Source organism: Salmo trutta, chromosome 36 (assembly GCF_901001165.1).
Source record: "Salmo trutta chromosome 36, fSalTru1.1, whole genome shotgun sequence".
Lineage (NCBI taxonomy): Eukaryota > Metazoa > Chordata > Actinopteri > Salmoniformes > Salmonidae > Salmo > Salmo trutta.
The window spans coordinates 39254076-39308618 of record NC_042992.1 but is presented as its reverse complement, the minus strand read 5'-3'; the positions used below and the strand labels follow the sequence as shown (position 1 = coordinate 39308618).

Below are 54543 nucleotides of genomic sequence, written 5' to 3'. Positions count from 1 at the left end.
TAATGGGGGCCTGTTCGGCCCGCCTTTTCCTGTAGTCCATGATCAGCTCCATGTCCATGTCTTACTCACATTGAAGAAGAGGTTGTTGTCCTGGCACCACACTGCCAGTTCTCTGACCCCCTCCCTATAGGCTGTCTCATCGTTGTCGGTGATCAGGCCTACCGCTGTTGTGTTGGAGTCGTGTTTGGCCATGCGGTCGTGGGTGAACAGGGAGTACAGGAGGGGACTAAGTACACACCCCTGAGGGGCCCCAGTGTTGAGGATCAGCATGGCAGACGTGTTGTTGCCTGTCCTTACCACCTGGGGGCGGCCCGTCAGGAAGTCCCGGATCCAGTTGCAGAGGGAGGTGTTTAGTCCCAGGGTCCTTAGCTTAGTGTTGTGCTTCGTGGGCACTATCGTGTTGAACGCTGAGCTGTAGTCAATGAACAGCATTTTCACATAGGTGTTTCTTTTGTCCAGGTGGGAAAGGGCAGTGTGGAGTGCGAGTGAGATTGTGTCATCTGTGGATCTGTTGGGGCGGTATGCGAATTGGAGTGGGTCTAGTGTATCCGGGAGGATGCTGTTAATGTGAACCATGACTAGCCTTCAAAGCATTTCATGGCTACTGACGTAATCATTTAGGCAGGTCACCTTAGCTTCCTTGGGCACAGGGACTATGGTGGACTGCTTGAAACATGTCGGTGTTACAGACTCAGTCAGGGAGAGGTTGAAAATGTCAGTGAAGACACTTGCCAGTTGGTCCGCGCCTGCTTTGAGTACACGTCCTGCTAATCCATCTGGCCCCGCGGCTTTGTGAATGTTGACCTGTTTAAAGGTCTTGCTCACATCGGCTACCGAGAGCATGCAGCGCCATTGAGGACTTTCACCATTTTGAAGTAGTCAACTGGGGGGGGACTTCTTATTAATTAAAGGGATACTGCGAGATTTCCTAGCTCCAACAGTGCAGTAGAATCTAACAATTCACAACAATACACACAAATCTAAAAGTAAAAGAATGGAATTAAGAAATATATAAATATTAGATTGATCAGTGTCGGAGTGGCATTGACTAAAATACAGTAGAATAGAATAGAGTATATACATATGAGATGAGTAAAGCAGTATGTAAACCTTATTAAAGTGACTAGTGTTCTATTATTAAAGCGGCCAAGTCTATGTATACAGGGCAGCAGCCTCCAAGGTGCAGGGTTGCGTAACTGGGTGAAAGCCGGCTAGTGATGGCTATTTAACAGTCTGATGGCCTTGAGATAGAAGCTGTTTCTAAGTCTCTCCGTCCCAGCTTTGATGAACCTGTACTGACCTCGCCTTCTGGATGATAGCAGGGTGAACAGGCTGTGGCTTACATTGTTTGATATCCTTGATGATATTTTTGGTCTTCCTGTGACACCGGGTGCTGTAGGTGTCCTGAAGGGCAAGTAGTTTTCCCCCAGTGATGCGTTGGGCAGACCGCACCACCCTCTGGAGAGCCCTGCGGTATCACCATACCAGGCGGTGATACAGCCGACAGGAAAAGTTTGTGAGGGTTTTAGGGGCCAAGCCAAAAGCAGTGGAGTAGACCTTCTAACTACTCCAAAACTGGATGGTTGGTCATTTATAGTCTTACAAAGCTATACATAATAACTCACATTTTATTATTCCTTAATTTCACTGATAATCATAAGAAACGAGATGCTATCCACTACCCTATTCTTTCCGGTTGTCCCATAGAGATCGCAACGTTGTATCTGTGTAAATGGCTCTGCTTGTGTGCTCACAGACGACATAATGGGACAGATACCATGATTTGGCTGATTTTGACTGAATGTCAGCACGCCACACATCTAGCTAGGGCTAGGCTATACTTTTATAGGAAACAGCTTCATTAATCTACTAGTAGGTACTACAAGTGCAACCATGTGAATACAATTTGATCTCAACTACCCTTATAGTAGCCTACAAGGAAATGGTTTCACAGCATGATGTTATTACATATTAATTAGCCTACTAGCTAGTACATATTTTATACACAAAACCTTTCATTCCTTATAAATTCCTTAATCCACAAAACCTATTCACAAAGAAAACACAAACAAATGAAAATTAAACAGCCATTTATTAATGTAGAATCTACAGTATATTATAATACTGTAAGCCTCTCAACTGCGGTTGATTTGGCGCTGATTTTCTTCATTTTAGGCTTAAAGGAAGAACGTCGTCTTGTGTTATGTATTTTTTATTATTTTCCTGGTTTTTGTGTTTTGGAATGTCCGATATCTCTGGGATACCGGTCACGTTCCTCGTATTCTCCCTCATCTGAAGATGTGTCGAAATCACTCGATGACCAATACGCAGCGGGTTGACTGTTCCACATCATATTCATTATAGATGGAAACGACAAAACAAAATAAACACGCAAAGGAGAAAGGTGACAGTTTCACAGGTGAAACGAAACACAGTGCAAAATACAATTACCCACAAACACACAGACAAACACACCCTACTAATATAGGACTCCCAATCAAAGGCAACTCAACACACCTGCCTTCAATTGAGAGTCCAGTACCCAACCTACACATAGAAAACCTAACCTAGAACCTAAACCAACACTCACAACCCCACTATACCATAACCAAACATAACTCTGCCACGTCCTGACCAAATATAATACAAAAATACCTAAGTATATGGTCAGGACGTGACATTACCCCCCCTAAAGGTGCATACACTGAATGCACCAAACCAACAGAAAAAAAACACACACAATTAACCCCCTAACTAAAGGGAGGGAAGGGGGGGTGGCTGCCGTCAACAACGGGACAGTGCTACACCCCCCCTCCCCAACCCACCTATATTGGAGGTGGCTCCGGTTCTGGCCTACTGTCCTCCAGACCGTAGACAGACCTGTTGGGCTTAGGGCAGTAGGCAGACTTCTTTGGTTCTGGGTCGTGGGCCGACTCCTTCGGTCCCAGGCTGTAAGCAGACTCCTTCGGTTCTGGGTTGTAGGCAGAATCATCACAGTCATAGTTAATCAACTTTACTTTAGAATTGTGACCAGACTCACCCGGTTCTGGGTCACAGGCAGCTCCCCTCAGTCCCGGGTCGCAAGCTGTTGTCGGATACTCTGGTCCGCACACCGGTGTCGGATCCTCTGGGTCGCACCCTGGTGTCCCTGGCGGTTCCGGCGAGGCGGGCCACTCTGGCGGGTCCGGCAAGGCGGGCCACTCTGGCGGGTCCGGCGAGGCGGGCCACTCTGGCGGGTCCGGCGAGGCGGGCCACTCTGGCGGGTCCGGCGAGGCGGGCCACTCTGGCGGGTCCGGCGAGGCGGGCCACTCTGGCGTCGGATCCTCTGGGCTGCACACTGGTGTGGGATCCTCTGGACGGGGCCCAGTCTCCGTACTTTCGAGGCTGGACTGACGCGCTGGAAGCTTGGTGCGTGGAGCTGGTACAGGTCGTGCCAGACTGGAGGCACGCACTTCCGGGTCAGCACGAGAGGCGGGAACTGGCAAGACTGGGCCATGGAGACGCACAGGTGGTCTTGATCGCACCACCTGCACAACCCGTCCTGGCTGGATGGAACTAGTAGCCCTGTACGAGCGGGGTGCTGGTACAGGGCGAACTGGGCTGTGCAGGGGCTCGGCAGTTACCGTGCGTAGAGCGGGCGTAGGGTAGCCTGGTCCTAGGAGGCGTACCGGCGGCCAGACGCGCTGTGCAGGCATCCTCCTACCAGGCTGGATGCCCACTCTAGCACGGCATCTGCGCGGGGCTGGAATAGCTCGCACGGGACTGTGCAAGCGTATGGGCGAGATCGTGCGCACTTCTGCAAACTTCGGCGCCCTCAACTCCATACTTCTCTCCATGTAAGCACGGGTAGTTGGCTTCTGGCTTTTCCTTGCCCTAGCCAATCTACCCGTGTGCCCCCCCCCAAAAAATTATTGGGGGTGCCTCTCGTGCTCCTCCACCAGCGCGTTCATGGCCTCAAAACGCCTCCTCTCCGCCTTGGCTGCTTCAATCTCCGCCGGAGGAAGACGGTATTCCCCAGCCTGATGCCAGGGTCCGGCCCCGTCCAGAATCTCCTCCCAAGTCCATCTCTCACCATAATCCATATACTCAGTGTGCAGCTCCCTCCCCCGCTGCTTGGTCTTGGTTTGGTGGGAAATTCTGTCACGTTCCTCGTATTCTCCCTCATCGGAAGATATGTCGAAATCACTCGATGACCAATACGCAGCGGGTTGACTGTTCCACATCATATTTATTATAGATGGAAACGACAAAACAAAATAAACACGCAAAGGAGAAAGGTGACAGTTTCACAGGTGAAACGAAACACAGTGCAAAATACAATTACCCACAAACACACAGACAAACACACCCTACTAATATAGGACTCCCAATCAAAGGCAACTCAACACACCTGCCTTCAATTGAGAGTCCAGCACCCAACCTACACATAGAAAACCTAACCTAGAACCTAAACCAACACTCAGAACCCCACTATACCATAACCAAACATAACTCTGCCACGTCCTGACCAAATATAATACAAAAATACCTAAGTATATGGTCAGAACGTGACAATACCATGCTGTCACAATATAAATTATGTAAGCACTTGTAGCCCAATTTTGATTCTGTAGAATCAATTGCGCATTGACTGGACATTCCAAATTACCATGGCAATTATGCATCACATTAGTAATATTAATATGCAACATGCAGCAATCCAAGGTATACTATCAACAGTGTTGCTGTGCTTATAGCACCCTATTCCCTTTGCATAACATTTTCAAAGGCAGATCTCATGGCTCACTGCCCTGTTTTCCCCAACTCTTAAACTAACCCTCAAAGCCTTTCAAATAATGCTGTTAAATAAAGCAAGTTACTGTACATAATGAGTCAAACAAGCACTAGGCCTAAACATAGGCAACAAACAACAACAGCCCACTCTGGAGAGGTGAAATGTACATCCCACTCCTAGTTTGGATGTGCGTCCTGCGCATCAGACATGCTGGGCCAGCCCTAGCCTACAGGCCTACTGTTTTTTAGTAGAAATGGATAACATGAGTTCATGGTGGGCCTGTCAAAACATAGAATTTTAAAGAGAAAGTATGCGCCATGATCCGACAGGAAATAGGCCAATGGGAGTTTGTTTTTATGCACTGGAGTTGAGAATATTACCAGTATATCCAGACACATTTTGATTTTCAGGATGGGGGAATTGCATTGCAATCATGCATCACAATAGTAGGCCTAACTCTATTTCTATTGTAGAATGCAGTTTTTAATAGATATGGATAACATGGGTTCATGGTAGGCCTATCAAAACACACTCCACCAAGTCAGTGACACACGGGGCAGCAATTTCGCACATCTTGCTGACTTAAGTAATGGTCATGAAAGCAAGTGCCATGATCCAAAGGGAAATATGGGATTTTTTTTACATTCCTCCAGAGATGATAGCATTGGTAGCCTATCCAGATACCAAAAATCTGAACAGATACATATTTGATTTACAGGAGGGGGGAATTGCATTGAATCCAATTATTAATTTCAAATGATTTACCGCTCAGAAGGGCAGGGTGCACTAGTGTAATGTAATACACTGAACAAAGCATATGGAAGCAGGCATTTTCCACTATAGAACACAGTTGCACATGCAAGGGATCCAATCAGGGTGATCTACTCCTTGAAGTCCACAGAACCGTCAGTGTCCTGGTCCAGCATTGTCATCATTCTGCTTATGTCAATATAATATAGGACCACAAGGAAGACAAAACATTAGGATTTTTGTATTTTGTTGTCAGTCAGACTTAAACCTGTTAGGGGCCTCACCAATATCCAATGGTAGAGCGTGGCGCCAAATACAAATACCTTAAAAATGCTATAACTTAAATTTCTCAAACATATGACTATTTTACACCATTTTAAAGACAAGACTCTCGTTAATCTAACCACATTGTCCGATTTCAAAAAGGCCTTATAGCAAAAGCAAAACATTAGATTATGTCAGGAGAGTACCCTGCCAAAAATAATCACACAGCCATTTTCAAAGCAAGCATATATGTCACAAAAACCAAAACCACAGCTAAATGCAGCACTAACCTTTGATGATCTTCATCAGATGACACTCCTAGGACATTATGTTATACAATACATGCATGTTTTGTTCAATCAAGTTCATATTTATATCAAAAACCAGCTTATTACATTAGCATGTGATGTTCAGAACTAGCATACCCACTGCAAACTTCCGGTGAATTTACTAAATTACTCACAATAAATGTTGACAAAAAAACATAACAATTATTTTAAGAATTATAGATACAGAACTCCTTTATGCAATTGCGGTGTCAGATTTTAAAATAGCTTTTCGGCGAAAGCACATTTTGCAATATTCTGAGTACATAGCCAGGCCATCATGGCTAGCTAATTTGACACCCTCCAAGTTTGGCCCTCACCAAACTCAGATTTACTATAAGAAAAATTGGATTACCTTTGCTGTTCTTCATCAGAATGCACTCCCAGGACTTCTACTTCAACAACAAATGTTGTTTTGGTTCCAAATAATCAATTGTTATATTCAAATACCTCCGTTTTGTTCGTGCGTTCAAGTCACTATCCGAAGGGTGACGCGCGCGAGTGCATTTCGTGACAAAAAATGTCAAAATATTCCATTACCGTACTTCGAAGCATGTCAAACGCTGTTAAAAATCAATTTTTATGCTATTTTTCTCGTAAAATATCGATAATATTCCAACCGGGCTACATTGTAGTCATTCAAAGGCTGAAAGAAAAAAATGGAGTCGTCTCGTGGACGCGCATCTCCAGTGTCACTGTTCCCTGCCTGACCACTCACAAAAACTCCTGTTGTTTTTCGCCCAGAGACTGCAGACACCCCATTACACTTTCTGGCGCCTTCTGAGAGCCACCCCATTACACTTTCTGGCGCCTTCTGAGAGCCAATGGAAGCCTTAGAAAATGTCACATTACAGCACAGATGCTGTATTTTCGATAGAGATGCCACAGAAGGAGAACAAATTGTCAGACAGGGCACTTCCTGTATGGAATCTTCTCAGGTTTTGGCATGCCACATGAGCTCTGTTATACTCACAGACACCATTCAAACAGTTTTAGAAACTTTAGAGTGTTTTCTATCCAAATCTACTTATTATATGCATATTCTAGTTTCTGGGCAGGAGTAGTAACCAGATTAAATCGGGTATGTTTTTTATCCGGCCGTGAAAATACTGCCCCCTATCCCAAACAGGTTATAACTGACACTCCACACAACATACAACCAATACAGTCAAACACCCTTCTGCTCATGTCAAGTGAATGTGGGCATGGGATATAAGATCACAAGGAAGACACAATACATTAGGATTTCTGTATTTAATTGTTATTCGCACTGAATGGCTGAGACACCATTCAATATAGCAAGTCAGTCAAAGTTCAATAAAACTTTTTTTCAAGTGTATTTTTCATTAAAATCCTGACACACTTACAAGCTTTTACTGCAGTGGGCTAAAGCAGGGTCATACAGAGTCTTTCTTGGTAGTCTTAAACAAATCTACCAAAGTATACACCTCACACACATGGTTATGGGCTTAAGAAAATAAGTCACCTGTACCATGTCAGATATAGAGTTGAAATGTATTACATTTTGGGTTTGCATCCCAATATTACACTTTATATACCAAAACCGTTCGCCATAGAAACACCAGATTTTCGGCTGTTTAAAAAAAGTAAAGTTTATTAATTAGGAAATTATGCAAAATATTAATAACATTGCACCCACGAGGCCACTAGCCATTTGACTGCAGGAAAGGGCTACAGTGATGCTACAGAGCTTTTGTATAATTTCAGCCAGTAGTTTTGAAAATTGTGCTCACTAGCCAAAATGGTCCCCAAAAATGTTGCACAATTGTGTGCTATGTCAAATCAAGTCAAAGTGTATTGGTCACATACACATTATTAGCAGATGTTATTGCGGGTGTAGCGAAATGCTTGTGTTCCTAGCTCCTAAAGTGCAGTAGTATCTAACAATTCACCACAATACACACAAATCTAAAAGTAGAAGAATGGAATTAAGAAATACATAAATATTAGGACGAGCAATGGCATTGACTAAAGTACAGTAGAATAGAATACAGTATTTACATATGAGATGAGTAAAGCAATATGCACGCATTATTAAAAGTGACTAGTGTTCCATTATTAAAGTGGCCCGTTATTCCATGTCTATGTGTATTAGGGCAGCAGCCTCTAAGGTACAGGGTTGAGTAACCGGGTGGTAGCCGGCTAGTGACGGCTATTTAACAGTCTGATGGCCTTGAGATAGAAGCTGTTTTTCAGTCTCTCGGTCCCAGCTTTGATGCACCTATACTGACCTCACCTTCTGGATGATGGTGAACAGGCCGTGGCTTGGGTGGTTGATGATCTTTTTGGCCTCTCTGTGACATCAGGTGCTGTCCTGGAAGGAAGGCAGTGTGCCCCCGGTGACGCGATAAGGCAGACCGCACCACCCTCTGGAGCTCCCTGCAGTTGCGGGCAGTGCAGTTGCCGTACCAGGCGGTGATACAGCCCGACATGATACTCTCAATTGTGCATCTGTAAAAGTTTGTGAGGGTCTTAGAGGCCAAGACAAATTTCTTCAGCCTCCTGAGGACGAAGAGGTGCTGTTGAGCCTTCTTCGCCACAATCAGCTCCTTCATTTTGTTGAAGTTGAGGGAGAGGTTATTTTCCTGGCACCACTCCACCAGGGCCCTCACCTCCTCCCTGTAGACTGTCTCGTCATTGTTGGTGATCAGGCCTACTACTGTTGTGTCATCTGCAAACTTCATGATTGAGCTGGAGGTATGCGTGGCCACGCTTTCATGGGTGAACAGGGAGTACAGGATGGGGCTGAGCACGCACCCTTGTGTGGGCCCCAGTGTTGAGTATCAGCAAAGTGGAGATGTTATCTCTTACCTTCACCACCTGGTGGTGGCCTGTCAGGAAGTCCAGGACCCAGTTGCACAGGGTGGGGTTCAGACTCAGGGCCCCGAGCTTAATGATGAGCTTGGAGGGTACTATGGTGTTGAATGCTGAGCTATAGCAAATGAACAACATTCTTACATAAGTATTCCTCTTGTCCAGATGGGGTAGGGCAGTGCGATGGCGATTGCATCGTCTGTGGCTCTATTGGGGCGGTAAGCAAATTGAAGTGGGTCTAGGGTGTCAGGTAAGGTTGGGGCGGCAGGTAGGCTAGTGGTTAGAGCATTTGGCCAGTAACCAAAAAATTGCTGGATCAAATCCCTGAGCTGACAAGGTAAAAATATGTTGTTCTGCCCCTGAGCAAGGCAGTTAACCCACTGTTGCCTGGGTGCAGTGGATGTTGATTATGGCAGGCCCCTGCACCTCTCTGATTCTGATGGGTTGGGTTAAATGTGGAAGACACATTTCAGTTGAATGCATTCAGTTGAACAAATGACTCCCCTGTTACCTAAAGCTAAAGGTAGAGGTGATATGATCCTTAACTAGCCTCTCAAATCACTTTGTGATGACAGATGCTAAGGGGCGATAGTCATTTAGTTCAGTTACCTTTTGATTTCTTGGGTACAGAAACAATGGTGGACATCTTGAAGCAAGTGGGGAGAGCAGACTAGGATAGGAAAATAATATGTCCGTAAACACTCCAGCCATCTGGTCTGTACATGCTCTGAGAGTGCCGATATGGTTTTCCCTTTGTAATCCGTGATTGTCTGTAGACCCTGCCACATAAGGGCCCTTGCCTTCACCCTCAGATCCAACAGGTCCCAGACGTGCTCAATGGGATTGAGATCCGGGCTCTTCGCTGGCCATGGCAGAACACTGACATTCCTGTCTTGCAGGAAATCATGCACAGAACGAGCAGTATGGCTGGTGGCATTGTCATGCTGAAGGGTCATGTCAGGATGAGCCTGCAGGAAGGGTACAACATGAGGGAGGAGGATGTATTCCCTGTAACGCACAGCGTTGAGATTGCCTGCAATGACAACAAGCTCAGCCCGATGATGCTGTGACACACTGCCCCAGACCATGACGGACCCTCCACCTCCAAATCTATCCCGCTCCAGAGTACAGGCCTCGGTGTAATGCTCATTCCTTCGACGATAAACGCGAATCCGACCATCACCCCTGTTGAGACAAAACAGCGACTCATCAGTGAATAGCACTTTTTTCCAGTCCTGTCTGGTCCAGCGACGGTGGGTTTGTGTCCATAGGCGACGTTGTTGCCGGTGATGTCTGGTGAGGACCTGCCTTACAACAGGCCTACAAGCTCTCAGTCCAGCCTCATGGCCACATCTGCAGTCCTCATACCTCCTTGCAGCATGCCTAAGGCACATTTACGCAGATGAGCAGGGACCATGTGCATCTTTCTTTTGGTGTTTTTCAGAGTCAGTAGAAAGGCCTCTTTAGTGTCCTAAATTTTCATAACTGTGACCTTAATTGCCTACTGTCTGCAAGCTGTTAGTGTCTTAACGACCGTCCCACAGGTGCATGTTCATTAATTGTTTATGGTTCATTGAACAAGCATAGGAAACAGTGTTTAAACCCTTTACAATGAAGATCTGTGAAGTTATTTGGATTTCTACGAATTATCTTTGAAAGACAGGGTCCTGAAAAAGGGACGTTTCCTTTTTTGCTGAGTTTACGTCTCGTGTCTGAGCCATTGAATTGCGACTCCACTTTGTCTCTGTACTGACATTTTGCCCTTTTGATTGGCTTACGGAGGGAATAACTACACTGTTTGTATTCAACCATATTTCCAGTCACCTTGCCATGGTTAAATGCGATGATTCGCGCTTTCAGTTTTGTGCGAATGCTGCCATCTATCCACGGTTTCTGGTTTGGGTAGTTTTTAATAGTCACAGTGGGATCAACATCTCCTATACACTTCCTGATGAACTCAGTTGCCGTGTCCGTGTATACGTTGATGTTACTCTCAGAGGCTACCCAGAACATATCCCAGTCCCCGTGATCAAAACAATCTGGAGTCGTGATCTGATTTGAAGGGAGACCGGTGTGGGCCTTGGAAGATTTTTGAAAGGGGGAGTAGCAGTGGTCGAGTCTTTTACCAGAGCAAGTACTACAGTCAATGTGTTGATAGAAATTTGGTAGCGTTTTGCTCAAATATCAATTTTGTATGATATCCTAAATCCAGCCAAAAAAACGGTATGATATGATATGTGCTTAAGACCCCGGGGTGCATCTTTAACAATAAAAGTTAGCATTAGAAAAGCATTTTCTATCTTATAAGGTGGCGGACTTTTGAATAAGCATACTCAATGGATACTCTTCATTGAAAGGGATTTTTAGTCCAGGACTATAGGCTTAATCTGTGTCCAGGAAACTGTCCCGAGGTGTTGCAGTGACTCACCCCAGCGATGTTGGGCAGCTCTGCCTTGATGAGGTTGGTTAGCTCTTTTTTGTCGAGGGTCTAAGCATCTCCACTACCAGCGTGCTTGTGGAATGTCATGATGAGAGCTGTGGCCAAGAAACAGTGGGTCATGACAAACTAACCAGGGTAAGCCTAGCTCCACAGGAAATGCAGGAGAGTCAATAAGGAAGAGACTAATTCTCTCCTTGTGCCCCCCCTGCGTCACCATGCCCAGAGGAGCGGTGGCCTCCCTGATCAAACCTGACCCTAATGGTTGACTATCTAAGGCGTGAACGGGGAAGGGCACAGCCACGGGAACAATGGGGATCCCTAAACTATGGGCGAACAATCCATCTATAAAATTCCCAGCCGCACTTGAATCGACGAGCGCCTTATGCTGGGAATGCGGGGAAAACTCAGAAAAAGTGACATAGACAAACATATGAGCAACAGAGGGCTCTGGGTGAGAATGGTGCCGGCTCACCTGGGGTGACGCCAGAGTGCCCTGCCTGCTGCCTCGATCCCCAGAGGAACCAACTCGGCACCGACCGGCAGTGTGATCTTTGTGGCCACAGATGGTGCACGAGCTGGAACCCCCTTCGGTCTCCCTGCGCACCGCCCCTCCCACCTCCATAGGTATCGGAGAGGGTGTGTGGGAGGATGGAACCACCGGACCCCGATCTGAACGTCCGCGTGTAGCCAGTAGGTTGTCCAGCTGGATGGACAGGTCCACCAGCTGGTCAAACGTGAGGGTGGCGTCTCTGCAGGTCAACTCCCGACGGACGTCCTCGCACAGACTGCAGCGGTAATGGTCGATCAGGGCCCTGTCGTTCCATCCCGTGCCGGCAGCCAGGGTCCTAAACTCCAGGGCGAACTCCTGGCTGCTCCTTGTCTCCTGCCTCAGATGGAAGAGTCGCTCATCCGCCGCTCTACCCTTGGGCGGGTGGTCGAAGACTGCCCGTAAACGGTGGGTGAACTCCTCAAACTGGTCCAATGCCGCATCTCCCTCTCTCCACACGGCATTGGCCCACTCCAGGGCTTTCCCGGTGAGGGTGGATACCCTCTCACGGCACGACGGAGCCGGGTGGACGGTGGCCAGGTATAGGTCCAGTTGTAAAAGGACCCCCTGGCAGATCGCAGCCTTCCCATCGTATTCCTGGGGCAGGGAGAGACGAATCCCACTGGGACCAGGATGAAGAGGGGCGCTCAGTGGAGACCCCGGTTGTGCTGGTGGAGGCGCTGGAAGAACTCCCTGTCTCTCCCAGCGGTTCATATGTGCGCCATAACGAGCAGCCTGGTGACCTAGAGGCCGGAGAGGGAGCACACGTGACAAGTACTAAATCCATGTGAATGTGTAGTGTGTATGTGCCAATGTTTGTGTTGCTTCACAGTCCCCGCTGTTCCATAAGGTGTTTTTTAAATCTCATTTTACTGCTTGCGTTAGTTACTTGATGTGGAATAGAGTTCCATGTAGTCATGGCTCTACGTAGTACTGTGTGCCTCCCATAGTCTGCAGTTTAACCCAACTATGAGTAGCTGCAGCCCAATATGGCGACCAGAATATGGGCGTGTGGAAAGGAGTGGGTCGAATGGAGAAGGTGTATGGAAAGCGAATCAGCTAATTGGGCAGATTGGTTGCCACTCAAGACTCAAGTTTTGCATGGCTGATTGGGCTGCATGACAAGACGATAAGCCGGTGTGAATGACTAGTGCACTGGTGTTGTATGGAGGTGCTTGCTGACCTGAGTTGTTTCCCACTGGTCAGCTGTATAACAGTGTCACAGCTATCGTGGCAATTTTTTGCCCTCCCATGATTTTATTTCAAGTAGGATTGCACCTTACACAAGAAATAACTAACATTGATAACCATCTAGACGTCACCTTGATACATACATATATTATACTCAATGGGAGGGCATGAACAGCAATAACACTGGGACACGTGTCCTTCGCTCCCGCTTGCCAAGTACTACTGTCCCGCAACGGCATGTGAAGTAGCTACCTAGTAGCTAATATCAGGGTGAAAGTCACGGTAAGCGCACACATACAACACATACAAGCAACAGTAAACCCATCATCGGTACTTTTAATCAAAAATGAACAATTGTCAGTTTTATAGCTTCAAAACAGAAGTCCAAACTCTAAGTGCAGTAGTTGAGTGGTAAGAAACAGAAGAAAATAAACACAGTTCAATCAAAATCGTCTAACCTTTAGCGAAATGTTTTTGGCACACCCAATCCTTTCCATAAGCCCACAATATGCAACTCCAGTTGCCATATTGGGCTGCAGCTACCCCTATCTTGTTTACCTACTTTTTTATTTTATTACATTTTTTACAGTTAACCCACCTTTTGCGGAAAAATGCATTGAAAGTATAGAGTGCGTTACTTTTTTCACCTCGATCAGAGTTTACCTGTAACGGATCCGCTGGTACTGCTGCTCCTTCTGTTCTCCAGTTCCGGAGGTCTATGTCACCGGTTTTCTAGGCTTCACTGAACGGGTTTCATTATCATAAACCCCGAACTGTCTTGTCTGATTACACACACCTGGTTCCCATTTCCCCTGATTAGTATGCTATATATGTGGCGTCTGTTCCCTCTGTCTTTGTCAATTATTGTTCCCATGTCCGTTGGTGTTGTGAGTACCTATGCGTTGGTGCAGCTGTTATGCTGCGTGCTTTATATATTGTGTATAACGGGTATTGGCCCGTGTCGTTCAACGAGGTTTACCCTCGCTCTTTTGTTTGGGTACAGCCCAGTGTTTTTGTATTCATGTTTGTTTTGGGTGCATTAAAAACCCCTATTGTGTATTCCTGTGCCTGTCTCCAAATCCTTTATACCAGCGTGACATTACCCCCATATTTTTTTACCACTACATCACAGGCTGCATCATTACATTGCCTTACGGTACATTTTACGTAACTGTCGCAATCCATGCACCGCATCACAACACAAATAATCACACTACACATTAGCACCTTCTTCTCTGGTTTATCTACTTCTGTTTCTGATACCGCATGGCAAAGCAAGTTGGAAAAATTCCACGCATGCAACACACTTCATACACTGCAACCTATTCCGGCAGATGAGTCGCAGCAGTGCAGATTGCCTCCCATTGAAATTAATTGATTTCCGTAGACAGCAGTTGGTGTGCACTAGGCTTAAAGGAACATTCCATTCGGGGTATGATAGTAGGTGACAGGTGCACTGGTTTCAGTGTGTCAAGAACTGCAATGCTGCTGGGTTTTTCACGCTCAACAGTTTCCCCATGTGTATCAAGAATGGTCCACCACCCAAAGGACATCCAGCCAATTTGACAGCTGAGGGAAGCATTGGAGTCAACACGGGGCAACATCCCTGTGGAACGCTTTCGACACCTTGTAGAGTCCATGCCCCGATGAATAGAGGCTCTTCTGAGGTGCAACTTATTAGGAAGGTGTATATTCAGTGTATTTAAAACATGTCTGTTTCCTTTAGGTCTAGGTTGAATACTATTTAGGCTAACATAACAAATGAATGACCACATTCAATGTAGAGGAATGGGGTGAGGATGAGGATGAGGCTATAGCTTTTCCTTAAAATAGCCTATAGATAGGCCTATAGGGCTATCATATAAAAAAGTAGCAATGTGTTACATTGCACTGTGTTAAATGTTGGAATGGAATGACATGAGGTATTGTATTGTACATGCGTCATCATCAGCCTATACAATGTCATAGGCTATAATAGACTACAACGGGGAAACAACAAAACATGCTAACACAGACAAAACACACTGACATGACCACAGACACAGTATACTCACTAATACAAACCAGAGCGTCCATCATAGAAGTGAGCGTTTTCAAATCCGACTCTGCCTCCTTCGATGAATTATACATGCGAAACAATCAGCTCTCCAAACATTGATCTCTGTTTGGGTCTTTTGCCTTATAAGCAGCCAGGGGCATTGGCCTGGGTGGACACAGGCCCACCCACTGTGGAGCCAGGCCCTGCCAAGCCCACCCAATCAGATTGAGCAAAAACAAAAAAAGAATACATTATTATTTCAAAAATACTCCTCAGCATTCATTGCGTTACCGGTGAACACGGTGAGAACAATACAATATGCTCTCCATACCTTTGCTAAAAATTTAACTACAGTGTTTAACATACTACAAAGAACTCTGATTGTAAAATGTCGACACTTTTTAGTCAATAGGCTATGGCTATCCATACCTGTGCATCCCTACTTCTTGGTCACCTATGTGTCTCTAAATACACCACATGACCAAATGTATGTGGACATCTGTTCGTCTAACATCTCATTCCAAAATCATGGGCAATCTTGGAACATTGCTGCGGGGACTTGCTTCAATTCAGCCACAAGAGCATTAGTGAGTGAGGTCGGGCACTGATGTTGGGTGGTAAAAGATGGCGCCGACAGAGAGGGCTGCCTCGCTTCTTGCTCTTAAGAAACTTTGCAGTATTTCCTTTTTTAATGTATTATTTGTTACATTGTTAGCCCAGAATTTTTGTTGTGTTATTACATACAGCCGTTAGGAAATATTGGATATCAGAGCGGCGGTAACTCACCAGCACTATCAGCATTACGACCAGGAATACGACTTTCAATCACTGGAAAATAAATGGGACGAACTGAAAGCACGTACAGTATATCCTAATAACGGGACATTAAAAACTGTAATACCTTATGTTTCACAGAGTCGTGGCTGAACGACGACATTACGAACATACAGCTTACAGCTTCTTAAAACTGCATTGTTGGTTAAGGGCTTGTAAGTACACATTTCACTGTAAGATCTACACCTGTTGTATTCAGTGCATGTGACAAATACAATTTGATTTCACATTTGATTTGATTTTGATTTGATTACCAGGCATGCACAACACAGTAAATACATAGGTCTAAACTATAGCCTACACATAGCCTACACACCCTGTTAAGATCTCAATTGCTCGGTTTAGCAGCATTCTTGGGGTCCTACTTTCTGACAAGAGAATCCATGTGGGTGTATATGAGGATCAGTCTCATTATTGTTTCGTTTATTAGGAGCCCCATTAGCTACTGCACATGCTGCAGCTACTCTTCCTGGGGTCCACATAAAATGTACAAATGAATAACAAAGTACAGAACAATTATAGACAATAAAATAATATTACATTAAATTCAAAAATAAAATAACAGTTATATATTGAGAAGACACCAAGAGACAACAAATATGGAACTATTTACAAACAATTCATATATGCATATTCTTATACACAGTACAGGTAAATTAGATCTGTAGAAAAAGGAAAGGCGCTGTGATACAATATGTTTTTGAAAGCTAAGCGTACTTTCTGCCTTTTTATTGTAGAGTTAAGCAACCCTTAGCAGTGTGCGTGTGCGTGTGTATGTGTGTGTGCGCATTTGAGTGTGTGTGCATGGACACCGGGAGGGAGGTATTTACCCAATTTACTCAATCCCCTGGCTGTCAGTCCTTCCCAACCTGCTTGCACAAACAAGAGCACTTTTTCAACAAGCCTACTTGACAAACTTGTTGGCTAATTAGTTACTCAATGTCAAAGAATACTGTGCATGTTTTACTGAAAATGTGAAACCTGTATATCTGATTTTGACTGAGTATCAGAAAGCCACACATTTAGCTAGGGCAACAGATGTAGGATCTTAATTTGAGCCAGTTTGCTACAGCAGGAAAATAATCCTGCAGTAAGAGGAAATGTGAAACCTGAATGGTGGCTGTATATCTGATTTTGACTGAATATCAGAAAGCTACACATTTAGCTAGGGCAACAGATGTAGGATCTTAATTTGAGCCAGTTTGCTACAGCAGAAAAATAATCCTGCAGTAAGAAGAAATTTGAATTATTATGTGGATTTCGTAAGGGAAAATCAAGTCTGAAATTTCGAAGTGGAAATTAAACTTCAGAAGCCTCAAATATAGTATAGCCTCAAATACATTTCAAGTTAAACATTTCCTGCTGGAAAGTTTTCCAGCAACAGGGTCATCAAATTAAGATCCTGCCTCTGTAGGCTATACTTTTATAGTAAACAGTTTCATTCATCTACCAACTATGTGAAACACATTCTTCCACATACAAAACTTATTCACAAAACCCTTATTCACACAAAAACTCACAAAGTAAACACCCGAACAACCAAATTAAAATTAAACAGGCATTTATTAATGTGGCATGTAATGTAATACACTGTACAAAGCATGGAAGCAGGCAGGTCTTTACATTCAATCACATACTCCCCACCAGGGCACAGTTGCATGCGTAGGCAAGGGATCCAATCAGGGTAATGTACTCCTTGAAGTCCACGGAGCCATCAGCATCCTGGTCCAGCATCGTCATCAGGTCATCCACTTCAGGACCACCCTTCTGCTCATGCAAATGTAATATAGGATCATTTACATTTAAAAAATTTAGCAGATGCTCTTATCCAGAGCAGCTTACAGGAGCAATTAGGGTTAAGTGCCTTTCTCAAGGGCACAACGACAGATTTTTCATGTAGTCGGATCACAAGTAAAGAAAGACAATACCTTAACATTTCTGTATTTAATTGTCATTCGCACTGAATGGCTGAGACTCCATGCAATATTGAAATCAGTAAAAGTTCAATCAAACAAAGCATTAAATTGTTTTTATTCAAATCACAACACACTTAAAGGGATACTTCAGGATTTTGGCATTGAAGCCCTTTATCTAGAACCCAGAGTTAGATGAACTCGTTGACACAATTTCTATGTCTCTGCGTACAGTTTAAAGAAACTGCTAGCATGCTAGTATATACCATAGACTTCTAGTCATTGTGGTAATGCTAGTTAGAATTGGCTAGTGAAACTACCTCTAACTTCCTTCGTACTGGATGCAGAGACATAAAAATAGTATCCATGAGTTAATCTGACACTGGGGAAGTAAATAAAGGGCTTAGTTGCCAAAATCCTGAAGTATCTCTTTAACAATAAAAGGTGGCATTAGAATAGCATTTACTATCTCATGAGGGGCCAGTTTCCCAGATACAGATTAAGCCTAGTCCTAGATCTAAAAAGATAAAGTATGCTCAGTGGTAGCTAGCAGATCGCAATGGACCAATTCCATTAGCCGTTGCTGGATAGGTATTGTCTGGCGTAGCACAGAGAATTTTCGACCAACCTTAACTCAATTCGGCCAAACTGTCAGAGTCCACCAATCAGGCCCCCGAGAACTGGAATTGCCCAGGCCTGCGAGCATCACATTAGCCCGTTACAATCTGCTAGCTAGCTCAATGGATACTCTTCATTGAAAGTGATTTTTAGTCCAGGACTATAGGCTTAATCTGTATTCGGGAAACTGGCCCGAGGTGTTGCAATGACTCACCCCAGCGATGTTGGGCAGCTCTGCCTTGATGAGGTTGGTTAGCTCTTTTTTGTTGAGGGTCTTGGCATCTCCACTACCAGCGTGCTTGTGGAATGTCATGATGAGAGCTCCCAGGGAGGCTTCCAGAGTTGTGGGCTGTGCCATGGTTTCTGAGGGTGATGGTGATCCTGGGGGTGGAAACTATTATAAGTAGTAGGCAAGTAGCTTACATGTGGAATGCCATATGTTCTTTACGGGAATGAAGAGGACTATGTAAGTAAGCAAGCACTTACAAAATGAAGAATAGACATGTTAAATTGATAACAGTTTACTGTATTATCTTTTAAGGTTCAGTCTAAGAACTTATTCAGTTTCCTGTCGGTCTTACCTGTGTGTAGAATAGGAGAATCTGTCAGGTGCAGAGGGGGTGGAAAGTAAAGGAGCTTATATAGAACAGCACCTGGTCTGTGACACTCCCCTTGATTCCATCCTCCTCTCTGCCCTTCCCTGTTACGCCCTCTGTTTCTCCTCACCCTTATCTCTCTCTACACTATGCCCTTCCTGCATGTCCTTGTGTGACCTGACCTTTCATGGTAGCTGCTTCTGTATAGAATACGCTGTCTAAAAAAAGTATTGTCTATATTAATTGCATCATCCTTAGCCTTAATAGCGTTTGTGTGATTAATAGTAGTAGTCTATACACTAAAGTTGCATAACATGCAACTCAAATGAATACAAAACATTCTTTGTCCTCTCTTTTTTTGTGTTTTTGTGAACAGTATGCCTTCGTATATTATGTATGTATCATGCAACAACAACTGGTTTAAGTTATGTAAGTAAATTGAAAGTCTGTTTTTTATTACACTGTCCGTGGCATTTCATTGAATGGTAGGGTGTGTCCATGCTCTTTGTCTTGCAGTAAATACTTGCATTCCAGATCAGGTTATATTTTAGTTTATCCTGTTTATGGTTTGTTATAGAGGTGTCATTAAAAGCACAGCCTCTCTCTAACCGTCATTTAAAACAGGCATTTTTAAGTCATATCAAATGTTATTTGTCACATGCTTCGTAAACAACCGGTATAGACTAACAGTGAAATGCTAAACTTTTAGCTGTCAGAATGGTGGGTGCAGCTGGTGTATGCAGTCAGGCGCAGGAGAGCAGAGAATTGGGAGCAACGTAACTTTACTCAGAATAATGAGTGGTGCAAGGTAAAACAATACACTTGCCCAAACACAAACACACGAACATCAACTTTTACACACGGGCAAGAAACAGCACCCGTCGAAATAACCAGTCACCAACATTACCGAACATGACATAAAACAATCCCGCACAACACCATGGGGGAAACAGAGGGTTAAATACATGAACAATAATTAGGGGAATGAAAAACAGGTGTGTAGAAACAAAAACAAAACAAATGGAAAATGAAAAGTGGATCGGTGATGGCTAGTAGACCGGCGACGGCGACCGCCGAGCGCCGCCCAAACAAGGAGAGGAACCGACTTTGGCTGAAGTCATGACAGTACCCCCCCCTTGACGCGCGGCTCCAGCAGCTCACCGACGCCGGCCTCGGGGACGACCTGGAGGACGAGGTGCAGGGCGATCCGGATGGAGACGGTCGAACTCCCACAGCATCGAAGGGTCCAACACGTCCTCCACCTGCACCCAGCATCTCTCCTCCAGATCGTACCCCTCCCACTCCACAAGGTACTGAAGGCCCCTTGCCCGACGCCTCAAGTCCAGTATGGACCGAACTGCATACGCCGGAGCCCCCTCGATGTCCAGAGGGGGCGGAGGAACCTCCCGCACCTCAGATTCCTGGAGCGGACCAGCCACCACCTTCCTGAGGAGAGATACATGAAACGAGGGGTTAATACGGTAATCGGTGGGAAGCTGTAGCCTGTAACACACCTCGTTTATTCTCCTCAGGATTTTGAATGGCCCCACAAACTGCGGACCCAGCTTCCGGCAGGGCAGGCGGAGGGGCAGGTGTCTGGTCAAGATCCAGACCCAGTCCCCCGGTCACTGAGGTGGCGGTTTGCGCCAGCCTTCTGATGCCTCACGGCCCGCTGAAGGTGCACATGAGCGGCGTGTCATGTCTCCTCTGAGCGCCTAAGCCAGTCGTCCACCGCAGGAGCGAGTGACGGAGTGAGTTCTGGGCCATCTCTGCCCAGGGTATGAACGCCGCCCACTCCCCCGGCCGGTCCTGGCAATAGAACCGCAGAAACCTTCCCACATCCTGGTTCACTCCACCTGCCTGTTACTCTTGGGGTGAAAACCTGAGGTAAGGCTGACCAAGACCCCCAGACGTTCCATGAACGCCCTCCAGACCCTTGACGTGAACTGTGGACCTCGATCAGATACTATGTCCTCAGGCACCCCGTAGTGCCGGAAGACGTGTGAACAGAGCCTCCGCAGTCTGTAGGGCCGTAGGGAGACCGGGCAAAGGGAGGAGATGGCAGGACTTAGAAAACCGATCCACAACGACCAGGATCGTGATGTTACCCTGTGAGGGAGGTAGATCCAATAGGAAGTCCACCGACAGGTGCAACCACGGCCGTTGTGGAACGGGTAAGGGTTGTAGGGTGCCTAGGGGCCTTGCACTGAGCGCACATCGAGCAGGAGGAAACATAAACCCTCACGTCCTTAGCCAAGGGGGGCCACCAGTACTTCCCACTAAGACAGAGCACTGTCCGACCGATGCCCGGATGACCAGAGGAGGGTGACGTGTGGGCCCAATAGATCAAACGTCCAGTCGCAGACAGCAGACGGAATGTACAGACGCCCAGCTGGACACTGGAGGGGAGTGGGCTCTGCACGTAATGCCCGCTTGATGTCCGTGTGCAGCTGGGAGTGTGATCCATGGACCGCTCCTCTGTGTCATACAGCCGGGACAGTGCATCTGCCTTCGCGTTCTGGGAACCTGGTCTGTAGGAAAGGGTAAACACAAAACGGGTAAAGAACACGGCTCACCTTGCCTGGTGAGGGTCCAGTCTCCTCGCCGCCCGGATGTACTCCAGATTGCGGTGGTCAGTCCAGATGAGAAAAGGGTGTTTTGCCCCCTCAAGCCAATGTCTCCACGCCTTCAAGGCCTTGACGACAGCCAACAACTCCCGGTCCCCCACGTTATAGTTTCGCTCCGCCAGGCTGAGCTTCTTCGAAAAGAAGGCACAGGGGCGGAGCTTTGGTGGCGTACCCGAGCGCTGAGAGAGCATGGCTCCTATCTCAGCCTCGGATGCGTCCACCTCCACTATGAACGCCAAAGAGGGATCCGGATGTGCCAGCATGGGAGCCGAGGTAAACAGAGCCCTCAGGTGTCCAAAAGCCCTGTCCGTCTCAGCCAACCACTGCAAACGCACCGGGCCCCCCTTCAGCAGTGAGGTAATAGGAGCCGATACCTGACCAAAGCCCCGGATAAACCTCCGGTAGCAGTTGGCAAACCCTAGAAACTGCTGCACTTCCTTTACCGTGGTGGGAGTTGGCCAATTATGCACGGCTGAAATGCGGTCACTCTCCATCTCCACCCCTGATGTGGAAATGCGATACCCTAGGAAGGAGACTGCCTGCTGGGAGAACAGGCATTTCTCAGCCTTGACGTACAGGTCATGCTCCAACAGACAGTCGTCCAAGTACCCTGCGCACCAGAATGTCATCAATATACACCACTACACCCTGCCCGTGCAGGTCCCTGAAAATCTCATCTACAAAGGCTTGTATGACTGATGGAGCATTCATCAACCCGTACGGCATGACGAGGTACTCATAATGGCCTGATGTTGAACTAAACGCCGTCTTCCACTCATCTTCCTCCCGGATACGCACCAGGTTGTATGCGCTCCTGAGATCCAGTTTAGTGAAGAAGTGCGCCCCGTGCATTGACTCAATCGCCATGGCGATAAGAGGTAGCGGGTAACTGTACCTCACCGTGATTTGATTGAGACGTCGATAGTCAATACACGGGCGCAGACCTCCATCCTTCTTCTTCACAAAAAAGAAACTCGAGGAGGCAGGTGAAGTGAGGGCCAAATGTACCCCTGCCCCAGAGATTCAGAGACATATGTTTCCATAGCCGCCGTCTCCTCTTGGGACAGGGGATACACGTGACTCCTGGGAAGTGCTCCGTCTACCAGGAGATTTATCGCACAATCCCCCTGTCGATGGGGTGGTAATTGAGTCGCCTTCCTTTTACAGAAGGCGAGAGCCAAATCGGCATATTCAGAGGAGAGGCACATGGTGGAGACCTGGTCTGGACTTTCCACCGTATTAGCACCGACGGAAACCCCTAAACACCTCCCCGAGCACTTTCGTGACCACCCCGTGAGAGCCCTCTGTTGCCACGAAATAGTGGGGTCATGACAGGCCAACCAGGGTAGGCCCAGCACCACGGGAAACGCAGGAGAATCAATAAGGAAGAGACTGATTCTCTCCTTGTGACCCTCCTGCGTAACTATGCCCAGTGGCCTCCCTAATTAGCCCTGACCCTAATGGTCGACTATCTAGGGCGTGCACAGGGATGGGCCTGTCCAAAGGAACAATGGGGATCCCTAAACTATGGGCAAATGATCTGTCAATAAAATTCCCAGCTGCGCCTGAATCTATGAGCGCCTTATGCTGGGAATGCGGGGGGGGGGGGGGGGAATCTGGAAAATTAATAAACAAAAACATGTGAGCAACAGGGGGCTCTGGGTGAGCCTGGTGCCGACTCACCTGGGATGACACGAGAGTGCCCTGCCTGCTGCCTCGACTCCCATAGGAACCTCCCCAGCACCGACCGGCAGTGTGCCCTCTGCGGCCACAGACGGTGCATGGAACGGCCCCTCCTCCGGTCAACAAACAGAGCCAGATCTGGACGTCCGCGGGTAGCCAGCAGGTTATCCAACCGGATGAACATGTCCACCAGCTGGTCAAAGGTGAGTGTGGTGTCCCTGCAGGCCGACTCCCTACGGACGTCCTCACACAAACTACAATGGTAGTGATCGATCAGGGCCCTGTCGTTCCATCCCGCGCTGGTGGCCAGGGTCCGAAAGTCGAATGCAAACTCCTGTGCGCTCCTCGTCCCCTGCCGAAGGTGAAAAAGCCGTTCACCCGCCGCTCTACCCTCAGGTGGGTGGTCGAAAACTACCCGGAAGCGGTGGGTGAACTCCTCGAATTGGTCCAACACCGCTTGTCCTTCCCCCCATACGGTGTTGGCCTACTCTAGGGCTTTCCCTGAGAGGCAGGGGACAAGGGTGGACACGCTCTCACGGCCCGAGGGAGTCGGGTGAATGGTTGCCAGGTAGAGCTCCAGCTGGAGTAGGAACCCCTGACATCCCGAAGCCGTCCCATCATACTCCCTCGGAAGAGCGAGCCGAATACCACTGGGACCAGGTGAAGGAGGGGTGGGTAGTGGTGCCATTGGTGGTGTAGGCGGAGGCGCTGGAGGCACTCCTCTTCTCTCCCAGCGATCCATCGTCTGCAGGATGCGATCCATGGCGGTGCCGAGATGTTGCAGCATGGCCGCGCAGGAGAACAGAGAATTGAGAGCAACGTAACTTTACTCAGAATAATGAATGGTGCAAGGTAAAACAGTACACTTGCCCAAACACAAACACACGAACATCAACTTTTACACACGGGCAAGAAACAGCACCCGTCGAAATAACCAGTCACCAACGTTACCGAACATGACATAAAACAATCCCGCACATCACCATGGGGGAAACAGAGGGTTAAATACATGAACAATAATTAGGGTAATGAAAAACAGGTGTGTAGAAACAAAGACAAAACAAATGGAAAATGAAAAGTTGATCGGCAATGGCTAGTAGACCGGCAACGCCGACCTCCGAGCGCCGCCCAAACAAGGAGAGGAACCGACTTCAGCTGAAGTCATGACAGCCCAGTGACAAAGAGAGTATGTGTTTATACTGTTGTTTTGATTATACAACAGTATAAATATCACTTGGCTAAGTCATCTGAAGAGCTGAAGGACTAATGTGACTGATGATAAACCTGCAAATAAGTCTGTGGAAATGTAACATGAGATTAAATTCACTCATAATTACTCACCCCTATCAAAATTAAACCTACAGTTGTATTGCTTCTAATAAGTAGTACGTAATCATTTTGTAACTTCGGTGAACTATCCCTTTAATATTTCAAATACACACTGTGGACTCAATTCAATTGTACGGCCTTAGCTGGATTTATGTAGTTGCACTTTTTCCCATGGTCAAAACAAATCACAATGGTTTTGCGCACTGTGAATACCTCCTAGACAACCTCGCAGGTGGATGCTTCAATTTGACAGATGTTTTTATGGATACTAATTTCACTTTTAATCTGATACGGATCATTTGATGATGAAGATGGTATGTATCTCACATTTGGCACACCTGTAATAACATATGTGTTGTTGGCATTGTGCCACTGGTGAAGTTCCTCCTGTGAGAAACATTTCTGACATCTTCTCATGACATTCTCATTTGAACGCTAGGCTCACTACACAAAGCCACTCCCACAACTTTAGCTGCTTACAAAAAGTGAGTTGCAAAAGAGATTTGATAAATGCCATTCACAGCAAATTAAATGTGCCTCTATAAGGCACAAACCACCAGGGAAATCATGACAGTTGCAGAAGGTTTTTTGTAGTATAAAAAGAAAGTTGCATGTGTACTGTATGTTCCCAACAATTGGCTAAACCTCATGACCAGCGTTTCGGCAACACAGTGCCTTCAGGTTTTAGTGTATCAAATATTTATCTCGGGTATGGACAGTTTGGTTTGGCTGTTTCTCTCTCTCACTGACCATGTAGATATTCAAGTTGAACTCGTTTGGTTGTGAAGTTGAGTTTACTATCATTGGAGTTATACAAATAGAGAACCCTCATGCATGATAAACAGCACAAATGATCTCTATCTAAGGTTAAGCCATGGGTAGATGAGCACAATGAGGCTCAAAGAGCCATTGAATGTCATATGTGAGTCATACACTGATGATGCATAGAGAAATTAAGATTGGGAAAGAGTTAAGAGCAGGGCCTTTTGGAGGCCCTAAGCGAGACTTTGTGACAAACTACATGCAATTCTACTCATTTTGCCCCCTGGAGGTCAGGCACCTGGGCACGTGCCTTGTCGGTATTCGGCCATGATTAGGCCTACTACAAATTTAGATAGCTGGCTAGACTGATTTACCAATCTAAAAAGTGTTAACTGACATGGCTGTCAGTGACTGACATAACCAGAGAAACATTGCTGATGCAGAACCAAATTTCAAACTTGCACCTTGTGTATTCTGCTATTCTAACTCTCAACAGTAAGCTGAGACCCAGACTGAGTAAAAACAAATACAAATCTTTTGGGGGAGGGGGGGGGGGGGTTGCGACCCCCTAGCAGCTTGGGGCCTAAGCAACCGCAGATGTTGCTCATGCCTGGAGCAGAGTGAGGGGGAAAAGGGTATAGACCGAAAAGGGTGTTTTTTTTAAAGAAGCTGGGTGTTGTCGCTAGGTGACCCTCCCTATATGCCCATGTCTTTTTGGTCAGCAAATTATTTCAAACACATTTATGCACACACACCAGAGATAGAGAGGGAGGGAGAGTCTGGTTAGGGGAAAGAGAGGGGTGAGCTTAATTTAAAAAAATGTAACTAGGCAAGTCATTTAAAAACAAATTCTTATTTACAATGACGGCCTACCAAAAGGCAAAAGGCCTCCTGCGGGGATGGGGGTTGGGATAATTTAATTTTTTTTAATGAAATATAAAAATAGGACAAAACACACATCACGACAAGAGAGACAACCCAACACTACATAAAGAGAGACCTAAGACAACAACATAGCATGGTAGCAACACAACATGGTAGCAGCACAAAACATGGTACAAACATTATTGGGTACAGACAACAGCACAAAGGGCAAGAAGGTAGAGACAACAATACATCACACAAAGCAGCCACAACTGTCAGTAAGAGTGACCCTCTTTGAACGAAGAGATTGAGATGAAACTGTCCAGCTTGAGTGTTTGTTGCAGCTTGTTCCAGTCGTTAGCTGCAGCGAACTGAAAAGAGGAGAGACCCATGGATTATGTGAGCTTTGGTGACCTTTAACAGAATGTGACTTGCAGAACAGGTTAGGGCAGAGAAGCAAGACAGAGAAAAAGAAAGGAATGAAATGGGAGAGATGAAGAGAAGTCTGCCATTTCATCAGCTTCCCCTTATCGCTGCGGTTCCAAACAACCGCATTTAAAACTGTATTTTAAATATTTCACTTATAGTACAGTAATATGTCATTAAAGATATTTCACTAGAGGGCATAAAAACATGACTTCTATTAAAGAAATGGACCCGACCATCTAAAAGTTTCAATGTCGCACAATAAAACTGCTGCACCTCTCCATTAGGATCGCTTTACATGGTCGTTGTAGAGGCAGATTGCTATTTGCTATTTAACCACGCAGTGTTGATATGTGAAGCTGCCAAATATACATTACTGCTTTTCTCAAATGTATCTAAATGTACAGCAAAACATAAGAACATGTGGCATACGAAGCTATTTGAAATGATTTTCATGAGAGGTTTCCATTAGCTAACCCACTAATATAAAAAATGTGCTGCAGGCTACAGTCACAGACGGTGGAAAGATTTTTGACAGGGGTGCAGGATTTTTTTTGTCTGATTTAGATATTTATGCTTTAATTTCCGAGGGAGGTATTTACTCAGTTTAATCAACCCCCTCGCTGTCAGTCCTTCCCAACCTGTTTGCACAAATAAGGGTACTTTTTCAACAAGCACCCCATCTAGCCTGCTCAACAAACTTGTTGGCTAGTTAGTTACTCAATGTCAAAGAATAATGTGCATGTTTTGCTGAAAATGTGAAACCTGTATGGTGGCTGTATATCTGATTTTGACTGAATATCAGAAAGCTACACATTTAGCTAGGGCAACAGATGTAGGATCTTAATTTGAGCCAGTTTGCTACAGCAGGAAAATAATCTGATCCAATATGGTGTAGCAGTCAGACATCTTTGTCTTTGTCTTGTCCCATGTACATATCTTTTTAAATATTTTTCTTCGCATTCTTTTTAATATTTTTCCTTAAACCTCAACTTCAAAATACTCTCCTGCAACCCGCCTCACCCAATGTGGTGTGGATCTGTTTTTTTTCTAAAGTATTTCGACTTCAATCGGAACTGGAATTCCTCAACTGAAGCTAGCTAGCTAACTAGCTGCTAGCGGTCATCAGCTAACTTTTAGCTCGGAAAGCTCTCTCCAGTTCGTACAACGCGTTTCAAACCAGAGCATACCGGACCTATTTTTCTTTCCATATCCCCGGATTCCTACCGCAAACTCTGAACCTTTTCATCTGGACCGTCGCTGCTAGCTAACCGCAACCCGGGTTGGCTACTCCTGGCTAACGTTTCCATCGCGGAGCAAGCACCAATTAGCCTGGAGCTAGCCCATGCTATGCCCATCTCCAGGCGAGGGCTCCTGGGCTACTCCCCTGAAGGCCCATTCTGCTAACCGCGGCCTGCTAGCTATCTAGAGCATATTGGACTGTTAGCTGATCCATCGGCCAGTTTCTTGGACCACTATACCCATTTTGCCAATTGGACTTGGACCCCTCTTCTACTTGGAACCCTACTAATTCCACGACTGGTCTATCGACGTCACCGCACGAGAAGGCAAAAACAGACTTTCCCCCATCGCGACGTCCCTCTAAAGCCCTTCTGCTAACTTACTAGCCCCGGCCTGCTAACTGCTAGCTTGCTAGCCCCGGCCTGCTAACTGTCTGAATCACCGTGTCCCCAGCCACTCACTGGACCCATACGATTCACTTGGCTGTGCATGCATCTCCCTAATATCAATATGCCTTGTCGATTATTGTCCTGGTTAGTGATTACTGTCTTATTTCACTGTAGAGCCTCTAGCCCTGCTCAATATGCTTTAACCAACCATGTTCTACCTCCCACATATGCGATGACATCACCTGGTTTAAACGTCTCTAAAGACTATCTCTCTCATCATTACTCAATGCCTAGGTTTACCTCCAATGTACTCTCTTCCTACCATACCTTTGTCTGTACATTATGCTTTGAATCTATGCTATCGTGCCCAGAAACCTGCTCCTTTTACTCTCTGTTCCAAACGTGCTAGACGGCCAGTTCTTATAGCCTTTAGCTGTACCCTTATCCTACTTCTCCTCTGTTCCTCTGGTGATGTAGAGGTTAATCCAGGACCTGCAGTGCCTAGCTCCACTCCTACTCCCCAGGTGCTCTCATTTGTTGACTTTGTAACCTTAAAAGCCTACTCCCTAAGTTTGCTCTATTCACTGCTTTAGCACATTCTGCCAACCCAGATGTCTTAGCCGTGTCTGAATCCTGGCTTAGGAAAACCACCAAAAACCCTGAAATTTCCATCCCTAACTATAACATTTTCCGCCAAGATAGAACTGCCAAAGAGTGCAGCTGTCACGGCTGTCGAAAGGATCGGACGAAAGTGCAGCGTGGTTGTAGTTCCACATTTTATTAAATCTGTGAAACTTTGCAAAACGTAAATAACTGAATTTACAAAACAACAAACCGTGACGCAGAGCGAAACAAACACTACTCAAAAGATAATCACCCACAAAACCCAGGAAGAAAAACCCCTACTTAAATATGATCTTCAATTAGAGGCAACGAGGACCAGCTACCTCCAATTGGAGATCAACCCAAAAAACAACATAGAAATAGAACTAGAACTTAAACATAGAAATAGAAAACATAGAAAAACACAAAACACCCCCTGTCACGCCCTGACCTACTCTACCATAGAAAATCACATCTTACTATGGTCAGGACGTGACAGCAGCGTTGCAATCTACTGCAGAGATAACCTGCAGAGTTCTGTCTTACTATCCAGGTCTGTACCAAAACAATTCGAGCTTCTACTTCTAAAAATGCACCTTTCCAGAAACAAGTGTCTCACCGTTGCCGCTTGCTATAGACCACCCTCTGCCCCCAGCTGTGCCCTGGACACCATATGTGAATTGAATGCCCCCCATCTATCTTCTGAGCTCGTGCTGCTAGGTGACCTAAATTGGGACATGCTTAACACCCCGGCCATCAAGCTTGATGCCCTCAATCTCACACAAATTATCAATGAACCTACCAGGTACAACCCCAAATCCGTAAACACAGCTAACTCGCCCTCCATGTACACCTCTGCTGTTTTCAACCAAGATCTCAGCGATCACTGCCTCATTGCCTGCATCCGTAATGGGTCTGCGGTCAAACAACCACCCCTCTTCACTGTCAAACGCTCCGTGAAACATTTCAGAGAACAGTCCTTTCTAATCGACCTCGCTGGGGTATCCTGGAATGATATAGACTTTATCCCGTCAGTAGAGGATGCCTGGTTATTCTTTAAAACTGCCATCCTCACCATCTTAAATAAGCATGCTCCATTCAAAAAATGTAGAACCAGGAATAGATATAGCCCTTGGTTCACTCCAGACCTGTCTGCCCTTGACCAGCACAAAGACATCCTGTTGCGTTCTGCATTAGCATCGAATAGCCCCCGTCATATGCAACTTTTCAGGGAAGTTAGGAACCAATATACACAGGCAGTTAGGAAAGCTAAGGCTAGCTTTTTCAAACAGAAATTTCTAAGGTCTTTGAAAGCCAAGTTCTCCGCTATGCAATCTGGTTTCAGAGCTGGTCATGGGTGCACCTAAGCCACGCTCAAGGTCCTAAACAATATCATAACCGCCATCGATAAAAGACAATACTGTGCAGCCGTATTCATCGACCTGGCTAAGGCTTTCGACTCTGTCACAATATTGGCAGACTCAACAGCCTTGGTTTCTCAAATGATTGCCTCGCTTGGTTCACCAACTACTTCTCCAATAGAGTTCAGTATGTCAAATCGGAGGGCCTGTTGTCCGGACCTCTGGCAGTCTCTGTGGGGGTGCCACAGGGTTCAATTCTCGGGCCGACTCTCTTCTCTGTATACATCAATGATCGCTCTTGCTGCTGGTGATTCTTTGATCCACCTCTACGCAGACGACACTATTCTGTATACCTCTGGCCCTTCTTTGGACACTGTGTTAACTAACCTCCAGATGAGCTTCAATGCCATACAACTCTCCTTCCGTGGCCTCCAACTGCTCTTAAATGCAAGTAAAACTAAATGCATGCTCTTCAACCGATCGCTGCCTGCACCTGCCCGCCCATCCAGCATCACTACTCTGGACGGTTCTGACTTAGAATATGTGGACAACTACAAATACCTAGGTGTCTGGTTAGACTGTAAACTCTGCTTCCAGACTCACATTAAACATCTCCTATCCAAAATTAAATCTAGAATCAGCTTCCTATTTCGCAACAAAACATCCTTCACTCATGCTGCCAAACATACCCTCGTAAAACTGACCATCCTACCGATCCTTGACTTCGGCGATGTCATTTACAAAATAGCCTCCAACACTCTACTCAACAAATTGGGTGCAGTCTATCACAGTGCCACCCGTTTTGTCACCAAAGCCCCATATACTACCCACCACTGCAACCTGTATGCTCTCGTTGGCTGGCCCTCGCTTCATACTCGTCGCCAAACCCACTAGCTCCAGGTCATCTACAAGTCTCTGCTAGGTAAAGCCCCGCCTTATCTCAGCTCACTGGTCACCATAGCAGCACCCACCTGTAGCACACGCTCCAGCAGGTATACATCTCTGGTCACCCCCAAAGCCAATTCTTCCTTTGGCTGCCTCTCCTTCCAGTTCTCTGCTGCCAATGACCGGAACGAACTGCAAAACTCTCTGAAGCTGGAGACTCTTACCTCCCTCACTAGCTTTAAGCGCCAGCTGTCAGAGCAGCTCACAGATCACTGCACCTGTACATAGCTCATCTTTAAATAGCCCATCCAATCTACCTCATCCCCATACTGTATTTATTTATTTATCTTGCTCTTTTGCACCCCAGTATCTCTACTTGCACATTCATCTTCTGCACAACCAACCATTCCAGTGTTTAATTGCTATATTGTAATTACTTCGCCACCATGGCCTATTTATTGCCTCACCTCTCTTATCCTACCTCATTTGCACATGCTGTTTATAGATTTTTCTACTGTATTATTGATTGTATGTTTGTTTATTCCATGTGTAACTCTGTGTTGTTGTATGTGTCGAACTGCTTTGCTTTATCTTGGCCAGGTCGCAGTTGCAAATGAGAACTTGTTCTCAACTAGCCTACCTGGTTCAATAAAGGTGAAAAAAAAATTACAAATAAAAAAATCCTGCAGTAAGAGGAAATGTGAATTATTATATGGATTTCGTAAGGGAAAATCAAGTCTGAAATTTCAAAGTGGAAATTAAACTTCAGAAGACTCAAATATAGTATAGCCTCAAATACACTACAAGTTAAACATTTCCTGCAGGAAAGTTCTCCAGCCACAGGGTGATCAAATTTAGATCCTTCAAAACCTATTCACAAAGCCCTTATTCACACAAAAAATTCACAAAGTAAACACCCGAACAACCAAATTAAACAGGCATTTACTAATCTGGCATGTAATGTAATACACCGTACAAAGCAGATGGAAGCAGGCAGGTCTTTACATTCAATCACATACTCCTCACCAGGTCACAGTTGTATGCGTAGGCAAGGGATCCAATCAGGGTAATGTAGTCCTTGAAGTCCACGGAGCCGTCAGCATCCTGGTCCAGCATCGTCATCAGGTCATCCACTTCAGGACCACCCTTCTGCTCATGTCAATGTAATATAGGATGTAATATAATATACATTTTAGTAATATAGCAGACGCTCTTATCCAGAGCAACTTACAGGAGCAATTAGAGTTAAGTGCCTTGCTCAAGGGCACGTCGACAGGCTTTTCATGTAGTCGGATCACAAGTAAAAAAAGACACAATACCTTAACATTTCTGTATTTAATTGTCATTCGCACTGAATGGCTGAGACTCCATGCAATATAGAATAAGTCAAAGTTCAATCAAACAAAGAATGAAATTGTTTTTATTCAAATCACAACACACTTAAAGGGATACTTCAGGATTTTGGCATTGAAGCCCTTTATCTAGAACCCAGAGTTAGATGAACTCGTTGAACCAATTTCTATGTCTCCGTGTACAGTTTAAAGGAACTGTCACGCCCTGATCTGTTTCACCTGTCCTTGTGATTGTCTCCACCCCCTCCAGGTGTCACTTATTTTCCCCAGTGTATTTATCCCCGTGTTTCCTGTCTTTCTGTGCTAATTCGTCTTGTCTGGTTCAAGTCAACCAGTGTGGTTTTCCCCGTGCTCCTGCTATTCTCTCTTTTGCTAGTCCTCCTGGTTTTGACCCTTGCCTGTTTTCTGGACTCTGATCTGGTTTTGACCTTTTGCCTGTCTATGACTATTTGCTTGCCTACCCCTTTTGGAACTAATAAATATCACACACTCAAGCCATCTGCCTCCTGTGTCTGCATCTGGGTCTGAGCCCTTATAGGAACTGCTAGCATGCTAGTAGATACCATAGACTTCTAGTCATTGTGGAAATGCTAGTTAGAATTGGCTTGTGAAACTACCTCTAACTTCCTTCGTACTGGATGCAGAGACATAAAAATAGTATCCATGAGTTAATCTGACACTGGGAAAGTAAATAAAGGGTTTAATTGCCAAAATCTCAAAGAATCTCTTTAAAAGGTGGCATAAGAATAACATTTACTATCTCATGAGGGGCCAGTTTCCCAGATACAGATCAATCCTAGTCCTAGATTTAAAAATAAAAAGTATGCTTAATAGTAGCTAGCAGATTCAGATTACTTCATGGAGCAAAACATTTATTTTAATAACGGAGCATTTTCTAAATTGAAACAAACCACCTGCAACTGGACACTGACATTTTTGGCCGAATTGAGAAAGAAGATCGTATTGTTAAGGTTGGTTGAATATTCTCTGTGCTACACCAAACAGTACCTATCCTCTCGCAGGCCTGGGCACTCCAGTCCTCAGGGGCCTGATTGGTGTCACACTTTTTGCCCTAGTTAACACACCTGACTCCAATAATCAACTAATCATGATCTTCAGTTAAAAATGCAATTTGTTTAAATCAGGTGTGTTTGCTAGGGATAGGGGGAAAAGTGTGACGCCAATCAGGCCCCCGAGAACTGGAATTGCCCAGGCCTGCGAGCGTCACATTAGCCCGTTACAATCTGCTAGCTAGCTCAATGGATACTCTTCATTGAAAGTGATTTTTAGTCCAGGACTATACGCTTAATCTGTGTCTGGGAAACTGGCCCGAGGTGTTGCAATGACTCACCCGAGCAATGTTGGGCAGCTCTGCCTTGATGAGGTTGGTTAGCTTTTTTTTGTTGAGGGTCTTGGCATCTCCACTACCAGCGTGCTTGTGGAATGTCATGATGAGAGCTCCCAGGGAGGCTTCCAGAGGTGTGGGCTGTGCCATGTTTTCTGAGGGTGATGGTGATCCTGGGGGTGGAAACTATTATAAGTAGTAGGCAAGCAGCTTACATGTGGAATGCCTTATGTTCTTTATAGGAATGAAGAGGACTATGTAAGTAAGCACTTACAAAACCATGAACAGACATATTAAATTGATAATAGTTTACTCAGACCAATGATATCACACATTACTGACTTGAACTCTTGTTTAAATGCATGAACAGATGGAGACATTACAAGTATTTGGACACAGTAGTGTAGTAAATAAATGTACAGTATAACCTTTGTTAATGATTCTTTCCAGTCACGCAACCGTACCTTATGTTGATTACTGTTCCAAATGACATTCATGTACGATATCTAACCCAAAAGCATTTAAAAAATGGATTTTACATGTTCCTGCTTTCTACCCTATTATCAAATTTTTATTGGTCACGTACATATGCAGTATTTACAGATGTTATTGCGGGTGCTGTTAAATGCTTATGCTACAACAGTGCAGTAATACCTTACAATATACGAAAATCCCAAAAATGTAAAGTCCATGATCAGTTCCTTCGTTTTGTTGATGTTGAAGGAGCGATTATTTTCCTGCCACTACTCCGCCAGGGCCCTCACCTCTTCCTTGTATTATCTTTTAAGATTGTCTAAGAACGTATTCAGTTTCCTGTCGGTCTTACCTGTGTGTAGAATAGGAGAATCTGTCAGGTGCGGACGGGGTGGAAAGTAAAGGAGCTTATATAGAACAGCACCTGGCCTGCGACACTGTTATTTGTCACATAAATACAAATACAAGTATTTTTGGGGAGGCTTGCGTCGCCCTGGCGGCCAGGGGCCTAAGCAACCGCAAATGTCACTCATGCCTGGAGCAGATTGAGAGGGGAAAAGGGTGTAGGCCGAAAAGTTTTTTCTATTATTAGGAAGCTGGGTGTTGTCGCTAGGTGACCCTCCCTTATACGCCCATGTCTTTTTGGTCAGCAAATTATGTCTAACACGTTTATGCACACACACACACACACACACACACACCAGAGATAGAGAGGGAGGGTGAGTCTGGTTTGGGAAAAAGAGGGGGGTTAGGGCAGAGAAGCAAGACAGAGAAAAAGGAATGAAATGGGAGAGATAAAGAGAAGTCTTGCATTTCATCATCTTCCCCTTATTGCTGTAGTTCCAAACAACCACATTTAAAACGTTATTTTTAATCTTTCACTTATAGTACAGTAATATGTCATTACAAAGATATTCCACTAGAGGGCATAAAAACACAACTTTTGGAGGGTCCATTTCATCAATAAAAGTCATGTCCCACAATGGAACTGCTGAATCCGTCCATTAGGACGACTTTACCTCTACTTTAGGACCACTTTACATGGTGGTTGTTGAGACAGATTGCTATTTACATTTACATTTACATTTACGTCATTTAGCAGACGCTCTTATCCAGAGCGACTTACAAATTGGTGCATTCACCTTATGATATTTGCTATTTAACCATGCAGTGTTATGTGGTGCAGCCAGATAAACACTTCTGCTTTTCTAAAATGTATCTAAATGTACAGAAAAACATAATCTATTTTAAATTATGTTCATGAGAGGTTTCCATTTGCTAACCCGCTAATATACAAAATGTGCTGTAGGCTACAGTCAGACAGCGGAAAGGTTTTCAGACAGTTGTGCAGGATTTCTTTTCTCCCCGATTTAGATATTTATGCTTTAATTTCTGACATTTGGTAGATTATTTATTAGTCTTGTCTATAATTAAATACATGCAGCTTCTCTTCTGTCTTTATAAGTTGCCCTAGGAGACTAAATAAACCCTTGCTCACCAGATTGTCACAAATAGATAGATTGAATGCTTCAAACTAGTTGACATCGGTACAGTTCTCTGTGATCTCTGTTTCTTTCATGAAGTTAAGGCATTTATGGACTGGGGAGAAAATGCAATAACAAAAAAACATTGTGCAAAAGATTTTCAGTGCAAAATTTCCAAATGACATCAGTTTGACCAGTTGCGAGGAGATCGAAAGCTGTGAAAATGACCCAATATTTTTCTGATAAGATTTCAGTTTGGATTGGATGCATATATCTGGTTGAATTGAAATACTACCTGTTTTTATGACGCTGATCAAGATAGCACCCCTACTGACAGTATCTGACTGTGCTTTTGCATTCTCTCATATTTCTCCGCTCGAGTAAAGATGTTGCCTACATTTTGTGTATAATTTTACTGCCATAAAGTATTAATATTAAGACTATGTGAGGTTATGGACCAACAGTCAGTGTCCAGATTTCAGTTTCCATTTAACGGATCTCAACAGTAGGCTACGGTTCCCTTGATGTGCCATAGGCCTATTTGAAGTCCCCATCTTGTGACTGTCGAATTTGTATGGCGCCTCACAATCATCACACATAACATAAGCACTGCTATCATCCTCTTTTACCACTTCACCAAATCATTAACAAACATTACTTTTCTGGCCCTCCCTCTTCCTTTTAAACTCCCCATTTCGCAGCTTTTCTTTTATTGAATTAAAATCAGAATGTCCTTTTTGCCTCTGTGGATGGCATGAACTTTTTCTTGGCTTGTAGGCAGGCCTATTTGGCGCGCGTACAGTTAGGCCCTAAAACTTAGGCTTATGCACTAATGCCAGATAAAATAATGAAAGATAAACCTCCATGTAGCGGAGCTATAGGAGGATGTGCTCATTGTAATGGCTGGAATGGAATCAGTGGAATGGTAACAAACACATGGAAACAACCTGGTTGAAGAATGGTGCTGGAGGGGACTTATTTTTAACTTATTTTGTACATAATGTTGCTGCTACCGTCACTTATGACCAAAAATAACTTCTGGACATAAGAACAGCGATTACTCAACTCGAACTGGGCAAAGATTTTTCTTTAAGGAGTCCAACGCGAAGGATATACTGCTTTCTCAGGAATGGTCCAAATCCCCATCTTTTGTGTGAAGAAAAGACAGAGAAAAAGGGGATGGAGGTCGGGCTGCCTTCTGAGAATTCGTAGGCAAGTGAGTAAACCCCCTCTACCATCAGTCCTATTAGCCAACGTGCAATCACTGGTTAACAAAATGGATGAACTCCGATCAAGGATAACCTATCAACGGGACATTAAAAACTGTAATATCTTATGTTTCACAGAGTTGTAGCTGAACGACAACATGGATAACATACAGCTGGCGGGGTTTTTGGTCCATCGGCAAGATAGAACTGCTGATGCTGGTAAGACAAGGGGTGGCGGTCTGTGTCTATTTGTAAATAACAGCTGGTGCACGAAATCTAATATTAACTAAGGTTTTACTCGCCTGAGGTAGAGTATCTCATAAGCTGTAGACCACACTATTTACCAAGAGTTTTCATCTATATTTTTTGAAGCTGTCTATTTACCACCACAAACCGATGCTGGCACTAAGACGGCACTCAGCGAGCTGTATAGGGCCATAAGCAAACAGGAAAATGCTCATCCAGAGGCGATGCTCTTAGTGGCCGAGGACTTTAATGTAGGGAAACTTAACATCCGTTTTACTTAATTTCTAAATCAAATCAAATTGTATTTGTCACATGCGCCGAATACAACATTTTACTTTACAGTAAAATGCTTACTTACAAGCCCTTAACCAACAATGCATTTTTAAAACAAATAAGTGTTAAGTAAAAAATAGATATGTAAAAGAAATAAGTAACAAATAATTAAATGGCAGCAGTAATATAACAGTAGCGAGGCTATATACAAGGGGTACCGGTACAGGGTCAATGTGCTGGGGCACCGGTTAGTCGAGGTAATTGAGGTAATATGTACATGAGGTAATATGTAGTTAAAGTGACACTGCATAGATAATAAACAGAGTAGAAGCAGCGTAAAAGGGGGGGGCAACACAAATAGTAATTTGATGGGTAGCCATTTTTTTTGCTGTTCAGGAGTCTTATGGCTTGGCAGTAGAAGTTGTTAAGAAGTCTTTTGGACCTTGACTTGGCGCTCCGGTACCGCTTGCTGTGCGGTAGCAGAGAGGACGGTCTATAACTAGGATGGCTGGAGTCTTTGACAATTTTTAGGGCCTTCCTCTGACACCGCCTGGTATAGAGGTTCTGGATAGCAGGAAACTTGGCCCCAGTGATGTACTGGGCCGTACGCACTACCCTTGCGGATGGAGGCCGAGCAGTTGCCATACCAGGTGGTGTTGCAACCAGTCAGGATGCTCTCGATGGTGCAGCTGTAGAACTTTTTGAGGCTCTAAGGACCCATGCCAAATCTTTTCAGTCTCCTGAGGGGGGAAAAGGCTTTGTCGTGCCCTCTTCACGACTGTCTTGATGTGTTTGGACCATGATAGTTTGTTGTTGATGTGGACACCAAGGAACTTGACGCTCTCAACCTGCTCCACTACAGCCCCGTCGATGAGAATGGGGGCATGCTCTACCAGCATGTTAAATGTGCAACCAGAGGAGAAAAACTCTAGACCACCTTCACTCCACAGACAGAGATGTGTACAAAGCTCTCCCTCGCCCTCCATTTGGCAAATCTGACCATAACGCTATCCTCCTGATTCTTGCTCACAATCAAACTAAAGCAGAAAGTACCAGTGACTCGCTCAATAAGGAAGTGGTCAGAGGACGCAGATGTTAAGCTACAGAACTTATTTGCTAACACAGACTGGAATATGTTTTGCATTGTCCCCAACCCACCCCCCATTTTTACACTGCTGCTGCTACTCTGTACATTATCCATGCATAGTCACTTTACCTCTACCTACAGAATAACTAACCAGTGCACCCGCACATTGACTCTGTACTGAGGACCTATATACTAGGTGTTGTCAGAGGATGGCCCAAAAAATGTGTTAAAGACTCCAGTCAACTATATAGCCTCCTTATTGTTATGTACCTCACTCTCAATTTGCACTGTTCTCATTATTCTGTATATAAGTGGGAGATTAATAAAATGTAGGGCTATTAATCATTTCTAAAATAAAAATTGGCCCTACTTGTCATGTAAATGAGTAAGTCATTTTAATAATGTTAAATACACAACGCGAACTATTCTTTGACTGTGTTTGCAAGGTTTACCAATGTAACCTACTATATAGCTCAATATATCCACCGTATCATGACTTCACTCAAGGCAGCGCATAGGCTACAGGGCGGCGCCTGTCTATAAATTCTCAGACGCAATATTTTTCTCAGCTCTGCACGATTCAACTCTTCTCAACTCTTCTCAACCGCCAACTCCACACTCGTGAACGGTAAGAATTCAGCATCTAATATGTATACTCTTGTTCATGTCCGACTGGTAGTAAAAAAAAAATGTCTACGAATGTAAAAGGTCGCTTCGGGCTACAAAGTTTTGTTAATCCTATCTGATCTCTTCCTCAAACTCAGGAACTAGTCAGCGGACTTGAAATACTTTAATTCATGCTTGGGTTTGTGCGATTGGGAGTAGTTGTCATACTTTTCATCTGTAAATATAAGTCAACAACTCACTTTTTTTACAGTCCAGACGTACAGTAGTACCTTTTTATGTGTTCTGCATTAAGGATTTTAAAACTTCATAGTTTCTAAACTAAAATAATCACATTTGTCATAAGGACAAAAGAGCATGTCCAACACATAGATATAGAACCTAGAATGTTTGCTAAACAATTAGAGTATTATAATTGTGTGCATTATAATTTTTTGAGTTTGTAATATTATTTAACAATAAATAAATTGACTGAAATAAGGGTGTGGCTAACTTTGACTGGGTTAAGAGCTGACTGTGGACATGTACAGACACACTTATTTCCTCACTGTTGGTGCAACCTCTTTCTCGAGTCTGGTTTGTCTTTCCTTTTACCCTACTTTCCTCGGTTTTGGACTACATTTTTTCCAAGCTCAGTCATTTCCTCTCTTCTCTCATACCACACCCTATTTCATTGGCTCTCTTTTACATTTCCCTTCTATCTAATTCAACCAGGTAAAGTTAGGTCAAATGATCTGTGTGCTCTCTGTATCTGACTGGTGTGAATGTATTTTGTGTTCTGTATATGAAAGAAAAGAACTTAGTAGTGAATCTGTGATTTAACTTTTGTTGGTGATTTTTCGGGATTACTCATGAGCATTACTCATCGGAACGGGCAGGGCACATGGTGCTGATTTTCTTCAACATGGCCCATTCAATCACACACACACCATTCAGATTACGAAGTTCCCTCATGAAATATAGTTCCTTTAGCCAACATCTTGTAAAGTACAGTATTTGTTAAAAAAAAAAGGAGCCAGAATTAAGATACACATTAGTCACATGAATGCTTTGCTACCCTGTTATTCAAGTGTAATTTTTCTCTCTCGCTCTCTCTCTCTCAGTGCAACCTAACTTAGACCTGCAGCCATGCCATCAGAACTGGAACGAGCAATGGAGTCCATGATCACTGTGTTCCACAAGTATGCTGCTAAGGAGGGCAATGGCAACACTCTGAGCCGCCGTGAGCTAAGGGACCTGATGGAGAACGAGCTCTCTGGCTTCCTCAAGGTGGCCATCTCTACTACTATCTCTACTATGTCTGTGTATCACATGGCACCATAGGGCTCTGGTCAAAAGTTGTGCACTATTTAGGAAATAGGATGCCATTTGGGACGTACAGTATATTATCTCTATTACTATATACTATTAGATATAGAAGAACTCCCTGTTAATTTGATACAGAAAACATGCACATTTATGATTAGGGTCTGGAGTTTTTCCTGATCATGTGACTTGACCAGGAAAAACTCAGGGGCCCAGGTCATAAGGCCCAGAGTTTTCCTTGGTCAGGTGGTTCGCACAAAAAAAATAGTTCCTACTTGTCATGTATCTGCCCAATAAAGAGTAGTGACGTCAACTGTTGTCCCCTAGTACTGTTTGTGAAATTACAGTATTTACATTTTTAGTATTATTAAAACATCCCTGTCTTCCTTTCAGTCTCAGAAGGACCCAGCCACAGTAGACAAGATCATGAAGGATCTGGACTCCAATGGTGATGGAGAGGTGAACTTTGAGGAGTTTGTTTCTCTAGTCGTGGGCCTGTCCATCGCCTGTGAACAGTGCTACCAGATGCACAAGAAGAAGATGGGGAAGTGAGGGATGAAAAGAGGAGAGGAGGAAGGGGCGTGGAGAAAAGAAGGGTTCTAGTTTTCACTTTTGTAATGATCACACTGTCCATTAAACACAAAGACCAAGGAGTTGTTGTCATTATTTTGTGTGTGCATGCATGCATTAGAGAAAGTAGTTATAGATGCAGGTTATATATGTGTTATACTGAAGCTAGTCTATTGGAATTCAATTAGAGTGAAAATATTGTAGATGTGTGTTTATCTTTGTCTACAAACAAATGCATAATAGTCTTGGGGGCAGTTTCTTGGACACAGATTAGGCCACAGGAGGTTGGTGGCACCTTAATTGGGGAGTACGGGCTCGTGGTAATGACTGGAGCGAAATTAATGGAATGGTAACAAATACATCAAACACATGGTTTCCAGGTGTTTGATGCCATTCAATTTGCTCCATTCCGGCCATTATTATGAACCGGTCTCCTGTATTAAAAAGCAATTTCAATGGATAATTGCTGTTGAGTTTTTTTTGTCCAGAACTAGGATTGAGTCTGAGAGACTGCCCAATAAAGACACCATATACCATGTCCTTTCAGTCTTGTACAGATCACATTTAGATTTTAGTCATTTAGCGGACACTCTTATCCAGAGCGACTTACAGTAGTGAGTCCATATGTTATCGTACTTAGCCACTCAGTAAAAGGCACATGACCGCCCACTTGGAGTTTGCCAAAAGGCACCTAAAGGACTCTGTCAGAACTCACTAGTAGTAATGGGGTGAAGTCAGGCGCAGGAGACCAAATATGCGTTAGTAGAGCGTTTTATTTCCTGAGTCCAAAACACATTTACATTTAAGTCATTTAGCAGACACTCTTAGCCAGAGTGACTTACAAATGGTTCATTCACCTTATGATATCCAGTGGAACAACCACTTTACAATAGTGCATCTAAATCTTTTAGGGGGGGGGGTTAGAAGGATTACTTTATCCTATCCTAGGTATTCCTTAAAGAGGTGGGGTTTCAGGTGTCTCCGGAAGGTGGTGATTGACTCCGCTGTCCTGGCGTCGTGAGGGAGCTTGTTCCACCATAGGGGTGCCAGAGCAGCGAACAGTTTTGACTGGGCTGAGCGGGAACTGTGCTTCCTCAGAGGTAGGGGGGCCAGCAGGCCAGAGGTGGATGAGCGCAGTGCCCTCGTTTGGGTGTAGGGACTGATCAGAGCCTGAAGGTACGGAGGTGCCGTTCCCCTCACGGCTCCGTAGGCAAGCACCATGGTCTTGTAGCGGATGCGAGCTTCAACTGGAAGACAGTGGAGAGAGCAGAGGAGCAGGGTGACGTGAGAGAACTTGGGAAGGTTGAACACCAGATGGGCTGCGGCGTTCTGGATGAGTTGTAGGGGTTTAATGGCACAGGCAGGGAGCCCAGCCAACAGCGAGTTGCAGTAATCCAGACGGGAGATGACAAGTGCCTGGATTAGGACCTGCGCCGCTTCCTGTGTGAGGCAGGGTCGTACTCTGCGAGTGTTGTAGAGCATGAACCTACAGGATCGGGTCACCGCCTTGATGTTAGTGGAGAACAGGGTCACGCCAAGGTTCTTAGCACTCTGGGAGGAGGACACAATGGAGTTGTCAACCGTGATGGCGAGATCATGGAACGGGCAGTCCTTCCCCGGGAGGAAAAGCAGCTCCGTCTTGCCGAGGTTCAGCTTGAGGTGGTGATCCGTCATCCACACTGATATGTCTGCCAGACATGCAGAGATGCGATTCGCCACCTGGTTATCAGAAGGGGGAAAGGAGAAGATGAATTGTGTGTCGTCTGCATAGCAATGATAGGAGAGACCATGTGAGGATATGACAGAGCCAAGTGACTTGGTGTATAGCGAGAATAGGAGAGGGCCTAGAACAGAGCCCTGGGGGACACCAGTGGTGAGAGCACGTGGTGCGGAGACAGATTCTCGCCACGCCACCTGGTAGGAGCGACCTGTCAGGTAGGACGCAATCCAAGCGTGGGCCACGCCGGAGATGCCCAACTCGGAGAGGGTGGAGAGGAGGATCTGGTGGTTCACAGTATCAAAGGCAGCAGATAGGTCTAAAAGGATGAGAGCAGGGGAGAGAGAGTTAGCTTTAGCAGTGCGGAGAGCCTCCGTGACACAGAGAAGAGCAGTCTCAGTTGAATGACCAGTCTTGAAACATGACTGATTTGGATCAAGAAGGTCGTTCTGAGAGAGATAGCAAGAGAGCTGGCTAAGGACGGCACGTTCAAGTGTTTTGGAGAGAAAAGAAAGAAGGGATACTGGTCTGTAGTTGTTGACAGACCAGTATCTCTTCTTTCTTTTCTCTCCAAAACTCTTGAACGTACCCAGGCATGGAACAAGGAAAAGAAACCAGACCAAAATGTCCACCTCAACAGGGTCGGAACACAGTCCAGAATAAACGTCCTTCCAAAAATACACAAAACAAAACCGCCCCAAAACCTCACGACAGGTAAACACAAACAATCCCGCACAAACCTCAACCTAGAAAGCAAGACTAAATACCCCACTAATGAACTTAACTAAAAACAGGTGTAACACAAGACAGACAAAACCAAACGAAAAGGGGATCAGTGGCAGCTAGTAGGCCGGCGACGCCGAGCGCCACCCGAACAGGGAGAGGAGCCACCTTCAGTAGACGTCGTGACACTCAGACCATGGTTAACAAGATTCTCTGGTCTGATGAAACCAAGATTGAACTCTTGGGCCTGAATGCCAAGCGTCACGTCTGGAAGAAACCTGGCACCATCCCTACGGTGACACATGGTGGTGGCAGCATCATACTGTGGGGAATGTTTTTCAGCGGATGGGACTGGGAGACTATTCAGGATTGAGGGAAAGCGGAGCAAAGTACAGAGAGATCCTTGATGAAAACCTGCTCAGGACTGAGGCGAAGGTTCACCTTCCAAGAAAATGACCCTAAGCACACAGCCAAGACAACGCAGGAGTGGACAAGTCTCTGAATATCCTTGAGTGGCCCGGACTTAAACCAGATCGAACATCTCTGGAGAGACCTGAAAATAGCTGTCTATCCAACCTGACAGAGTTTGAGAGGATCTGCAGAGAAGAAAGGGAGAAACTCCCCAAATACAGGTGTGCCAAGCTTGTAGGGTCATACCCAAGAAGACTCGAGGCTGTAATCACTGCCAAAGGTGCTTCAACAAAGTACTGAGTAAAGGGTCTGAATACTTATGTACATTAATTGATTTTAGAATAAGGCTGTAACGTAACAAAGTGTGGAGAAAGTCAAGGGGTCTGAATACTTTTCGAATGCACTGTATGTAACAGAGGCCAACAAAATAACTGTAGGGTGGTTTAATTATAGGACACATAGTGGGCTATATTTTCATATAATTATTTTCCCACAAGGCCTTTCTCATTGTGTGTCATGGTCTGGTGCAAGTTGAGTAACAAAAGCTGTTATTTCCTCTCTCATTCTCTCTCTCTCTCTCTTGACAGGGCCTTCCCTCTCTTGTTCTCTGAGTATACTTAGGCAGGGCCTACTTTGCTGCCAACCAATGTTATTGGTTACAAGGCAAACAGGGGTGTTGCTAGGTAACTGTGGGTTGAGGGGGAGGTTGCATAAACAGTATAAACACTATATCCACATGAGTTACATCCACATGAGTTACACGCCCATGTGACACACAAAAGGGTTTTACAATGGGGACTTCTCTCTGTATAATTTCATAACATCCTCTCTACTCACTTTGTGCTATGTGCATTTTACAGAATACTGTAATGCTGTATAGTGTACTGTGTGAAATGAGACAACAAAACTACAGTAATTTACATATTCTCAATTTAAGTGAGACAACACTAGATACGTGTCCACTTCTCAGGGTGCAAAACTGTTAAAAATACATAATTTCTACCAGTTTCGCAATTGAAACAAAATATTTTCAACCAGTTTTGCTCAATGGGTTGGAAGTCATTGATCATTGGTTGGAGAGTCTATATGTAAACACATTTTCGGGAGAAAAAAAATCGGAGAATTTCGATTTCAACTATTTAGATACAATTTCCATTTTGGATAGTTCAATAAAACGAACTTATGTAGTTCCATTTACAATGCCTGTCTCAAAGTACAGAACCAGTCAAAAGTTTAGACACGTCTACTCATTCAAGGGTTTTTCTTTATTTTATTATTTTCTACATTGTAGAGTAATAGTGAAGACAATAAAACTATGAAATAACACATATGGAATCATATCGTAACCAAAAAAGTGTTAAATAAATCGAAATATATTTTATATTTGAGATTCTTCAAAGTAGCCACCCTTTGCCTTGATGACATCTTTGTACACTCACACTCACACTTTTCATTTTCTCAACCAGCTTCACGAGATAGTCACCTGGAATGCATTTCAATCAACAAGGTGTGCCTTGTTAAAAGTACATTTGTGGAATTTCTTCCCTTAATGCATTTGAGCCAAGCAGTCGTGTTGTGACAAAGTAGGGGTGGCATATAGAAGACCAAGTCCATATTATGGCAAGAACAGCTCAAATAAGCAGAGAAATGACAGTCCATCATTACTTTAAGACATGAAGGTCAGTCAGTACGGAACATTTCAAGAACTTTGAAGGTTTATTCAAGTGCAGTCGTAAAAACCAGCAAGCACTATGATGAAACTTGCTCTCATGAGGACCGCCACAGGAAAGGAAGACACAGAGTTACCTCTGCTGCGGAGGATAAGTTCATTAGAGTTACCAGCCTCAGAAATTGCAGCCCAAATAAATGCTTCACAGAATTCAAGTAACAGACACATCTCAACATCAACTGTTCAGAGGAGACCGTATGAATCAGGCCTTCATGGTCGAATTGGTGCAAAGAAACCACTACTAAAGGACACCAATAAGAAGAAGGGACTTGCTTGGGCCGAGAAACACGAGCAATGGACATTAGACCGGTGGAAATCTGTCCTTCGGTCTGCTGAGTCCAAATTTGAGATTTTTGGTTCCAACCGCCTCGTCTTTGTGAGACGCACAGTAGGTGAACGGATGATCTCCGCAAGTGTGGTTCCCACCGTGAAGCATGAAGGAGGAGGTGTGGGGGTGCTTTGCTGGTGAGACTGTCAGTGATTTATTTAGAATTCAAGGCAGACTTAACCAGCATGGCTACCATAGCATTCTGCAGCGATATGACATCCCATCTGGTTTGCGCTTAGTGGGACTATCATTTTTTTCAACAGGACATAGACCCAACACATCTCCAGGCTGTGTGAGGGCTATTTGACCAAGAAGGAGAGTGAGGGAGTGCTGCGTTAGATGACCTGGCTTCCACAATCACCCGACCTCAACCCAATGGAGATGATTTGGGATGAGTCGGCCCGCAGAGTGAAGGAAAACCAGCCAACAAGTGCTCAACATATGTGGAAATTGTTGGAAAAATGTTCAAGACTGTTGGAAAAACGTTCCAGGCGAAGCTGGTTGAGAGAATGCCAAGAGTGTGCAAAGCTGTCAAGGCAAAGGGTGGCTACTTGAAAGAATCTTATATATACAATATATTTGTTTAACACTTTTGGGTTACTACATTATTCCATGTGTTATTTCATAGTTTTGATGTCTTCACTATTATTTTACAATGTAGAAAATAGTAAATAAAGAAAAACCCTGGAATGAGCAGGTGTGTCCAAACTTTTGACTGGTACTGTATGTCTAATTGATTAAAAACAAGCACAAGGTTTGGCACTGACCAAAGTTCTTATCTTCTGTATTCTGGAATAATGGCGGTCAGTCCACAGTTCCATATGTGACCACTAGATGTCAGGAGAGTATGGCAATCCTACTGTTAAACTCTGAGCTATTGCATTGTTATACGGAAGAAAACTAATTTAAAAAGGGAGGGACTACAAGAATGAGTGCAACGAGAAACTAGTTTTCATATTCCGTTGCGGAAGGATTTGCTGAGATGTGCCTTAATAAGTACGACCCAGGTCATTTGTTACTGTCAACCCTCACATACACAAACAACCACACAACACTGCTGCTTACATTAACCTCTACCGTGTGCTCTTCCTTTTATATTTTCTGTCGTTTAAAGACAACAACGTTTAGATTGAGAGAAGGTGTTGGCGAGGGGGCAGCAGAGGGAAAAAATGGCAGAGAGGAGTTGCACAGGGGAGGTCAGTCAAGTCAAATTAATAATCTAACTGTATTTGTCCCATGCGCCAAATACAACAGGTGTACACTTTACCGTGAAATGCTTACTTACGAGCCCTTTCCCAACAATGCAAAGTTAAAAATAGAAAATAGAAACACAATAAGCAATAATGAGGCTATATACAAAGGATGTCGCAATATGTACTCGTATGCTATATCTCATCATGGTTACACAAACATATTTGAAGATGAAGATGTTTGTGTTCTCATATGATAAGTTGGTAATATGTGTGTGGATGTGTGACTGCTGTTTATTTATCTATTGCTCCTATTTATGAGCACTGGGTAATAAAGGCCTGGGTTGTGTGTGTGCGTGCCTGTGTGTCAGTGGGGCTCTTGTTGTTTCCTACAGTATCTTACACAATTGCAACATCAGTCACTTGGGACCCTGGGACTGAATACTGCAACTGGATCCTGGACTTTCTGACAGGCCGCCCCTAGGGGGTGAGGGTTGGTAAACAACACATCTGCCACGCTGAACCTCAAAACGGGGGCCCCATCAGTGGTGTGTGCTTAGTCCCCTCCTGCAGTCCCTGTTCACCAACGACTGTATGGCCACGCACGACTCCAACACCATCATCAAGTTTGCTGATGACACGCCGGTGGTAGGCGTGATCACTGACGACAATGGGACAGCCTACAGGGAGGAGGTCAGAGACCTGACAGAGACCTCTCCGTCAACGTCAGCAAGACAAAGGAGGTGATCGTGGACTACATCGACAGGGCTGTGGTGGAGTGGGTCGAGATCTTCAAGTTCCTTGGTGTCCATGTCACCAAGAACTTAACATGGTCTTCTCACCCCAGCACAGTTGTGAAGAAGGCGCGACAGAGATTTGGCATGGCCCTTCAGATCCTCAAAAAGTAATACAGCATTGAGAGTATCTTGTCTGGCTGCATTACTGCTTGTTATGGCAACTTCACCACCCTCGATCACAAGGCGCTGCAGAGATTGGTGCGGACGACCCAGTGCATCACTGGGGCCAAGCTCCCAGCCATCCACGACCTCTATACCAGGTGGTGTCAGAAGAAGGCACCAAAAATTGTCAAAGACCCCAGCTACTGCACGGCAAGCAGTACCAGAGCACCAAGTCTGGGAGCAAAAAGGCTCCTGAACAGCTTCTACCCCCAAGCCATAAGACTATTGCTTATTATCTATCCTGATTGCCTAGTTACTTTTACCCCAACCTACATGTACATATTATCTCAACTATCTCATACCCCTGCACATTGACTTGGTACTGGTACTCTAAGGCCAAGGGGATATTCAGTGGTAATTGTTTTGTTTTAATTTTTATTTAACCTTTATTTAACTAGGCAAGTCAGTTAAGAACAAATTCTTATTTACGATCACAGCCTGGGTTAACTGCCTTGTTCAGGGGCAGAACAACAGATTTTTTACCTTGTCCGCTCAGGGATTCGATCCACCAACCTTTCGGTTACTGGGACCAATGCTCTAACCACTAGGCTACCTGCCGCCCCAATCTTATAATCGTATAGATACCAAAGATAGTTGAAAGTTAGACCATTAAATTGGATCCTATTGTATCGGAGGCTCGTGCTACCTTGAAGACATGTTGAATTAAGGACGAATTCCAAGGAGGAATATATACAATCTATACACGTACAGACAAATGCAGAAATCCAAGAAAGTACACATAATGCATACATGATTAAACCACTGACCATACGCACGCACACATCCATGCACACACACACACACATGATGACCACCAAGACTGCATTGGTTGCAATAATGGTAGAGATGGGCCTGACGCTCAGATGTTCCCAATTTTGTTCAGTCAGGCGCCTGTCTGACTCATCTGCTCATTGTCATGTCAGTGAGTCACAATCCCGACCTCGGAAATGTGGAATTAAATCAATGTGGAGGAAGAGTGGACCCACTCACTACCGTAACACTCCCAGATGTATCCAGTGAGTCAGGAGGAATTCCGTTTGCAGAACTTAACTGGAACTAGTATACACACACACACACACATTCAGCTTCCTCACTGAGTCACACACACACACAGACACACACACACACACACACACGAGTGATTTGAAGGAGAACCAGCCCCACACAGTAATCTAGATGCACATTTTTAGGAATAAAAGCATGCTGGGAGTTATGGGAGTGGTACATAAAGCGTGCACTCATCGTCTTTCTCTGTCTCCAATTCAAGCGTTACATTAAAAGGGCCTGACAAATTACTCAAAACAATAAACTGTTGGAATCTTTCCACAGTGTGTGGCTCAGCGTTTCTATTATTCTTCTTACAAGCTTTAGAAAAGCATCACAAGATGAAGTTGATTATCATTTCTCAAAGCAACAAAGAAGGAGCACGGGACAGAGACTCTGCCTAGGCCTGTTTTGTGTGTGTGTGTGTGTGTGTGTGTGTGTGTGTGTGTGTGTGTGTGTGTGTGTGTGTGTGTGTGTGTGTGTGTGTGTGTGTGTGTGTGTGTGTGTGTGTGTGTGTGTGTGTGTGTGTGTGTGTGTGTGTGTGTGTGTGTGTGTGTTATGCAATGGCATATACAGTATTTTAGTGCAAGTAAAGCCAGATATTAATGTGAAGAGCTACAATACAGAAATAATATAAGATGTGTTGGTGATTAAAAGTGTTTTCTTCTCAGTAAATACAGTAGTATTATGGTACTGTAACTCAATTACATTATTTATACATATCGTAAACTATTTATCCTCCAGTGAATACAGCCCATGCCTCCCAGTTGAAAGATGTTTGGTCAAGTTGTGAAGCAATTCCTATAAATGCATCTAAGAATCTAACTGGTGACTGAAGTTAACTGTGACCAAGGAAACCGCAGGCTTTTGGGGCATGTTGTAATTATATAAATGATACCGCATGATTCACTCAGACAAGCAGGGCTGTGAAGCTATGTTCATTTCCCTCTGTTAAACACATATCCAGCAATAGGCATGCATCCCAAATGGCACCCTATTCCCTTTATAGTGCTTTTGACCAGGGCCCATCAAAAGTATTGCACTGTGTAGGGAATAGGGTGCCATTTGGGACGCAATCCTGTAGCGAAATTTGATTCTAGATCTGCTGTCTTACCACACTTAAATAAGTTTCATGTGTTCTCATATAGTCAACTTTGCAATGGGCTACTTTTACTGTTCGAATGGAACTCATATTATACTGTATCTACAGTATGACTGTGCTTATCCATAAGTACAATGTAGTGCAAGTCTGTAGGACACTACGCTGTATGTGAACTTTAAACCACCAGTGCACAGTATCAATAACGTGTTGTCAATAACGCAGTATCAATAAGACATACTAGCCGGCAGATTCAATGTTAGCATCACCCATATGCATTACGGACAAGTAACAAAAGTAGGCCTGTTTGGCAGACAATAATACATTATGGGCTTTAATACTATAGCAATCAAAATAATTCTTAAGCAAATCCCCTCTTTGGTCAACCTACAATACAAGTAAAGGCTGCTGGTCATAAGCTCAAGGTAAACTTGATGTAAATGCATTGTTATTCCTATATTGTGAGAAGGGCAGTGAATTGTTCTAAATGTATTGTATTGCATCTAAAGTCTTGGGAATGAATGGTTGGATATAATGCAGGGATTCACACCATGTCAGGTGCACCAAGCTAAACGTCCACTATTATGCTATGTGGTGTAAATATTAAGACAATTAACACTATCAGGTAACATGATAAATGAATGATAAATGAATGAAGAGAAAAGTAATAGTTAATGTACCAGAGAAAGAGAGAGGGGGAAGAGAAATGAAGGACCAATATAAAGGGAGGGATGGAGGGTGTGGTTCTGCATAAAACACATCCCTCTCGCCATCAGTCTCTCACTATCTCACTCTCTCCATATACACTCACTTTCTACTTTGCTTTCTCATTCTTCCTACATCTCGGTGAGTAGAAAATGTCATCTTGGTTTTCTTAACTGGGCTGTCTGATGTTTAAACTTCAGTGTTACTGCAGAGTTTTTTAAATGTAATCCCTGTTTAGTATGTTTTGATTTGTGCACTTCTATTTTTCTCTTGATATTTTCTCACTTTAAAACAAACTGTCCTTCTTTGGTTCCTATTGTGGTTGTCTTATTACGATGCATTGATTCTGTAACTGAGGCTTGCAAACCAGTCATTCCGTAGTAATGTGTTTTACATTGCACAGGACAGGTTGGGTGTAACATATCACTGTGCTCACTACTCAATAGTTGTAATGGAAAAAAGCGATATGTCAACAGTTTTTGGTTCTCCTATTCTAATTCCCTTTTCCTTACTCTCCCTTCTTTCATTCATTCTCCGTCTCATCTGGCTAACGTTACCTTGGCTCTACCCTTTCCTCCCTCAGCCACACCCTAAATAGCAGGCGCACACACACACACACACACACACACACACAAGATTAAAGAAGTGACTCTCTTGGGGTTAACACACCGCATATGGAAAATGAGTAATCCACAGATGGGATTTGCCCAGACCTTAACCTGTTTCCTCATCAGGAGCCATGTGAATTACCAGGAGAGCAGGATCGTTGCCATAACAGTGCCTGTGTTTTTCAATATAGAACCTGTGGTAGATTTTGGTTGCCTCCCAAATGGCACCCTATTCCCTATATGGTACACTACTTTGTTTTGACCAGGGCTATGTAGGAAATATGGTTCTACCATGGGCTCTGTGGAAACCAGGGTTTATTTTTATCCCTCGTCATGGAAAATACAGACAAAAACACAAGAGACAAAAGCTATGATGAAAAAGCTACAGTATGATGCAAAACAAAAACCATATGCTGTCAGTGAATTCATTGAAATGGTTTAATGCCCCACAAATGTCCAGAAACTTTATTTATTTAGTGCTTCTAATAGGTTGTGTGTCCCTCTGTTTCCCCTTTAACTATAGTCACCATGTCTGGGGTCCAGCAGGCCATGTCTCTCCTCATCGCCTCCTTCCACAAGTACTCTGGGAAGGAGGGAGACAAGTTCACCCTCAGCAAGGTTGAGCTGAAAGACCTGCTCCAGGCTGAACTAGGGGAGATGCTGGGGGTGAGTGAGACTGAGCAAGTCCTAATGATCTGGGATCAGATTTCTTGTTGCACTACAGCAGGAGTGTCAAGCTGAATTCCTGGAGGGCCGTCCCACTGGGCACAGACGTCGGTTTAGTTTTGGTTTACATTTGGTTGAGTTGTCAACTAATGTGAATTCAAAGTGAAATCATCAAAAAAAATGACCATGTCATTGGATTTAGGTTAAAAGTTGGGTGAAAAAAATATTAAATTCCCTTATGTTGATTACATTATTTTAATCCAATCAGTTTTCCATGTAGATTCACCATCATCACATTTAATTTGGGGGTTGAAATGATGTGGAAACAACGTTGATTCAACCGGTTTTTGCCCAGTGGGGTGTGTCTGCTGATTTTTGTTATTTCTTTTCAATTTGTGTCCAATGAAGACCTAGATAAATAGGTGAGGGCCTCAAGCAATTGAGTTTGACACCCCTGCACTAGATACTGCACTGTTGCAGTATCTAGTGTTGTTGGTTAGGGTAAGTAAGCATTTCACTGTAAGGTCTACACCTGTTGTATTCGGCGCATGTGACTAATACCGTTTGATTTGATGTGTTGCTGGATCAGTTCTCTCTCTTCAGAGATCCATTGGGCTGGGCAGAATAGGAAAGCTGGAAAGATGGGGTCAATTTTTGAACACAGCTCAAATAAACAATGCTTGCTAACTCCAGCAATGGCATCCCAAAATACTGAAACTCAAAGATTTATCTCACCATTGGCCAGAAATACAGCAATGTGTTGCCATGATCAAAATAAACAGATAGATAAACCGAGACAGTTTGCTGTGTTAACCTCCCTTCTTTCTTCTGCATTCTCTCTGTTTGCAGAAAGCCAGTGACAAGTCAGCAGTGGACAGAATCTTCAAGGACCTGGACTCTAACAAAGACAACACTGTTGACTTCAAGGAGTATGTCACTCTGGTGTCCTGCCTCACGGTGATGTGCAATGACTTCTTCATAAAGAAGTAGAGCACTTTCGCCACCTAGCGGCCGTCATGCAAAACTGCAGGAGGAGACTTCCATTTTCTCTCAACTAAACACGGGAGGGAGGACAGTGACATGCAAACACAGTGAAGCAGCGTAGAGTAGTAATATTACAGTAATAGATAATAGTCAGGTTGATTCTGTGAATGTGTCCTTGTAATGCAAATCCATTAATAAATAAATTAGATCAATAAACTCATTTGATGAGTATGTTCAGCCTGCCCTGGTCTGGGATGGTGTCATTTTACATTTACATTTACGTCATTTAGCAGACGCTCTTATCCAGAGCGACTTACAAATTGGTGCATTCACCTTATGATATCCAGTGGAACAACCACTTTACAATAGTACATCTATATCTTTTTTTTGGGGGGGGGGGTTAGAAGGATTACTTAATCCTATCCCAGGTATTCCTTAAAGAGGTGGGGTTTCAGGTGTCTACGGAAGGTGGTGATTGACTCCGCTGTCCTGGCGTCGTGAGGGAGCTTGTTCCACCATAGGGGTGCCAGAGCAGCGAACAGTTTGGACTGGGCTGAGCGGGAACTGTGCTTCCGCAGAGGTAGGGAGGCGAGCAGGCCAGAGGTGGATGAACACAGTGCCCTTCTTTGGGTGTAGGGACTGATCAGAGCCTGAAGGTACGGAGGTGCCGTTCCCCTCACAGCTCCGTAGGCAAGCATTTTTGTGTGCTGCTGTCACTTCTTCATATCATACGTTTCTTACTGAGGTTTCGTTTAAAGTTGTGATTATAATTCCTCATGAACTCAATAGATATTAGATCATTGATTTAATTAATTGTTCCTTCAACCAAAAGTTGAGCAATTATGTCTTAATTAATTTTCCAGAAGGAACTTCAGTTGTGGCAAGTGGGATTAGATAAAGATAAAGGTATTTATCTTATTAGGTACATCCATCTAGTACCGTGTTGGACCCCCCTTTGCCTGCAGAACAGCCGGAATTCTTTGGCGCATGAATTCTACAAGGTGTGTTGTTCAAACGTTGCTTAATTTGTATCAAGGGACCTAACATCTGCCAGGAAAACATTCCCCACACCATTACACCACTGCCACAGCCTGTACCGTTGACACCAGGCAGGA

General features: G+C 44.5%; 4 protein-coding genes and 1 long non-coding RNA gene across 8 annotated transcripts; 3 read left to right on the top strand and 2 right to left on the bottom strand.

The window, feature by feature from the left end:
* Positions 1-17543: 17543 nt before the first annotated feature.
* LOC115176069 (protein S100-A1) lies at positions 17544-20138 on the bottom strand. 2 transcript variants are annotated; one of them, XM_029735841.1, is made up of 3 exons: positions 19112-20138; positions 18745-18911; positions 17544-17766 (listed from the first exon to the last, which is right to left on the bottom strand). In XM_029735841.1, the coding sequence occupies exons 2-3, from the start codon at positions 18886-18888 to the stop codon at positions 17629-17631; spliced, it is 282 nt and encodes a 93-aa protein (XP_029591701.1). In that variant the 5' UTR covers positions 18889-18911; positions 19112-20138; the 3' UTR covers positions 17544-17628. The 2 variants fall into 2 exon arrangements, with proteins under 2 accessions (XP_029591701.1, XP_029591702.1); XM_029735842.1 differs by lacking the exon at positions 19112-20138 and having other exon boundaries at positions 18745-19080.
* Positions 20139-26607: 6469 nt separating this feature from the next.
* Positions 26608-34927, bottom strand: LOC115176068 (protein S100-A5). Of its 2 annotated transcripts, XM_029735839.1 has the most exons (4): positions 34821-34927; positions 34001-34167; positions 32324-32446; positions 26608-26762 (listed from the first exon to the last, which is right to left on the bottom strand). In XM_029735839.1, exons 2-4 carry the CDS (start codon positions 34142-34144, stop codon positions 26667-26669), a joined length of 363 nt encoding a protein of 120 aa, XP_029591699.1. In that variant the 5' UTR covers positions 34145-34167; positions 34821-34927; the 3' UTR covers positions 26608-26666. The 2 variants fall into 2 exon arrangements, with proteins under 2 accessions (XP_029591699.1, XP_029591698.1); XM_029735838.1 differs by lacking the exon at positions 34821-34927 and having other exon boundaries at positions 34001-34322.
* Positions 34928-39262: 4335 nt separating this feature from the next.
* On the top strand, positions 39263-41348 carry LOC115176065 (protein S100-A1). Of its 2 annotated transcripts, none has more exons than XM_029735835.1 (3): positions 39263-39394; positions 40494-40659; positions 41089-41348. In XM_029735835.1, exons 2-3 carry the CDS (start codon positions 40519-40521, stop codon positions 41245-41247), a joined length of 300 nt encoding a protein of 99 aa, XP_029591695.1. In that variant the 5' UTR covers positions 39263-39394; positions 40494-40518; the 3' UTR covers positions 41248-41348. The 2 variants fall into 2 exon arrangements, with proteins under 2 accessions (XP_029591695.1, XP_029591696.1); XM_029735836.1 differs by lacking the exon at positions 39263-39394 and adding an exon at positions 39948-40104.
* A 5736-nt stretch (positions 41349-47084) lies between these two features.
* LOC115176067 (uncharacterized) lies at positions 47085-47481 on the top strand. Its single transcript, XR_003872149.1, has 2 exons — positions 47085-47169; positions 47288-47481. It is a non-coding gene; the product is annotated as an uncharacterized LOC115176067 (long non-coding RNA).
* A 3738-nt stretch (positions 47482-51219) lies between these two features.
* LOC115176066 (ictacalcin) lies at positions 51220-53670 on the top strand. Its single transcript, XM_029735837.1, has 3 exons — positions 51220-51311; positions 52302-52444; positions 53294-53670. The coding sequence occupies exons 2-3, from the start codon at positions 52307-52309 to the stop codon at positions 53432-53434; spliced, it is 279 nt and encodes a 92-aa protein (XP_029591697.1). The 5' UTR covers positions 51220-51311; positions 52302-52306; the 3' UTR covers positions 53435-53670.
* The last annotated feature ends 873 nt before the right edge of the window (positions 53671-54543 follow it).

Bases quoted from the DNA above. Each gene is read 5' to 3' on its own strand.
- LOC115176069 (XM_029735841.1), bottom strand. From the start codon at position 18,888: ATGGCACAGCCCACAACTCTGGAAGCCTCCCTGGGAGCTCTCATCATG. The intron at 17,767-18,744 runs GTGAGTCATTGC...TTGCATGAGCAG, and splicing joins AGCTGCCCAACATCGCTGGG to AAGGGTGGTCCTGAAGTGGA.
- LOC115176068 (XM_029735839.1), bottom strand. From the start codon at position 34,144: ATGGCACAGCCCACACCTCTGGAAGCCTCCCTGGGAGCTCTCATCATG. The intron at 32,447-34,000 runs GTGAGTCATTGC...TGACATGAGCAG, and splicing joins AGCTGCCCAACATTGCTCGG to AAGGGTGGTCCTGAAGTGGA. The intron at 26,763-32,323 runs GTGAGGAGTATG...TCCTCTTTTCAG, and splicing joins ACGCATACAACTGTGACCTG to TTCGCTGCAGCTAACGACTG.
- LOC115176065 (XM_029735835.1), top strand. From the start codon at position 40,519: ATGCCATCAGAACTGGAACGAGCAATGGAGTCCATGATCACTGTGTTC. The intron at 40,660-41,088 runs GTGGCCATCTCT...TCTTCCTTTCAG, and splicing joins AGCTCTCTGGCTTCCTCAAG to TCTCAGAAGGACCCAGCCAC.
- LOC115176066 (XM_029735837.1), top strand. From the start codon at position 52,307: ATGTCTGGGGTCCAGCAGGCCATGTCTCTCCTCATCGCCTCCTTCCAC. The intron at 52,445-53,293 runs GTGAGTGAGACT...CTCTGTTTGCAG, and splicing joins AACTAGGGGAGATGCTGGGG to AAAGCCAGTGACAAGTCAGC.